The sequence below is a fragment of the Chelmon rostratus genome, chromosome 1 (assembly GCF_017976325.1).
Source record: "Chelmon rostratus isolate fCheRos1 chromosome 1, fCheRos1.pri, whole genome shotgun sequence".
Taxonomy (NCBI): Eukaryota; Metazoa; Chordata; class Actinopteri; order Chaetodontiformes; family Chaetodontidae; genus Chelmon; species Chelmon rostratus.
The window spans coordinates 21,143,452-21,215,540 of record NC_055658.1 but is presented as its reverse complement, the minus strand read 5'-3'; the positions used below and the strand labels follow the sequence as shown (position 1 = coordinate 21,215,540).

The window sequence follows — 72,089 nt, the reverse complement described above, 5'->3', positions numbered from 1 at the left end:
CTTGTGCTGGAAAGCACTTAGACTGGTCGGTAAGACTAGAACAGCACTATGTAAATACAGACTATTTCCCATTTACCATATTTATGATTTACTGTCTGAACACAACAGACGACGGTGAGCGAAGCCTCACTTTGCATTGTGTCCTCGATGCCTCTGCAACAGCATTTGACAGGTCCTTGTCAAAAAAAAACGAGTGTTCGATATCTCCCTCAGAGTTGAAGGGTCTGCTGCTTTGATCCCTGAGCACACTCAAGGTCAATAGTTAAACTTCACTTGAAGCCAAGAGAAAATGTTTGGATTTAAACAAGCTCAGGAAAATCTGCGGGCATCAACAATGTTGCCCGCTTAATAGTTCCATCTGGTGCCTACCTGTGCCTGCTGTGTCTTCCTGTTAGCCATTTGTTTCCCTTTTCAAAGGATCCACGGTGCACTTACTGAGATGCTGCTGAGTGGGCTCATTTGCATTTAACAAGAGATCAAGAGTAAGTGGCAGACACCTCTTGAAATTCATCTAATTTTTTGCCATAAAACTATTGCAACCATGTAATACATCCCATATTTCCATTGTAATATAAAGAGCTGTCAAGGATTACTACATGAGCTAATTCAGTACATTTCATTTCACATAATCAGTGAAATCATTTGATTATTGATCTCTCTGATGAATGTGCATCAGAGGAGGAATAAATTAAGTAGCTGCCCAGTAAATTACCTTTTCCAGCAGTTAACTTTAAAGGCATTTTCAATCAAAGTCTAATGTCATTTGTGGCATGATGAGGCAGTGTCTGGAACTCAATTCAGATCGATACTAGCTGCTAGACTCCATGTTAAGGCACTATGGCTTCCTCTATCTCCGGCACAGTGGAATGATTGTTTACTTTCTTCTTTACTGTAATTGATTCATTTGCTGATAAATCTTTTGTCTTTTTACTACATATTGGATATTGGCCAAGCATGTCATCTTCTCCAGATATTATTAAGGTTAGTATGCGACCACAGCTTCAGATAAATGCCAAATAAAAGTTGTTGATTGTGGCACATTTTATTTATTGATTTAATTTTCAGTTGTTCCTCTTGTAAATCTGCACTTGGAGGTAATCTATCACCGGGCTACCGCTACAACTGAACTGATGAAGATGGTCTCCTGCCTGTTTCCCCACAAAAAAAAAAATAATTTAAGTGGTCATATATGATGTTAAAAAAATCTATTGGTATAAAGGTGTGATAAACACTTCATATGCACACCGAAGTACTGTGACATAATGTCCTTGTATTTGTTCACCTAGAGAAATGATTTGGTTTTCATTAGATGTCTAATTTTTTACATATTTTCACATCACTTGGATCTTTGGTTGAGCGCTCTGGGATCTGTCCAAGCGGGGAGTCCCATCTGCAGCTGATATTAGAGGGCAGCTCCCAACCTGTCAGTGCTGCTGTCAGCTGCAGCGGTAATTAGCCTAGAAGTCTGCATTAGATTTGTGGATAGTGTATGATATCATCAAGCTACAACATCAGAAAAAAAGTGAGTAAAAATCACATTAACTTGTACTATGATTTGTGTTATCCAACACAAGTCCTGAGCAGGGAAAGTGCTGTATTGCTAAGTGAATTCTGAAAAACCAGCTAAAGCAAATGGAAATCAGCACATGTGACCATCAACTAGTAACGTGGGAATAAGATTAAATAATTAAGTGTCTTTAATCAATAATATTACAATAACAATGGATCAAATGACTGTGTGTAATGTGAAAGGTGTGCCTTGTAGTGAAGAACCCACAGGGAATCACTCAGCTCTGCAGCCTCCCTTAGTTTGACTATTGCATCTTTCAGCTCATTGTTTTGGTCTTCTGGCCTCCAGTTTTATTGTTTCATTTCACTCTCACTGATCATTTTTTGGCAGCTGCAGCCACAGACCTAGCTGGTTAGCTGGTGAACAGAATTTGGCTCAAGAGCCAGATCTTCCCTGCGGAGGTTAGCGGAGACCGAAGCAGGTTGCCAGAAGCACAGCTCCAAGTGAATGCTGATGTCGCATCAAAGGTGTGTGCCGCATGTCTAAATTCCAAAGTGTTAGCTGACAAGTTTGTCTTAACGTGTCACTTTTGTGCTCGACGGGTTAAAACAGCTGTGTAATCACAGTGGTATATGTGATATAGTCCACTGTCTGTAAACAGTAAATACACTAGAGCAAAAGACAACTAATAAACAACAATGTATTAAATAATGGAGTCTTATAAAATTAAATCTCTCTTTTTTATTATGGTTTTGTGTTTTTAAAACCAGATGGTATGATATAATTACTGGTCAGTATATATTTCCTTAAATATGTTCAGCTGACTGTGTGTATTTTTATAGTGTGCTCATATTTTGTAGCGGAAAGTTTGGTAATGTCGCAGACCATGTGTGTCTATATGACTTAATTCTTTAGAGAAGGGTCTTTGGAATGTGTGTGTAGCCTGACTATGTTACAATGTATGTTTTTTGCAAATGTTTTGCATTGGAATACACTTAAATGGGCTAATTACAGCTGTGTTGTAAGGTAACAAAGCTTTATGTCTAATAACTACGATTAGAATAAGAGGAACACCAAAAAAAGGAGTTTATATTTGTGAAAAGTATGATATCTGTGGGGGAAGGTCAAGCTCAGACCTTTCTTTGTATCTGGGGATAGTCAGTTTCCTCTGGGATACACACATTCTGGGCTGGACATTCACATCCAGATGGCTGGGTCTTACAGCCATCTGTGGCTGCATGAAATATGAAAAAGGCCCGACAAAACCAGTTTATGATCAGTGACCCTGTGCCTAACATGCTGGAGAAATGTAAAAAAAAAACAAAAAAACACAATGTTGTCATTGACCATTTCGTAGCTTCGGTGTAGAGGCAGTTCTGAATATTCTCCTCAAATAAAACATACTCATTAACCTTCTTGTGTTATTTTTCAGTGCCAAGAACAATAAAAAGAAATTGAAGTCTGAAAGCAGCTCGAGAGGCAATTCAAACAACGGTGCATTAACATGAATATCAAACAATCTTCTGTTTTGATGAAGCAACTGAAAAACAATCAAACCTTTTTCCATCCTTCCTTATGGAGAAACTGCTCAATATGCACCGGACTTAAGAGCGGGGTCATCCAGCGTCTGATTTCTGCCTTTGTTAAATGCAAATTTTGGGATTTTTTTAAAATTCCGTAATAATAATAATAACCCAGGCTTGTAAATGCTTCTAAATTATCGTTGAATAAAAACATGACCGTCACAACAAAGATCCATTGTGCTTTGTTAAAAATTCAAAAACTGCTTGAAAGTAACAAACAAGCACACATGATCACATACTAGTTTCCAGAATTCACAGGGTTTGACTCGTGTGTTTGGACGTGTATTACTTAAATCTGTTACCAAAATGTTAATCATTACATTTTAGGGTATTGCCTCGGGTTAAGGTCAAAGTTAGGGTTCTATTAAGATTTTGGTGAGGGTTGTAATTACAAAAGCAGTGGTTATGGTTCGGATAAGTCTTCAGGAAATGAATGCAAGTCTATGTAATGTCCCCAAAAGTGACAGAAACATAACTCTGTGTGTGTATGTGTGTGTGCGTGCGTGCACGTGCATGGGAGAGGGGTAGTAAAGGGGGGTTAATCACCCTTGTGAAAAAAGGAAAACCTACAAACAAAAGCGTTCAAAGGCCCTTTCATATGTTTTCCATTGAAATTTGGTGAATATTCTGTCAGCGGGCTTTTGAAGTGATTGCTGAGCATACAGTTCAGAGAAATGCTCATTTGGGCCACTGCCTCCCCACTCTTTGTTGTCATCTTCATTGTGCTTTGCTGACCCTGCGCTTTTCTAAAGAGCAACATCCCACACCTCCGATTAATGCCTCATTAGGCCTGATGCTGGCTGTGAGCAGGGGTGGCGAGCATGTCTCACGTCTATTTAGGCACAACTCCCACACCCAAACTTTCAGCGGAGGAGGAGAAATTAATAAGAAGCCCCAAACATGGGTACTGTTTAACTCCCCTTTTCTCACACCCTGCACTTTGTAGCGGGGCCAGAGTGCACCTTTGGCTCTTTTTACTTGTTTAGGCTTATCCCCAATCTCCCCATGTGATTGTCTGACAATTCTATACTGCTTTCAATCACGCCAGCCTCCATGAGAAAACAAATTTGACTCCTACGTGACCAGTAAATGTGAGGTTTAACTTTGTGTATTATTTCATGGCCATTACCATGCATAAAATATATTGTAAATTCTGCTGAATAGGAAAATCCTTCATTGTGCCGCTGAATAATTGATTCTCAATGCGAGATACTCGTAGGGATCACAACGTTCGTTTTTCTGTTTTTTGTGTGTTTGAGTTTTTTGGTGGTCACTTGCATTTTTTTTTTTTTTGTTTGTTTTTAGAAAAAGAAAAACAGGATTTTGCTGTCCAAAAATCTTGTATCTCCATTTATTTATTTATTTATTTGGATCTCCTTTTCCATGTCTTGAGCATTATTATGCTATTTGATTGTGTGTATCACTTTCATTTTTCAGTATACCAAAATCAAGTTCTCATTTATTCATCCCCCATGCTCTTCTGCTGTTGTGCTCATCGCTCCGAGACATGGCTCTACCAACAATATATTCCTTTCTTACTTCTCCGATGATCTACGACAAGTCTCACTTAATGGTATTATGAGTTAGTACGGCCCAATTTCAGCTTGATCTCCGGGGAAAGCCGAGTATGAAGGAGTCTGCTGAAGGAGTGCAAACATGTGCAACAATGAATAATGAGAGTGCCGGTGAAAAACTGCCAATATGATAAAAGCAAAAAGTCTCAATTTGTATTATTATTGTGGGTATAACTGCAAGCTGCCCGAAAGTGTTATTTTCAGAAAATTGCACTGTGGCTTTGGTTGCAGTCCCCATCAAGTTAACACAGCAGAAGACCAAATAAAATCTGCAATGGACTGACAACAACACAGATTTATACACTGCTCGATACCATATATTATCTCCACTGATGTATATTGATTGGGCTGTGACAGGCGATAGGTTGGAGGAGCCATGTTGTTGTGTTGAGAGATGGCTGGCTTCAGCTTCTGCAGCCGTCCTCAGGAGGACCATCTGCAGCTCACAAACACACTGACTATCTGCTCTCCACATGTGCAAAACCAGGTGAGCAGCTTCCACTACACTGGTTTTAATAATCAATGCTGTGTTGCTGAGAAGCGCCTGTTGTTGACGTCTTCGAAAAGCGTTGTCAAGAGGTGCTGTCTCCTTTAAATGGGCAGCAATTGAGAAAGGAAGCTTTATCACCAGAACAGGACACTTTCATCACTGCTCCTGTCATGGAAACAAGTACAACAGAGCGGTTGGCCCTTGAAGCCAACTTCGACAAATTTGTGACTCATGCTAACAAGCTAAAGGTTGGGTTGATTATTAACTAAAAGGAGGAAGCATTGCATTTGTATTGCATGGAGCTCAGTGTTCATCAAAACAGAACATGCAACCATTGTTCTGGTTCTCTCTTGCATTGAGCATTTTGAGCAATAATTCTGTGGCAAAAGATAAGAACAATGAACCTCAACAAGTGTTTTAAAGCAGTGTACAACAATCCAACAACCTCTGCACAAGTTTAACATCCCGCACAGTGCCATTCACAGGGGAAATGCTTGAGCAGTGCCAATCAGCAGCATGTTAGAAAAGATTACAGAAGTCAAACGGCCTTTTCTCCCATTGTGACTGTTAAACTGATCTTGACAGCCAGTCATAGATGCTGAATCTGCGCTGCCTTCAGCGCCCAACAATCCATAAACTAAAGCAGGAAAATCTTTGAGGTGTTCGTCTCAGAGTAGGGGCCCTGAATTTCCCCCTAATCCCACGCCCCCCGCCCCCATTCATAAGAGTTATAAAAGCCATGCCTCAGTACTGCACTGCATTATCCCCTTCTTTTTTTTTTTTTTTTTTAGCCGTGGTGGTCATTTGTCGTGTGATTAGCGATGAAAAAACGAGCCGAATGTGAATTAAAGAGAAATAACAGCGTGGTGAATGACCTGGATGTCGGTCTGAGGGAGGAAGAGGGGGCCAGGTCTGTTCCAGGCAGCCAGGACCTAGACAATGGACCCCATCGGCCCTGATGCGGCTTGACAAGTGAATGACATGCTGAATGGTTGCCATGGGAACAAATGTGTTGAATTTTATGCATGCATATTCTGTTTTGATTTTTCCCCTCCCCCCCTCGCTCTTTTTTTTTTTCATGGCTGAGGAGATTTGACTAATGTTGCGCTGGTTGGGGCTGCACAGGGAGCCTCTTTCTCCACAGCTCCACCGGACATTGTAGCCCAGCTTAATGTTAACGCCTCGGAGAGTATTAGCTTAGCGCAGCTAGAGCTCCGGAGGAGATGAGTCTGTGTGAATAGACAGCAGTGCATTAGCTCCAAGAGGAAGGGGGTTTCCAGTGGTAATGATCTAATGACCAATTCTCCAGCCCACTTTGGACCTCAGACCCTGTGGATTTTTGCCACAAACAGCTGGGATACTGCATGCACCATAAACAGAACTGTTAGGGCTTTGTCATACATTCCATCTGTATACAGTATCTTCCTGTTCAACACATCTGACAGTGTAGGTATTAACTTTTCAGCCAACACGTGTGTGTTTGTGATAAAGTGGTATTTTGCAGCATCATCTTTTTAAAAAAAACTCCACTCTGCATTTAATACGAAGCACTGTGGTGTTGTTGCACTGCATTTCCCAGAAATCATCTGTCAGTGAAACAGCGTATTGATTGCAGTGAACTCTTTGTGGGTTTCATTTTGATGCCGTTTATGTTGGTGGTGCTCATTTCTTTTACCGTTTTGCTGTGAAAAATATCCCTACTCATGCTAACTACCAGTTCCTCCTCTGCTGTGTTTGCACAAAACATAGATTACTTCCAATGCACCAGACCATAAAAGGTCCCAACAAACACTGAGTATACACAAGAGTAAATGTAAAAAGAAGAAGATAAGGTGTTATGGTGTTATTCTGTACTTTTGTTATTGTCAGCTAATTCCATGAAAAGACCAAAACTATCGTTGTAATGTTGTAAAAATGTGTTTTTAGCACACATTGCTTAAACAGGAGTGGGTAGTGTGCACTGGCTTGTATGTGTGTACAGTGTTTGTGCATGTGATTCACAAAAAACTACAATGGTCATGCTGATCGTAATGAATGAACCTGTCAGTTCGTGCAACCGTGTGGCTCCAAGATGTATTTTTTGGCAAGAGATTTAACAGGCTTTGGATACACACAACAACACTAGGATCAATCGATTATTGGTTTTAATCTTTTCATGGCATTTATTGATGACAAGAAAACAGGAATAGAAATCTACATAAAAATATAGAATATCATCAGACTAATGCCTTCATGAAAACTCGACCGGTGTGTTGCAATCCTGCATGGCAAGACACATTTAAACTCATATTGAATGTGAAAGATTATTACAGCTAATAAAAACTGGTTCTACTGGTTTCCACGATTAATTTCCCACGATATTTGCATGAAGTAAAAGTGAAGACAAATGTGTGTTTTCTGCCCACTGTTGTATCGAAAATGATAGCTCCTCTGTCGTGTTGTGCTGCACACGAGTGTTGACTCCCTGAGCGTGATTGTTGGTTAATATGTAATGTATTGTACAGCCTGTTATCAGGGGCCAGATAACCTATCTTAATGCTGTGATATTTTTAGCCTCTGCGTTTGGTTTGTTTCCAGTTTGCATGTGAGCACAAGGATAGCAGCTAGGTTTTGTGAATAAGAAGGTGTATAGTGTTCACAGAAAAAAGCCAGGATCCCCTGCCTGCGCTGACTCCAGGTTAACTCATCCTGAGAACAGATTATATGCTGTGTCGGCCCTCACAAAACCCCATTGATGACAGGGGAGAATCATCACAATCTTCAACAATGCTTCGATCAGACACCTAACACAATGAAACTGAGCATGTGAGGAAAATAGCCCCGCAGTGAAACTGACATCTGAAATATTTTTACCCCCTGAACCAATTTATCATTTTCAACTCTGGATAATAGAAAGCAATCTTCCAACCCGTGATTACGCTTCCCAAGAAACCATATTCCATGTAAGGTAAGACATGCTCTGTGTACAGGATGAATATCTAAAGTGCCAATCATGGAGTGTATACACTCAAAAGCCAATAATGCAATACATGACAGTGCATCCTCTATCTTCACTGAGAGGGGAATAAATATTCCGTATCAGCAGCCAGAGTACACATATCACAACATAGCAGTGACCTGTGGAAAATACATATCTGTTGTTGCAGTGCACACGCCTCACCACATTATGTTCAGCCCACTTCACAGATGCAGCTACAGCATGATCATTTTAGCTTCTGAAGCTAAAACTGTGTTCATTTATGTGTTCAGAATGCATCCAAGAGTCTCGATCTGAGTGTATCATTACAAGAACATGACATTAGCTCTAAGCTGCTATTAAATATTTGTTAGAAGCTGCCATTCAGATACTAATGCCAGACATTATGTACCAGCGATTTCTCTAACTGACCAACATGTGTCATCAATAAATATAACAACGCTTTTAAATGTCATGATTATTGTTGAAATATCATTGCGTTATGTGAAGAATAGTGTGAAGTATTGTTAAGAGTGTAATAGCTTAATAGATGTGAGCTAAATTAGTATGTTTTTTATATAAAACCAGGAAAATTAACTTCAAAGTTGACTTGTTTCTTAAAAAAAATAAGGTTTTTTAAAAATCTGATTCTTAGTATAAACCAGATAAGTTTATGGTTGGTATAATCATATCTTGCTTAAGACTATGCAGACCACAAATACAGGCCCGTTGTTAAAGTTATAGACAATAATATATTAATACATGTTAATAATTATTATTTTATAATAATTTGTCCAATATTAGAAAAAACACACATATATGTTCCTCAAATCATTCAGGCAAAAAATGTATTTATTTAGCATTCATATCTTTCAGTCTGCATAAAATAGCTACTCCGGTTTCTCTGAAACAACTTTGTTTTCCACAACAAAAATGATCTGCTTTCCAGCTTAGTAATGATATCCCGAGCCAATTTTTCTTTCATGCATTAGTTCAGTTATGTGATGCTTCCATCACGCCCCTTAAGACTTGCTGGTCAGATTTAGCTGCTGCATACTTTGGTATATTTCATCAACTAAGGACTATTTATAAGCTTCTTCATTAGAGATGCGTGTCGTGTTATATATACAGACAGAGGGGAGAGATAGAGAGAAATATTGGGGGATGGGGAAGAGGAGGAGAGAACACGCCACTGAATGTCCCAAGCCATTAGAACAAGGGATATTTCTGGTTGACTGAGCAATTCATTCTCGACATGTCACATTGAATTTCTTCCAATATAAAACACTGCTGCCTTCTCCACTCCAAAGGCAGATTGCCTGCACCTATTTCACCCAGTGAAATATTGCTTCTCCCCTCAAACAATCTTTTTCATCCCAAAGTTGTGAAAAAAAATTTGAAACAGTGATTAGTCTACGCTCACAGTGCACAGGATATTCTTTGGGGTTTTCGTACTTTTGCCGACTGCACAAGCTCATACTTTATGATTCAGCGTGCTCTTTTCAAATCGGAGCCCTCAACACACCAACATGTTATAATGTCTGTACATCATCATCATCAATTCTGATGTGCCCATATTCACTGTCGCACGGTCCCTGCATTCGCCATTCCATTTTAGGTGTTATTGATGTGATATTAGGCATCGCAGAGACAACAAGAATCAATTTGTTACTGTCTGCCTATAGGGGGCTTTGGTGCTGAAGTCAGAGTTTTACACTAAATCTATGTGGTGACACATGATGTAAAGAGGAGCACAGAGTCTTCTGGTTGAGCCAGTTGTATGATCTCTTGTCCTCAGCAGCATCTTGTGCTTAGCTGCAGCACTTCACAAAGCCCTGATACGGGAAGCCTGACTTTGCTCTGTGCCTCCGACAGTTCTGACAGACCAGCAACAGAGATTGATGTTGCCCAGATAGAAAATAGAGGAAGAATGGCAATTATGTCAGGCTAGGAGAAACATGTGTCTGTGCGCTGCAATACAAAAGGCTCTTGCTGCATTGTTATCGTTCGCAATAACCCAAGGTGTGTTTGGGAGTAAATGGATTGTCTGTAGAGAGCATTTCATCCTTTATATCCCTCCACTCCTCTCCTCTTTTGTCTCCTCTCTTTTTTCTCCAGTTCTGCAGTTTTTTCTTGTTTTGTCTTCTCAGTCTGTTGTCTTGCAGGCAATGCCGCTTTTTCTGTTGCTTCTTTAATGCCTTGTATTTCACATGTAGTGAATTCTGTTTCCTGATTCAATTGTATGCATCCAAGAGGACTGATATAGACTATAAGTTGCATAAGATCTATTATTTATATATGTTTTTTCTTTTTTCTTTTTTTTTTTTTAATCCAGCTAATGTCAAAATGCATACTCTTGCTATTTGAAGTGAACTGAATATCATGATTATCATTAGCGGTGGCCAGGCTTAAATCATGCAAGCACATTTAAACTAGCTGCTCTTTCATAATCAGTCACCGACAACATATGCGGGCTTTGTGGTACTCATGCCACATAGAAAACGATCTTAAAGCTATCATTATTGCAAATCCAAATTCCGCCACTCAAGAACACATTTTGGATGAGCTCCAGGTTGTAGCCCATAACCACTCTCTTTAAGTCCTATTTCACATTCCAATCAAAGGTGCAGCATTATAAGAAACTTCTCCACTATATACTGATTTCATTTACCGCACTGTGCAGCTATTCATGCTTCAGAAAACACAACCATTTATGAAGAATTTAACGACACAGTCCAGTGCTTGTCCAATCGAATAGAGTTGGAAGGGATGAGAGAGTTTGTCAGGGCCCTGGTGAGTCTACACTAATGGAAATGACAGTTTTGGAGAGAGACAGTAGAAGGGTCATGGCTCGGATCCAGCCACCCCTGTGTTTCTCTCCTGTCCAAACTGGCTGCCCTCCTGAGCCTCATCTCGCACAACTTAATACGGCGCTCTACTGAAAACACTGCATTTGTCCTGACATAATTACACTGTGGAAATCAATTACGCTGGAAAAATATCACGGGTGGAAATCATTAAATTGGTTGTCACCAGGCACCATCAGCAATTAGTTTTGACTAGTTAACTGACCGACTGCTCACGTTTATTTAAATGATGGTCTGAGGTTGTATGGCGGTTGCTGTAGTTTACATTAGGAAATGGCTCACTTTGAAAGGTTGCATGACATGTCATTTGTTTGATGGCAGTATATTCCTTTTTCCCTCCGCGTGGCAGTTTAGGAAGCAAGACGCTGTGAGAATTGAGCATGTAGGATTTGGATTGAAATTAACTGCTTGCTACAAATCAAAGATGTGTCACTCAAGCACAGACAGCGCCTGGTTAATTTATGAGCACAGAGATGAGCCTCTTTCTCTTCCAGACTCATCTATATCAGCAAATGGCACATTTATATTCAGCAGAGTATGAGGTTACATTTTGTTTTACACCTGTGTTGACATTTAATTCAAAAGACAACGGCCAAGAGGGTAAGGCTATTCTCAGACCCATTTTAATGTATTTCAACATTCAGCCATCATAAAAATGAGCCCCGATTTTATTGTGATAATGGAAAAGTAGACTGGAAAAGTGGATTTGGAATTGGTTTGCACATAATATCTTGTGCTATAAAAATGAGATTTGCAGCCATAGGGGAAAACAAATCAAGATCCTTTCTTCAGTTATTGGACCATGCAAGAGAAAATGCAGTTATTTTAATGTAGCTGGAAAATGATGCTGTGTTCATAGTGCCCATGCACTGTGTCCGTCTTGGTGCTCAGAGCATGAGGTAATTGTCAGGCAACAAACATGCATCTGTAAAAAGACAGTTTTGGAGGAACTGAGGAAATAATACAGGTGCTGTTTTTACCAATTCAGCTAAATCTCACTCAACTTAAACCAAACACAAGATTGCAAATGGAGCTTAAATGTGAAATCAAAAGAAATCGAACAACGACAAATAAAATGTTTCAGAAGTTTGCCTGACAGCAGAAACAATGTGCATGCATACCCACGCAAACTGCTATCTTCAAACCTGAACAGACTAGTAGATTGAAGTAGCCGGCAGGTTTAAGCCTGTAGTACTTCTATTTGTATGCAACGGGCAATATGTAGATTTAGATTTGTGTCTCGAGGCAAACAACCCTCAAGCAGCACAGTATTTCATTTCATGCTGAGCATTCAGTTGCAGTGCCGCATAAATATTCATGAGGATTCCTCTAAACCCATGATATAAACATAAGAATATGGCCGATGACAGGCATTGGCGAATGGTCCCATTGGATCAAATAGAATAACCTGTCTTTGATGCTGCAGAAGTATCAGCATTATTACTGTGATTATAGGACATACAGGAGACAGAATAGGACTTGTTAAAACATGGCTCCCTCTGTGGCTCATCCTTCAGAATAAGTTTGCCATGAGCAAAGTAGAGTTCAAATGGGCTGGGCTGATTAGAGCCGTCTTTGGTAACCAAGCCAAACCAATAATGATCCGAGGTCAACATCAACTGACTGGGGGTGCCGAACTTTTGTAAAAGACTAGTTCATGCATTCTGTATTTCTGAAAAGGAAGGCAACGATTCTCACAACACCCTTTGCTTTATCCAACTGGCCACAATCACTGCTTCAAACTGAAGATAACTGGGCAGTTTTGCAAATATTTACCAAATTACTTGATATATTAAGATTATGACTTGATGTTACCGGGACGGAAAGCCAAGTTATTGTAATCCATCCCCAGGTAAGCATGAATGTGTGTCCCAAATTTCATGCCATCCAATATGCTGAGACACTTCAAACCACAAATGGGCACCATGAATATCTGTATATATATATATATATATATGTGTGTGTGTGTGTGTATGTGCAGCATAGTTTGAAAATAAGTTTTTGATGTTCCCAGTCACAGTCATACTGCTAATGGAAAAGTACCATGTTCAACTCAAGTAGAGACAAGTATGAAGGAAACATTTTCATTGTGTACTCCAAAATAGAGAATATTGATATTTATCCTTGTGTTTTACTTTAGTCAAATAACTGTGAACACTGTAATTTACATGTGGAGCTAAACAAAGACCTGCTTCTTCCCTGTTAACACTAGGAGACGAACAAAAAGACGTTTGCCCTGACATGTTACAGAATAACTGATTGCATCCTACAAGAGCCCAGAACTATTAATCACCATGCAATGGACGTTCATTACAAAAAACTCATTACGCTGGACCATTTAGAATATGTGCAGTGCTATGGGGCACATTTATAATATTTTTCATGAGCAAACCTTTCTGGAGTAACAGATGTTCTGTCAAAACACAAAGTAATTAAAATCTTTAGTAAACTAGTGCAGCGCCCGTTGAAAACATGGCTATTCAGAATGGGTACACAGTGTGTACTTCTGGCAGTGGTAACGCACTACTACTAAACATGTCCCGTAGATCTCAGGAACCAGCAATCTACACCGCACTTCCCTGGTGCTCAGTAATATACCAGCCGAGTGTGATCAGATGAACGGTTGCAGGGCAGACATACATACAGAAAGACAGATAGAGACTCCCTCCACTTTAGTTAGATATTCTAAAAGACACCAACAAGACAGGTTTTCATGTAAGCACTGTAATGATGGTTCTGATTATTGTGACATTTAAAATGACTAAAACACTACGGGGGACCAAACCATATGCAATACTAGTCATTACATCTAAATCTACATCACATTCTACACTGACATACTACTACTACTACTACTGCTAATAATAATAATAATAATAGTACATTATATAATTTTATATTAACTGCAAATTTAAAGGGCCAGTTCACCCAAATCACAAAAATACAAGATGTACACCTCTAGTGGTATTTCAGTTTATTTTCCACAGTCTTGAGATCTCTCCTCTGAGATGTCACCTGACATCCCAGTATAATAGCCTTTAGGGGAATTCCGTTGTGATGCTTACAGCGTTTTAATGCATTGTTATGAAAACTCAACAGAAAGACATCCCCCCGTCTTCTTCGTTCTGTAAAAATAGTTCCCAATGAAATCTGCTGACAGTGAGGTCAATGCAAATTCAGGAGGCTCATCTATGTGCTACAGCTGCTTACTATGAAGAGACATTTAGGTCTTCGTGCAGTGTTAAATCAGGAGGTCAGTGAATTGAGTGAAGAACAGACTTTAGCCTGCGCAAATGTGTCAATAGGGAAGGTGTCCAAGTCACTGTGAACAGCAGCTGGTTAATTTTCCTCATTATAAAGCAAACAGTTATTCATGTAAATATTGTCATTATGTTTTCATGTCTTCTAATTAAGTAATATTTTGCAAGTCATGTAGTACAGGGAAAAAGTACATGATGTGTGATTCAGATTTATGCCTTTACTTATTGCCTGTTATTATGTGCTTTACTCATTAATTGAGCCAGTGTGCCAGGATGGGTTCTTGTTTTGATGTTTAGTCTCTTTTTCCTCTTACACGGGATTGATGTGGATACATTAAAAGAAATTAAACATAAAACTCAAAAAACCTGAGGAAATGTGAAATTATTAAAAGAAAACTGAAGCATATAATGTAATTACTTCTCGGATTTAAGGGGATGTCAATCAAGGGCGTATCTTGGAATCACTTAATGGGATATTGAAATATCCTCTTCCAGCATGTGGCATGGAAGGCAAGTGCTAATTAGTATGAATGACGAGTGCTAAGATGACTAATGCTGCTGAGGACAGGTTTTAATTGAGAATAATATAATGAAGTGTCCTGCAGATTTGTCAGTATGCAGTCCTTGTTCCTTATTGGTCCACAGAGGCCTCAGACTTGTAATAAAATAGCCAGCGGTATGTCCAGCAACAAGAAGTGTTTTGGGTGTTTTTTCTTAGCGCACAGGTGACATTCATTATTGGTTCATTTGGGACACAAATCATTTACTTTTGTTGTCAAATCTTAAGGAAATTGTATTTACTAATTAAACTGTCTTTACTTATTAGTATGTTTCAATTCAACACACAGTGTGAATGTTAAGTAAGAAGGGAGAAATTGCAATTCAGAACAGCCTTCCCTTCCTCTAATGTTTGGCAGATAGCATTTGGTACAGTATACCTACCAGCAGTCTCTGAATACAACAGTATGGCCATGAATTCAAAACAAACAGTAGCTTAGGGCATTAATTGTACTATACGTGTTCATGTGAAAATCTAACAGGCACAGATATGATTCAACAGTGCAAATCCAGTAAGAATAAAATGAAGCTTGTTTACCTTTAATGTCTAATCTCCCTCATTATTACAGAGAAGTGTAATATAGGCAATGGGGCCCAAGGGCTCGACATAAAACGCAAGCACAGAGGTTGGAAGGAGAGAATAAGGGTGAGGGTGGGGGCTGAAACCACAGCAGGTTGAGGTATTGTAAGCTGCTGTATGTAGCATGCACCAGACTATCAAAGCCAGCAGTGTCTCAGCTTGGTTTCAGGAATCAGCGGCGAAGCACAAAGGGCGCCTAATGCCTCCCTGTGTGGGTTGTGTGTGTTGGGGGAGAGTGGACAAGCTGTAAATACAACATTAACATATCACTACTAAATGAAGTTGATAACATGACCGTGTTAGTATATGGTTATCTATTTAGGCTACACAAGCATCAGATATAGATCAATTTGAGCATTTATATGGAGTTGTGTTTCAGGCTACCAAATAAATGTACCACTATGTTTACTAGCTACTAACTTTGTCTGTCATCCTGGGTGGGTAGCGTACAGTCACTTCTTCACTTAAAACTGCTTTCTTTGGTGTCAATGAGAGTGGGCTGACAACTGTATGTAAAGATGGAGGACGTGACAGCTCCTCAAAAGTGAGGCCAAAACATCTCAATCAAGCTCTGGCGGCTGGCTGCAGTATAAGAACAATTTGACTGATCGGCCTCTGTTTCATTCCTGTGAACTAATCAAGACTTTCATTCATCCTGCCGCCATCTGAAATGTAAGAGTTTAGTAAGTGATTGTTTTCAGCGATTAAAAACTTTCTCAGCTACATGGTGTATTAGACTGAGACCTTGGAGCAAAGCTCTCTTTATTAAAAGCAAACCTCCTCTTCGTGATCATGTTGTAGCTATTATCTTTACTTTAGGACTGCATCCAAGAGGGCTACAGAAGGATAAAGATGATGTGGAATAACTTAAGGCCTGAAGCACATGGTCTACAGAGAGACATCTTCTCTGATCTACTAAACAGAGTATCACTGCTGAAACAACCATTGATTAGGTTTTATTGCTTTTTCCCTTTCAGCCTTTTAAGATATTTAATAAAATATGGACAGTAGCTGAGGAGCATGATTATTATCAGATTTTATTCGGGACATATATTGTATTCAGATCAGTGATGGAAGTCGTAAGCGAGTTGTGTTATGGCTTGCTGTGAGGTTTGGAGTGTGTTATCCCTTAATGTTTTCTGTGCCTAGCTGCAGGCCACTGTCTATCTCTGAGAGAGTGTCAGACTTAAATTTGTCAGTGATGAGTGTGTGTGTGTGTGTGTGTGTGTGTGTGTGTGTTTTAAGTCTCAGTGGAGTGGCTGTTCACTCACACTCCACAGAAACGACCGTGCAGTCTTGCCACATGCTCATTTTTACTCTTCTAATGGCATGATGTTTATCTGAGAAGAGAACACTTCATGCTCTGAATTCAGTGATATTTTTCTCTGCCTCGGTTGTATCATGCTTCTTGAAAGAAAAGCTGTCCATTTCTTGCTTCATAACTAATAACTATTAACGCCTCTCTCAAGGAATAGATAGAAGCAATGTTTTTCTGTGGAACAAAACATTGTAGAGGTAGTTTATTAACCCTTTCACATGGTGTGCTGAGCAATAATAACAAGCACATTTTCAATGTCGCTGCCAGTCAAGGTGAAGTTACAACAGTTGTCAGTGTTTCCTGATGTACAAGCCAAAAACGTAAAAGTGGTTGTGACAGAAGTGCAGATGTGGAGCCAGTTCAGTGTCATCGCACTCGGGTATTTGTGAGTGTTCATCAACATGATTCATTCATGAGCAGCATATTGAAATGCATTTTGACTTTCGAGGAAGAGGATGTGAATGTTCCAAAACTTTCAGGAGGTCACTTAAAAGCAGTTTCACCAACCAATAATTTACCCAGGCACAGTGGCTAGTGAGTGTGTTTGCTTCCATCACTTACTCCCCAACTTATATTTTAGCTGCCTTCACCCTCGAATGACAAACTACTTTCTGACTCTTAGCTCAGTTGCTCTTTCAGCTGATGTTACTGCTCGTCGCTCCTGTCTGTTAAACTATGCGATGATGTTCAGCTGACATTTCAGTTACTTTCATTGGCTACATGTGAACCTGCTGTAAACTTCACGTTACTGACTTTTCAACTGCTTTCATTTCTTTCTCTTCAGTCGGCAAATTCAAGCACTTTCAGCGGTTCCACATCAACTGCTTTCATCTCTTGTTGTTTAGCTGAAGGTTCGTCTGCTTTCAGTGACCACACTTCTGCTGGCAGCTGAATTTATCGCGCTTTCACCAGCTCAGCTCCTCCCAGAGCTTGAACTTCAACTGAATCATCAGTTTCTTAATGCACTTACGCTTAAATTAAGCATAAGAGTGTAACAATCAGCTTTGTTACCCTCAAACAGAAATTACAGCTTCTTTTGCCACTCTTTCAACCACCAGTTCAGCTTCTTTTAATATTTCCACCAATTCCAATTTTATAACAACAAATTATAACTGCAAACTCACAAACACTTTCTTAAATAAAATATTAGCCCTCTCTACTTTTAATTACTTATTTACTTTATTTTACTTTTGCTTTATCATAGCGGTACTTGTGGAAGACAAGCTACTATATCATGACCTGTAAATAACAACCTAATCTCTCACATCATGCTACTTACTGATAAGTGAATTGTTTGATGTATGCATGTCACCGTCTCATTAAGTGTCTGTCCATAAATTAAACATCAGATTTAGCTGTAGCATGCATAATTTCTCCATGATAGTAATCATAACAGCCCTGAGCATGACAAGCATCTGAACTTCAAACCAAACATGACAAAAGTGAGACGGGAAATTAGGTTTTTGTAACACTTACACAGAATTGTCTTAAGCAGAACCTCAGCGGCAAACATCAGTCGCCAGTTATTTCTGATGGTGTCGCACATTGACAGCATCACAAACTTGATATGAAGGGGATACAGTAAATAATTATTAGGTTAATTAATGATTTTGCATTTATTACTCTTTTCTACCTACGTATAATTACTCTGCACCGCTGTTATTGAATCCAAGCAGGAGCCAGCAGAAGATAATTTGTTTTCACGTTACCAAATGGTTCTAGTGTTGCCAGGCTGAGAGGAAATGACATATGGTAGAAAAGCATAATTCATCTGGCTGAGGCACTGATACCCAACCATCAGAAAAGAAATTAATTCCGTTCCCCAGCTGCACAGCCAAACAACATTAAAAACAGGAATAAATAACAACAGCAACCGACGTACACACACCACACTCGTGTCGTATTGAAAACCAAACATCCAATAACCAGGCTGAATTGGGAATGAGGAGCTTGCTTATCTGATATGCGGTGTGTGGGAGAGTGCGTGGGTTTTTTTTTTATATGTGCGTATGCGCAAGAGTGAATGAGATTTGATTGGGTGGGCGTATCAGTGTGTGTAGTATGTGGGGGCATTGCTTCGTTATGCATGCAAGAGCCACTATCAAACAGGAACATGACGAAAAATGGTTTGCATATGCATCAATGTGTCCATAATTACAAAGTAGATTTCTTGGCGACTATCATGGATTGTTGACCATCTCTAAGCAAGCACTGGAGAGCGTTCAAATGAGGATTATCTCCTCCAGCACAGCCCAGCAGAGTTTAGCACTGTATGTCATTGATTAAGCTTGCGTATATTGCATGCCAACACACGTCCCACTTGCATAGTGTTTTCTTCTGTCTCCTAACAAGTGCTTAAATGCATCCTCATCTAGGACATGCATGCTATCTGAAAAGGTAAAGAAACATAGTGTATATTTTATGTTATTGCTATTATAAGTGCATTTATAGTGTTGTAAACATCAACTAATTAGTCTGTGTGCGAAGTATACTTCATAATTGTCTGGCATAGCAACATTCAGAGGTTTAGAAACATCACTAACACATTCGGCCACAATAACATCAGACAGTAAAGGCAACAAGGTCCATGTAAATGGAAATATCTTATTTTACTTCTGTGCACATATTCAAGAGGAAAATATACAGAAAACAACGTGGATATCAACATACTTGTTAAGATTTAATTGATCATAATGTTTTGCAGTGTTCTATTACTGCACATTTGAGCTTTAACAGTGTGTCTATTACTGAGCAGGAGGAGGGATACTTCGAGTAGCTTGAAAAGCATTCTGATTACCTTCACCTGCATCCAGTTAACACCCAAAGTAATTTAATGCTACAGACTTTGGTACTCCCAGCTGACAATGAATAAGAGGTGACACTGAAGCTGTAACATCACAGATTATTGAAGGGGAGAATGGTTTTGATTGAACAGAATGTACCGTCTAATGCAGGCATGTCAAACTGATTCCATAAAGGGCCGTGTGGCTGCAGGTTTTCCTTCCAACCAAGGAGGAGCACACCAGGCCAACCAATCAACATCAAGGGATCACTTAGTTATTAGCTGAAGACTGAGATCAGCTGATTAATTGATTCCAGCCTGGTGTGCTCCTCCTTGGTTGGAAGGAAAACCTGCAGCCACACTTTATGGAATCAGTTTGACATGCCTGGTCTAATGGCATAGAAAAAACCCATCCTGACATATTTCAAAGCAGAGAGCGTAAATAAAGACAATGTGACATTTGCAAACAGATGCGACACAACAGCAAAACGTTGCTTATGTGTTTTCATGGCCGATGGCGTTGATTTTCATGTTTATTCTGACTTTTCTCTCCACTCTGGGTAAATGAATGCGGCAGGTGAATGAAAAGACTCTTTCTGTGTGCTCACCACGCAGCTTGGAGTACAGTGAGCATTATTTATTTCAGCTCTTCATTTTAAAGTGATACTACAGTTTGTGTTAGAAACTCAGAGTGCACATGGTAAAAAAAAATTAGGCCTTTTTCATGGCAGACATTTTGATGTGTCGTGGCAAGAAAAGAGCAGGTGTAATTAATAGTGTTAATTATGGCAGTGTTCCTTTCAGGTGTGCATGTTCCGAGGTAATGGTACCGTGCATGCTGTCTCACTGACACGGCTTACTGGGACACTTTAATGTAACACAGCTATCATTAATATTATTAATTACACCTGTGCTTTTCCTGCTATGTCAAGTCAAAATGTCTGCAGTGAAAAGGACTGTGCTATATATAGATTTCAACTTCAATGTTCCACTAATGAACTATTCATCTTGTCTGATATCCACAATAGCAAATGTCTTAATTATATTACAACACAATTAGGTGGATTTTTTAATTTAGCTCCTTTCCAGTAATTTTCAATAAAAAATCAAAGTCCCGTTTCTTGCTTCTGTCTTTTAAAACTCTTCAGTAACCAGTAACATATCAGTGTTTTTTACTGCACCCAGTTTTACTGGCTTTGCTTCCTATTTCTTTATGACTTTCTCGTAACTCAAACCTTTCAACAGTTTCAGCACTAAACAATAAACTATTTTTACTTTTTCCTCATACATACAATACAGCTACCTGTAAACCTGATCAGACAGTCGTACAGTTGGTGGGCTTCTATGGATCCCTGGTGTGCACCGATTCTCCGCCAGTGCTGTGAAATACGTCTGCTCAAAAATAATATATCTGATCTGGTTGTCTGGAAATAACAGTTTCCAGCTGCCACCTAAAAGTAACACTTGCACAACCTTTTCTTGTTTCTGCCTCAGAAGTGGAGAAGAAAACTGAGAAGAGTGTTGAGAGAATGGTACACAGACTGCACACAGTAAGTATTTAGCGTGGTGTAATGCACATGGTTGTGTCAGGCAGCCAGGGATACAGAAGTGCTAGTCTGTATATCCATAGGCAACAGTATGCGGTTGGTTGGATACTCAATAGTGCGGCAGCACTGAAACCTGCCTTGTTGAATCATCACTACAATAATCAAATGCAATAACAAAGTTCCATTTCATTAATAAAGAGTCAAAGATATGATGAGTTAGGGAAAGTGACAATAATTAGTTGCTGATATTTTTGTTGATGTCAGAAGGTGGCATTGGAAGGACAACATTCCCTATTTGATCATATTGGAAGTGGCTCTGTCGCTGTAGATGGCAATCAGGTAAACCTCTGGGTCAACGCCAGCACCAATTCAGTAGATCGTGTTTCTTTCAAAACTGTGCAAATGAAAGGTGAATAAAGTTATTTTGGAAGCGCGTGTTTCCCATTTGACCAAGTGCTTTTGTTTGACTAAACTTAATAATACATTAATGACAGAGCAGATCAGAAAACACTCACATGCATCCATTTTGGAAATGTCATAGGTTGTTTTGTAAGACTGTCAAACTGACAAATTGCCATTTTTTCTTCCATTTATCATGAAAGTTCAAAAATACTTAAGATAACAACAATGGAGTGTATTATTCTGTGTGACCACCTCCACCCTTCCTGTTGGCTGGCTGTGGTACTTTCTCATAATTTTCCTATTTGTTTTCATAATTACTTAGATTATTATAGATAGATTATTATTATTATTATTATTATTGCATCTGACCATTATTTATATATGAGGTCTGAAACAGGGCTGGAGCCATTAGCTAGAAACATTAGTTAGAGCACAAGCTTGCCATGGCTTAAAATTGTGAGCATGTGTCTGCATTTCAAATGAAGAGATAAATGAAGTGTATCTAAATGATTACATTTTCCTACTGCAGATAAAAGATTTTACAAATATTTTTATAATATTTTTTATATATCTTTATATATCTTTAAGATATCTTTACTTTGAGAACCTCACCTACGGTGGTGGTCTGAAACTAAAAGGGTGTTTATGACGAACGGACAAACGAAAGATGTGAGTAGATGCAACCACTTCTGAGTTTCCCTGGAGGTGAAGACGTGTTGAAAAAGTTTCAACTCGAGCGAAAACAACTGCCCTTATCCTGGAGCTTCACGACTCCAGTTCATGAACTAACACAAACGGGAGGAAAGAGCTATCTAGCTAGCTTCAGCTAACATCTGGTCAGTGTGCTAGCTGTTTGAGGCGCATAAACACGGACTGCAAAAATGTTCGTATGGTCAACTGTGAACAAAACCGCGTGAAAATTGCCAGAAGTCAAATGAAATTAAAAAGTTGGAAGATGTACTCTCAAAAAAAAAAAAAAAAACTGGCACCAGCTCCCTGCTAGCTTTAGCATTTGATGATGCAACTGAAAATGTAAGGAAATGTAGCTGTTTACGTGGCTATAACCTGTCACTGTAAAAACAGTCAGAATACAAAGAGACTAGCATCACTTTAAAGTTAATGCTCAGACAAAACACTGAAAAGAACCACGTGGCTCAAAATCATCATCACATGCAAACGAAAAAAGAAAAAAGAGACTCCTGTAGTTGTAATTAATTATCATATGCCAACATGTCACATGGACTTAAATGCAGTGTTTTCATGGGAGTGGCTTCGTGTGTTTGGGGAGTGGCTGACTTGTTCACACATTTCGCCTTGTTCATCACAACGACAGGCAGAGCCGAAGGCAGGACTCGCGCGCCCGGTGTACTACAGCGCGCTCACTAATTGCACCATCTGTGGAGTGTTGTTGTTGCTTGTTTTACAAAACCCTCCAATCGCCGTGTTCAGCGGACGGGCGCGTGCGGCCAGCTAGCTACTTCCTCCTCCAACTGCTGCACCAACTACTTTTCTAAGTTGGAGACATAAAACTTCTGAGATACGCGGCGGAGGACGCGGACGCGTTTCTCGGCACGCGCGCTGTTTTGAACGCGCGGACTTACTTCGCGGTTATCGGCACCACTTTGTCACAGTTTTCATCCTTCGCTTTCCTGCGTCTGAAGGGGAAGGAAAAGGAGGTGGACCCACGCTCGGTCGCCGGTCTCGTGGCTTCTTTGTATACAGCAGCAGCAGCAGCAGCAGCTGTGTGTAAATGCATGGGCACACCGCGTCTGCTGCTCCTTAAGGGACAGCTCACTCGGCTCGGTCCAACCTTCTCGTGGGCTTCCTCGGAAATGAAGCGGCTGAACCAGGTGTAGAGGAGGAATACCAAAACTTTACCCGAAACCTCCCACCCCCCCACCCCGCCGCAGTGTCTCATTTAGCCCAACAAAGCTTGGGTCAGTTTCACCGCCTCTCGTTCTCCGTCTCTCTCTGTGCGCTTGGATTGTAAATCGGCAGAAACAAATTGATCTCCGTGCAGAGCAGGCTACAGCTACAGCCGCGCGGCTCCTCTCACACCATGGATGTAAGGTTTTACCCGTCTGCTGGTGGGAATTCTATTCCGGGGGACCCACCGAGCCTGGATTTTGCCCACTGTTTGGGCTACTACAACTTCAATAAGGTAAAGAGAAAGCCTTCCGTTTTGTGTTGTGTGACCACTCTGAGAGCAGTGCGCCCTAACTCCGGGCTGATCAGTCTTAGTGGCTGAAAATGTGCCCGAAATGAAGTTGAATTCAAACTAATCACATGCTCATTTTCTTAGCTGCCTCCACTTGCTTCTCCCTGACTTAACCCAATACTCATTACTGTCTTTCTGGAGTTGCTGCCCCCCCTCCTCCTGCCACAAACTTTGTTGTTCCGCATTAGTCATGGAAATTAAAGCAAAGACAGGTGTTTTGTCCACTTCCAAGCAGCCAAGCTGCGCTGCTGAACTCTCACCTGAGTGATGATGTGATCCACAGTCATGGGCGCCGCTGGCTACACAGTTACATGTTCCTAAACATCAGCGATGGATCATTGCATCAGCACCCCTCATTACAAGTATGTGCATTAGAATGTGATGATAGTGAGAGTATCCAGTGTCAAATTAACTGCCCTGCTGGACTAATCCTGTTTCACGACCCACCACACGATGCAGTTAAATACCACGTTGTGGGGACACTTTGGCATGTATTTGTCAGTGTCTAAATGCACAACAGCGTCAAACCCATTCTCACTCATTACAACTTCATTTGGAGTATTCGGCTAGCTTCGGCACACCGGGGTTGCTGCTGTTGATGTGCTGAAAATGACTTTTCTTATTATCGCTTTCCAACTTGACAGCTGGAAACACATAACCACAGAGATGGAAATAGACAGCACACGTTTTATCGGTTCGGTATGAATGCATTCATTGTCAGCATTGCGCTGTGTTGTGCATTTATCTTAAGCACGGCTTCAGTAAACCCTCGGACTGTCACACTAATAGAGGCGGTCACATGATGTACAGCAGTTTTATCTTCTCTCTAGATAGCCTATATTCTGTATTGTTTACAAGTTGTTTTATTCACTTCCCCCCCATCTGTACACAAGCAGCCCTGTCTCTGAATTGTGAATAGAAACGTTGCTGAGGTATGACAAGTTTATTAACTCTCAAAGGAGAGGCAGAGGTTATGTAAAACACAGTTGATAGTTTGTGATATTTTGTCAGTGACGTAACGCTTGAACTATTCAGCCCATTATCCATCAGGAGCTTGACTCCCTTGTACCTCAGCAAAAGGGAACATCACCACGACAGACGAATGACACAACTGCAGCATGCTGTTTTTATGAAGTTTAAACAATGGTGCCCCCCACATCCCCCTCCCCTCCACGCACGCACGCACACACACACACACACAGAGCACCCCCTCCCAAATTATTCGGCCCTATAGTGCTCTGTTTGCCCTTGCAATCTGATGCTGCTCAAAACGGTTACCAGGTTTGTCTCACTGTTTCATCAGCTCTTTGTCATGTGGCCAAGTTGTCATATGTGCCCAATTTCATCATGTCTTCATCAGCCTTGAGAAATTTTAACTATACTGCTTTGGTGTAAGAGTTTGCATGTGATTTTTTTTTCCTGCTCATAAATTCCCCAGGTCAAGTGAAATTTTCCATCTGTAACAATAATTGGCCACAATGCAAAAGGAGGCAGAGAGCGAGAGGGAGGGTGGTGAGAAGGTGCTTATCCAGTATCTCCACCAGTTATGTTGGAGAGAGGGAGAGTACAAAGCATGCATTTCATGCTAATTACAATGCCTTTCCATGGTGAACAAATAGGCTCTTTTGCATGCATCTTTCAAATAATCCTTCAGTTTATTTGAATCAGCTCGCTGAAAGGTGGCACTACGCTGAGTGGTTTGTCATCCAAAAGATTTGGCTTGCTCACAAGTCATGCAGAACTGAAGCATTACTTCTTTAATCCATTTATAAGCTGTCACTGCATCTTTTGCAAACAGCAAAACTTTTACAAGATGTACAGTTTTGATTTTGAGGCAGCACCCTCTCAAAACGCTGGCACAGGAAATGTTCAGTTTTAATGACAACAGAGACAAAATGGCCCAGAGGCACTTTGACACATCAGAGATTCCTTTAAATTTACAGAAAAATCCAAACGAGTGGCACAAACTTAATTAGGCGCTGCAGTCATGACTAATGAAGCTGCCTGTTTTTTGGCACTGAGATGAAGGAGAAACAGCGGTGCTGAAGAGAAACATGCCACAACTTCACACAGCTGAATAATGCTCAGAAAATAAATTTAGCAAGAAAAATCACTTTCTGTAATCTGTTACAATTACACACAGATCCTTTTTTCAAAACTCTCCTTAAAGCTGAGTTTCTGAGATTTAAACATTAAATGCAGAGTGTTCAGGTGGGTGACAGGGCTGTCACAGCAGGCTCCGTTTCTCTTAAACTACCTCGACTTAAGGTTGAACACGGATCAGCTGTGCTCAAGGGCATACCCGCCAGGGCCCCTGCTTTTACTGATTGGTTGTAACTGATTGGTTGTTACTTCAAGTTGCGTTGTTTTCAATTTATCTGTGGTAATGACTCCTAGTTTTACTGGCTCTTTGGCTTGTGTTAAAAACACCTGGTTGTAGTCAGGAAAATGTATAAGAGCTGCTTTTTAAAATTTAGAGAACTTTAAATGAATGCATGTGCTTGCATATTTATGCATGCTCTTATTTGCCCAATTTCTTATTTTGGTGATGCCAGTGATGCAAGACAGTTATAGTTATGGTTATGGTTTGTCTGGCCAAGCTCCTCAGTCATGAGCCAAAGACATGGAGCAGTTTGGATTTGACCGGTTTTGGTATTTGTAAAAGTCAGATGTGATTGACTTTAATGGTTTCATGAAAGGGATCCCCTGTTATCCCCATATTTATGGCCATCTGGTCCATTATTTCTTAAGGTTTAATAATGTTTCAGATACAGTATCCATTTAGTGTGGGCTTTCATTACCTCTGGGCGCAGAGAGACCTAAATTACCAACAGATGTTGATACAAACTCTTCACCTGCACTGGTGCTAACACTTGAGGTTTATTTGCAAAACTAATACCGCTGCTGCTGAGACATCATAATTCTTAGTAATGGGGAATTGCCCATACATTGGAGTATTTTAATGGCACTATTAGAGAAGCATACAGATAAACATGGGGACAACTAGCATATTGTAGATAAAAAGGTGCAAACTAAAATCATCCTGTGTGACCTACTGTAGGTGTTGAGTGCTGTAGGGGGAGGTACAACTTCTGTGCTTAGTAAAGTATTTCAACAGGCAAATTATCAAATTTCTTAAATTAAATTTCTTTATTTTATTGGTAGTGGCAGATTCGAAATTTGTGCATTAAAATTGGGGAAAAAAGAAAAAACACTTAGTTTGATTCGATTATAAACAGATACACCAGTTGCTCATTCCCCCTTTAACAATAAAACTGGCATTCCCTACAACAAGCATGGCTGAAAGTGAAAGTAACGTTGCCAACGACTCCACGATGCAGGACTTCGTTCCAAAAAGGGGAGCAACTTCAGTGGCTTAGAAGTGGTTTGGTTTGGTGGTTTTGAGAGACACAAAAGGGAGCATAGTTTGTTTCTGTTCATTCGGCTGCGGCACTGTGAAACAACACTTACAATGGTTGGGACAACCGTGATTTTTCTAAAGTGCATCCACATTTAGTCAGTTTCTGTGGTATTCCACGTTTTTACAGTTCATTCAGTTTTCATTATCAAGATCTGTCCATGTTTTCTGCATCGTGGAAGTCACAGGGCCCTGCCTTTGGTGAGTTGTACTCTGTGTTTTATTGTATTGTCAAGAATATCATTATAGCCGAAATATTCTGAAATATAGTGATATTGTTTTAGGGCTATGTCAAACACCACTATGGTACAGCAGCAAACCCTTGCACAATAACCTCTTTTGTGTCCAAACCATGGTGGCCCAGGCCTCTTTTGTCTCTGCTGTCCTTCCTGCTTCATCGGGAGGGAAGGGGTTAACACTCTGCTCAACCAGGGGGCCTTGTGCATCTCTCCAGTGTACACAGCTGGTGCCATTTCATCACACACATTCTAAACATATCCAAACACAGCTTTAAGTTTGTGTGTGTGTGTGTGTGTGTGTGTGTGTGTGTGTGTGTGTGTGTGTGTGTGTGTGTGTGTGTGTGTGTGTGTGTGTGTGTGTGTGTGTGTTCGGGGGGTGGTGGTAGGGGGGGTAACCTCAGAGGCTGTCTGCTTTGTCAAACTCAGCAGTTGATGGATATGACTTCAAGGTGCATGTTAAATGTTTAAATGTTCAAGAAGTGAATAGCTGATGTGTTTTGCTGAGTCTTTTAATTGTAGCTTGTCAGGAGATGTAGTTCAACAGATTTATTAAACACCTAATTTTCCCACCGAGATTAGAGAGTGTTATTTTTAGTCTGCCTCCTTGAAGACGTACTGTACTTTAGTGCTCCTGTCTCTGAGAATGACTGCTCTGTCTGAAAGACTGCGCTACACATATGTTTGAACAGGCAGATGTTAACATTTTGTTAACACACAACTCTCTACTTCCAGCGTGATGTCTTAACACTTATTTCCGCTGAACAAAGCCGATGATAGTTGCTATGATCCTACACTGATGTGGCAGCAATTGAGACAAATGTTTAGAAAAGTGAGTTTTAAGAGGACCCCGCTGATTGCATCTGTCACTCTCTCTCTTTTTTGAGATGTTGACATCTGGCACATACACACACAGCCCAACTGAGTCCCTTTGAATTTGTCGCTGTCTTAGCAGTATAATCTCATGATCTGGACCAACAGCCTAAACCTGTGGGAAACATAAGACCAGGTTGTGTTCTTTGTTTATGAGGTGGATATGACAAAGGCTCCGAAATCTTAGACAGACACAGACCATTACCCACATCAGCACTTGTAATGACCTTCTGTAATGCTGCCATCACTGCTCATAAATCCACTTCATTACATCTCTGCGTACATTACTCAGTGCGGTTCATTTGGGCAGACCTCACACTCTAAAGTTGTTTCTCAGCTGGTGGGTTGTGGACCCACCAGGCATCAGCGGTGCTTCTGACATGGCTGTAGACAAAGAACAGCTCACTGTACTGAGTTGGCCTCAGGTTTAGAGCTCATGGCCAGGAACAGACTGGTGCTCCAATGTAAAACCAGTCAAGAATCCATGCTTACATGTTGAACGTCATTACACAACAGGCCTACAGTGTGTGTATCATTGTGTGTTCTTCCTTGAGGATTAACTCTGGCTGTGTTTGTGCCCACTGAACAAAATGAGCCTTCTCTTTCTGCACTATTTGTGGCTTCATGGCTGTATCAAAAACATCTCATACAGTGATACAAAGAGGATGAATCCACAAGAGAGTCACGTTTGTTATTGGATTCTGATCATGTACACAACATCACTACATCATCCATCAAACCGTGGAAGTGCCTGAGGAGAAATGTTTATTTTGACAGTCATGAAAGAGGAGTTGGTTTTTCAGTTGCAGCATTTCAAGTCTGGTTATTAAAATGTCCCGTAAAGGAAAATTTGTTTTTTTGATTGCTTATATTTTATTTTGTAACTACTCTCTGTCCGTCCAATGCATAGTAGAAGGTGTAGATGGAGTACAGTGGAATCATAGCTAAATTGCTCCTTGCTTTGTTATTACTTTTCTCCAAAATGCGTCATTATTTGATGCATCATTACATTGCAAATGAAACATGACACAGTAATAATTCAAATGTTTCATTTATATTGATGGTGATTGAACCATCTACAGCATAAAAGAGAAATCCACACTCCCTGAGTTCAGTTGCAAAGTTGTGTGATACAGCACAAACCTATTTAAACTGTTTAAAGAGTATTTTGTGAGTAGATGCGCAAAGCTATAAAAGCTGAGCCCTTTCCAAAAGCATCCATAAGTCATAGTTCCACACAGAGACTCAACTATGAGGAAGCTGGTAATCTTATCTGCAGCTCCCCATAAAAGAAGAGTAGATGACACTGTCAAGGTCAGTGAGGGGTTGAGTTTTAGTTTTAGGATTTGATGATCTTCCAACAACACTAAAATACAACTTGAGTCAAGTACCAAAAGCACTTCCGTCACTGTTTTGCCAAGTTGTGTACCTGTCACTGACCCAAACAATAGTAAATCCACTGTTTGGGTTAGTTGATCTTGTAAGGTCAAAGGTAAAATTAACCTCCCGTGTTTGGAGGAGTCCTCTCATATTTCTGTGAAATACTGTGCACCTTTGAATCAAAGCAGGGCCCCCACAAGAGATGTTTTTTCCTCCATGATAAACCGTTTTAATCTGGTTTTGGTTCACTACATCTTTGACAGCCTCAACCTTGCTGACTTATTAAAAGGAAGGGAAAAACTCCCCGTGCCCCAGAAAACTGCTTTTACCGTGAATTAAGCAGTTTTCAAAAGGACCAGTCAATCACTTCTGGTTGGCTGATTCAATAAGTGTTGTGTCCCTTTAGTGGTTAGCCTTGCTGTTAAGACACATTCATTTTTAAAGCTTTCCAGAGAGGCAGCCATTCCATGTTTCATAGATCTTATGTCCAATTCTCTTAATGGGCTCACAGGCTGTATCAAAACATTCAGCTGTTTTCCTTTTAACTTGACTTGCTTGACTTAAACCCTTCTCCTGAGGTCTTTTCAGGGAGCAGAGGCCACTGACGAATGTCCCCCGTCTCACACAGTTGTAGGTCATATTTTCTATACTGGACTAGTTGAATTCATTGCTGCTATCTCCATGTTAGACTTCTTTCCTCCAGCTGTTCCTGTGATTTATTTAAAGTCAGCTTCCAATCGGTTAAATGCAGAATATCACATTTTCAGAATTTAGATGTTATTCCTGTAGCACATAAATTACTCTTGTCAGCCAAACAAGAACTATTGTCTGGGTGTAGGATTTATGCCTAAACTCCAATTTAGCTGTGACCATTCTAGCTAAAGCAGCCTATTCATAGAAATATTAGTCACTGTTGCACATTGTTCATCTATCAGGTTGGGTGTGAATTTCTTTCTCATTAGTAGTGTATGGGCTTCAGGTGTGTAAAGTATTACATGTTACACCGTGTGATTAATCCACCCCTTTTCTCCCGCCCCCTCCTACATCACACATTCCCATGATGCAGCGTGTTACCAGGTTGCACTAAAAGGCTTGACAATAGCAGCAGGTGTGCAAATATTCCTCAGACCCGTTGGGCAAAGAGCTTAAACAATGGGAGTAAATAGAAGTTTTATTTGAATGGTCAAATAGCCGACATGTTGGAGCAAACTGAGACAAACTGAGAGTTCAAGAAAGACTGATTTTCAATATAACCTGTAAATCACAACAAAACATGTATCACAAAAAGACGTAGAGATAATAATGTAATGAAGGTACGATGATGTGAATCCTGCTCATAGGTAAAATAACCAATGCTGGTCACTGTCAGTGGTGGTTTGGTCTTGTTTTACACAGCTCAGTTCCTGCTGGTGTATATTTAGTGTCTTCTAGATAGCTGTGATTGTCAAACACTCCTCAAACATAAAGTCTGTTTGTGGCAGTTGGATAATGTTAATGTATATCTGAGAAGTTATTGCCATAGCAATAATAACCCAGCCTATAAACCCACTTCACCCTCTAAATGAGCTTTAATAGTCTCCTAGATTTGGAAGACTGCCATCTCGCTCTGCCACATGTTGATTGGATCTTTTATGCACATGCATTAGCTTGACAAGAATATTCTCTGGCGTGAATACTTTGTTATTTGCCATAATTCATGTTCAGTTTGAATGATATCAAAATCTCAGTACAGTGCACTGATGGTGGATTGTCTCGCTGTGCCGTGATGAATGAAGCAGCTGTTCTTAGAAGAATATGCTCACCCTTTCTGTGTTCCCTGTACTTGGTTTGTCAGATGTAAAATGGCCCTTCTGCACAGCAGCTATACAACAATCACTCTTTGTTTTTCTTTCTGCCCTCAGTCTTGCTGAGTCACTAATCCATCTCTAATATTTACAATTTATTTACATACCAAACGTTTGTGCAGACTGTGCAAACCTGACTTGGAGCACGAGACAGGACTCACTGACCTTTTTCAGTATTGATCCAAGATCACAATCTTCCCCGAACTCTTAACTAAGAGCTTCGAGTTGCCCAAAAATAACCCTAAAAATGTTAATCATGCTTCAGCTGCCAGGACTGGATCCTGTAGGGTCAAATCTAAGATGTTCTGCAGAGAAGATGGTTTTTAGAAAGCTCTGTTGACTCAATACATCACTCTTGCATCATTCTTTTGGCTATAATTAACCAACAGTCATCTTCGTTTGAAGGAGCAAAACGGTCAACATGTTACTGAAATACCCCAGCTTTGAGGATTCTTTATGTCAGATGAAATTCATGCAGTATTCATGAGTCTGTCTGGCTTTTATTCAGTTACATGATCAAAAGGAACAATGAACATGGCCTCAGGAAAAAGCTTCAGCCACATAATACAGGTCCAGTCCCCGAAACCTCGACTGGGACCATGAATGGGGTCCATGACATTCTTGAGCCGACTTCTGATATTTTCGGGAGTTGAAGTCGGGGCTCATTCACAGCATGTCCTTGTTTATTGTAATGTGTGTGTTTCTGCTGGCTCGTGGATTTTCACATGCGGTCATAGTGTGGTATGGCAGGAGTAGAATCAAGATCAAGGTCTGAGCATTGGCAGGGTTTCCCTCCCTGGACTGCTACTGACTGACGATTCTTTCAAATGACATTCCTTCCAGGAAACCGATCTAGTTCCTCATCTTTGGAGGTTCTGACTCACGGTGTAGCTTTTCTAATACCTGCGCAGGCTAGGGAAAGGGATCTCTCTACATTTGTGCCTCTCCCGCTGATAAACAAGAAGAGAAGCTGAATGATTACACTGTTTCAAAGGCATTACAGGCAGCTGATTAAAGTGTTAGGTCGGAGTTAGCCAAGGTTAACCGTCCATAATGAAACACTTTGAAAATAATGATACGCTGCATGGTTTTATGAGGGTTTGTGGCTGCTCAGCTCAGCGGTGGTGACCTTCACCAGTTCCACGAGCTAACCGTAGCGATCCCGCAGCACCCCCGTAGTTTCGAGACTCCATTAGCTTCTGATATGCATCTAAGAGAGCAGACCTCATACAATTCTCTCTCTCTCTGTAACCAGCCTGGTGTCAGTGAGGTGGCGGAGCATCTTTCTCACTCACATCATGAGATATGTCTTCAGCTACTGCTTTGATTTGTCAGTGTGGATATGTGGCAGAGCAGGCCAAAATGAACGAGTCAGAAAAGAGTGATTTTACATTATGTTTTACACTGTAGCCAATCAGCTGGCACTCATCCAGAGAAACCTAAATGAATAAAAAGTGAATGAAACTTCAGTTCTGAGACCATAACACAATCAACAGCTATCATGCTTTTGAAACCAGATTGCATAAACAAATGATTGAACAATATTACACCACTTGTGAGTATTTGTCATCTGTTATTGCTGGGCATGTGGTCTGTTATTAAAAAGAGCTGCATATTGTACACCTGGGTAGTCTGGATTATACTCTTGCCAATACTGAAGTTTCATATTGAAAACTGGCTTCAGTGCCATGCTATATGATTACTGAATAAGTAATACCTGTCTAGAAGGAGAAACAACAATATTACTTTTGGCTGAAAAGTACATGATACTTTTGGGATGTTATAGTCTGATGAAATGTGAACACTGCTGTATGTAAATCTATTGTGCTGGAGCTGTAATGCTCTCTTTCTTTCCCCCACCCATCACTGTATAGTACCTGTACTTTTATGTGGATTATTGTAGCCTTGTGTATTTATATGTCAAACCATAAAATTATATCTTTTTTATAAATGGAATTTTTAAAGGGTGTCTTAATATCATACCCAAAAGACTGAGAGGCATATTAATAATTGACAAATGTGGACACTTCTGCTTTAGGAAATGTGTTAAACTGCCACAGTATTTGTTTATAATTAGTCATTCAACAGCCCGTAAATTGCCTTTTACGACAGTTGCTACTGAAGTGGGATTCCATAGTGTTTTGCAAATTAGTACTGTATTTTATGTAATTTGCTGATTTGTGCTATTTGCTGCTGTGTGGGGGGTATGGGGGATGCATGCAAATGCATAAATAGATGTATTAGCCTATTGACTGAATACACAGAGGCAGATTCCTATCAGCCTTTGCTAATTTAACAGTGAATTGTCACCAAATTTAGCTGAACATGTATCAACATGTACCCATCTTACTGTAAGATCACCCAGTCCGAACATAGTCACTAGTGTGTGTTGTTATTGTGAGGTGGGCAGAGACAGCTCATGTTCGCTTTCACTATTGGTGGGTATTGATATTGTTAGAAGAATACATTCCTAACAGGAACTAATTAACAAATAAGAATAATTGCCCCGTCCTTTCATTCATCACCACAGTCTCTCATAACAGGTGAGCTTCGAGCAGAAACAACAAAGTAGTGCATAAATCAAAGTAGTTTCCTTTGCCAAGCCAAAACCCCCTGGGAGTTACCTTGGTGCTTAATTAAAATCCAGAAGGATCATGTTTTAAGTGTAGGTGAGTGAGCACTGAATAACAATGACAAATCATGCCCCAGAGCATTACTGGTGTGTCTTGGAAAAGAATAACAGCATCTCTCTTTGTTCTGTACAATATAAATAAGATATAATGTGAAAGAAAGCTGTTTTCCGTGCAATGTGGCACCAGAACTGTGGTAATTAATATAGCCCTTCCTGGCTGCAGAACCTGCCAAAACCAGCATTGACATATTAATCTCTTAATTACCCAAACAGGATTATAATGAAACAGCTCATTATTAGACATTATTTGATGGTTTACCCTTTTCAGTGCACTATTTATCATCATTTTTAAGCCTTTCAGTCCCTCACATATATCTGCCAGCGGCAGAATATAACCATACTTCTGCTGAAATGGCTGTCACAGGTCTTCACTTATTATTACAGGTCCAACAGGATGTGACATGTGAAAGGAAGGCAGTGGTTATTATAATTAAAGAAATTTTCATAGAAATGTTACCTCAGCTATTCAAAGTGATCATATGTAACAGATGTTAAATGATTAGTGTAGTGAAAATTACGAACTAATGGTAAAAATGTAGTATGAAATTAGTAGAAGAGTCATAAATTCATCAAACTCACTTTGTAGTGTCACTTAAACCCTGTATGTGTATATGTAAACCCTGCTAAAGTTAGCCCACATTAGCCACCACAAGCTACTGCTCATATCAAACTCAACTGTTTCAGTAAAACCCCTGAGTGTATTAAATTCTTGTTTTTTCTTATTTCAGTTATTACATAGTCAAATACTCCATTTGAGGTGGCTACTACAAAATCAATGGTAATAAATTAGTAGTGGCACAGAGACATTTGCATCTACATTCTCTATATTGTACGTATTATGGGATGTCAGGGCTATTGTTGCCCTCGATCATTGAGTTTCTGGATCTGACCGTTCTGCGCTGACCAGGGCAACCAACAGTGACTGGTCTCTGGACTGCAGCCAGAGATGCTTCAGTAAATCATCGGACGAAACACGATGTAGAATCAGATTTTCTAGGGACAGCAATCAGAATATAAACTGTGCTATGTACTGCTGTGTCTGCAAGCGTTGTAATGTACACTGGCTCTTAGGAGAGGCTAAAAAAAGAAAAGTACATTATAAAAGGGAAATGTGTGTAGTTATCAGCAGAAAAAGCCTCTCCCAAGTCAAATCCGCTCAATTACAGAGCTCTGGAGAGCTATCCCCAAGCAACCCTTCCATTGGCTAATCAGTCACAGCAAATTGCAGCGGTGAATATTTCAGACTCGACAGATTTCAATAAAGACATCGTGATTATTTCACTGTTGTACACTACCCTCAAATAATTTTAAAGGCCTTCAGCCTGAGCCAGCATGAACTGCATAACACCTGATTTAAGAAGGTGAAAAAAGTCGAGGGAGAAAAGCAAACACAAGCGCTGTCAGTCAAAGTGGCAAGCTAATTGGGTCGATCTCTTTAGCGAAGATGAATGAAGAGATTAACTCTCCCCATGTGTCCAGTGAATCCACCCCTCTGGCTCCAGGTAAATTAGCTGATGACAAGTTGACAGTGGGAATTCTGTTTCTCACTCTGACTTCAACCTGCAGTCAGGATTTCCAGCATCTCTCATTGTGTTCTTACAGGCTTTGTTTATATATTGATTAATTGGATTAGTGAGATTTGTCGTTCAGGGTTTATTAGCTGAATGCCCCTGACTGACATGGGAAACCTTTTACGTATATTTTAGGCATTTAAAAGGTTCAGTTGTGTTAGTTATTTACATTCACTTGTTCGTCATAGCTGCATGTAAACAACAGGATGGCAAGAAATTTGTACTACAGTATGCTCTCTGCACACGATATATACTGGCAGAGAATTGGAGTAGCAGGTTAAACGTGAGCCTAATGAAGACAAATGAAGAGCGATGGGAGAACATGTGCACAGAAAGGTGTGAGTCAAAGAGCAGACTGTGACCTGCTCTCATTTATTTTAGGGGAGAAACTCACAGCATGGTCCTAAAATAGAGGTCAAGGCTCAAATGCAGAAAATGTCAGTGACCCCTTTTGTTTTAGCCGCCTGCACTGGAAAAATGGGATAGAAGTGCACAGAGGGAGCTGTGGTCAAAGGAGGAAATCAATACCGCTGTAAAGGCTGGTTGTACAATTACAATGTAGACGATTTTTTTCAATTGTAAAAAGAGACAGACTCAGGGTTATTTACTTGTACACATTGCTGTGCGGTAATGTTGGAGGAATATGTCAGAACCACATCTACAGGACACAAAGCCGTGTGTTTGTGCACGTTATTTTAGTTAACCAGTTATCTGTTTTTTAACTGCAGTGTGTATTTAATTTATATATCTCAGATGTGTGTGATAATCTGATTTTAACTAGTTTGCCCAATAGCATATAAAGAGAAATTCAGCTTAGAGAAGTGGTTGCATTTGGTTGGCCACACACTGACAGATGTCATCAACAGATAAGATTTGCAAAGAGCCTTTTACTTTTTTTTTTTTTCCATGTGTAAACACTTAGCTAACTTACCTTGTTCTCTTAAAAAAGCACTGCTTCAACAGACAGCAGACCTCCAGGTCTCCATGTGCCTTTGATCTCCAACCTGTCATTTTACACAGAGGAAAGGAATCGTTTTTTCATTATGACTAAAAGATGTGTAGCGTGTCTTTGTTCCAAATCTCTTGAAATGTCAGTGCAATGATATGGAATCAAAGTTGAAGCTTAGTGTTTGTAATTATTCAAAGCCGGTATCTTAATCTTGCAATGCTTTTGAAGTAGGAAATGTTAAAGTGACATTTTGAGTTTAAATACTCTTAAAAACATTAGTGAAGCTCTTAGCCTGACGCTTGCTGTCACAAGAAAAACAATGTCTGCAACTCGACAGCCGTCAGGTTTGCTAATGATGTCCTGGTGTGCTGTCAATCTACTAGATGAACGGACAATAGTACGCCAAGGAGAAAATGCTTGAAAAGGCTAATTGCTTTTAAGAGCCCGCTCAACCATTCTTTAACTACTATGTGTGCACAGATGTCTTTTCCAGCTGCTATTTCATTATGGATTTCAAAGACATTACAGACGCAATGCTCTGGCTTTATTTGTGAGCCTTTGTTGTTGCACATCAGGTCATAATGATTATGGATACAGAATTGCTACCACAGGGGCAGGGGGAAAATGGCAAGTGCAGAAACAACACAAAGCACAACATCTATAGATGTGTGCATTTTATTATTTCACCTAATATGCCCCAGTCATTCCGTTAATCTCTGCCAACTTGTTGATTGTCAGTTTGGAGACACATTTCTGGAGAGGAGCCCGAGAGTATTTGCAGCCGGACCTCTGTCAGTAGCGCCAAGCAACACAGCCACAAATTGGAATGTGGTACAGCTCCGGGAAAGCAGCCAAGATTTAAATTAGACAATAACCTCTGCTCTCTCTATATTGCCTCTCTTTCCAGCTGCAGGCCTAGCCATTTGTTTAATACAGTCAGCCCTGTAGTATATAATAGACTGATATATGAGTCACTGCTCAGCAGTTTGTGTTTTTCAGATTTATAGAGATTGAAGAACCGGTCGGTTTGTGCTTACTGTGGGCTTATTGTAAGAATAACAGAAAAGACACAGGTTGCACACCAACTAGGAAAGTATTGTCACAGTAAACACTGCAAGGTTTTAAAATCTATAACTGGAGTCAAGAATTTTGATCAGCAAGTACCTGGAAGAGACAAAGAAAATACATTTGAATTATTATCTTTTCTTTTAAAGGGTTTTTGAGGAAAAGATTAATGTTTTTTTTAAATATCACAGGTCCTACAAAGAATATCTTTCATATTGAAGTTTATGTTTGTTTGCATCAAATATCATTCAATTTTAAAATGAGAGGGACAAAAGTGAGCTAGCCAACAGGCCAAGTTGCTATACTAATGCAGATTTTAACATCTTTATGTTGTTGCTAATAATACTTTCATTTAAATGCATGTTATCTGCCCCATTTTAGCCAATGTACAAAACCAAAAGACTTTTCTTTTCTGCCATTACTAGATAAGGAATAGAGAATTGTGTTGAGTCCATCACTAAAAGCTCTTGACTGTGCACATTCCCAAAGCCGGTTATAATGAGTGTATTAGCCAGTAACGGCACACAGGGAATAGAAAAATGCATCTGTGCTGCTAGAGCAATAAGAGAGGACTCAACTCCCAGCAGCTTTCAGTGGCGCTTTATGTGAGTCCAAGTACCAGAGCTCACAGCCATCCGACAAACCAAGAGAAGCAGCACAAGCATCACCATTAGCATCACCAAAAACAAACCTTTATCAAGTGGCAGAAAGCTGTTACTCTCCCTTATGACATTTAACTGTGTCATTTTTAGTTATTAGCTTCCTGAACCCCACACCTCTTGCTCCGTAGTGGCAGAACGGCAGAGCAGAGCAGAGTAAGCTTGGTTAAAATCCACAGCTCTGATACCATCTTGAGTTGGAGTTGCTTCAAAGCTGCTGAGAGTATACAGCCTTGAGACATGGCTTAGCAGTAAAAGCAAGACAACACCACCAAGCCAAGCCTTTCTCATGTTGCTTCCTCAAGAGCTGTGTGTCCATGCAACAGAAGCCATTGTGAGAAAGCTACACCATGTTTCTGAGACCCTCTCCATTGCCTAAGCTCCTTTGTGGCTGTGGGCCAATGGCTTTGCACCCCACCAGATCAAAGATGGAACCCCATTTAGCTTGCGCTTTCTTTTAGGATTTGCTCTTGAAAGTACAGAGCAGACTCAACAGCTAGGAATAAAATGGGATGTTGAATTTTGACCTGCACAGTACTGAGACTTCAGGGCTCAGGCTACGGGTCCATTATGACAAATGCTGAGACCGTCTTTGTTTTGGCAGCATTTGCAAGTCTTAGGCCTCAGAGAAAACATAGCAACATGGTGAACCTCTGTGTATTTTAGCTCGATTTTGTCACCTCGTGTTGGATGTGGCCGGATGATAGAGAAGACCCAGGGTGTTAGCGTTATTTTAACGAAATATATGGCCATGATTAAAAAGTTAGGGATGATACAATTCAATATAAAGAGTATTTTTAGCCCCACTAGTGGTGTGACTCTAGGGATGACTCTGTCACAAATAGCTCTATTTCCAATAACACTTGGATGGATTGCCAAAAAACTTTGTACAGACCTTCATGGTGCCCAGAGGATGATTCCCATTGACGTTGGTGATCCCATGACTTTTAATCTAGCTCCGCAAGGGTTTACATTTGGTTTAGAGTGAAATGTCTCCAGGTCTATTGGACTGATTGCACATTTGTACCCCCCATGTAAATTTTGCCTCATTATCTTTGATCTAACCACCATCATCATCACGTGAATTTTTTTTTATCAGTCCAATACTTTGATATCTGACTAAGTAAAAAGATAAAAACAATGGCATTGCTATCAGCCTCAGATGTACTTTGTGTTTAGTGCTAATTCACAAATGTTAGCATGCTAGCACGCTAACCTAAGACTGTAAACATGGTAAACATTACCCGCTAAACATCAGTGGGTATTTCCATGGTGAGCATGTTGCCATGCTGACATTAGCATTTAGCTCAAAGTACTGCTGTGGTTGGCTGTCCATAGCTGTATTTGTGTGTTTAAATTGAGAGACCTCTTGTTAAATTACAGCATATGATCTGACGGTCCCAAAATGTCTTTGGTAATGTTTTCTTACTCAACGCAGTAGCTAAATTCGCATAATACTACTGTGGTGAAAGAGTGTTCTAAAAATGTGTAGCATGTGTTTTAACTTGTTGTAAAAGATGAGTGATGAGTATTCAAGATGAAAATACAGTGTGTGCCAAGTTTACTTTTCTGTGATTGACAGCTTTTCTGCCTGAACTAATGTACTGATGCTTGAAACTCACCTAATCTCATTCGCAAATACTTTAAAAGAAATGCAAAGATATTACAAATGCTGTTTCGCCCTAGTCTGTTTGTGTCTCCATGTTATCACTCTCGTACACTGCGTCTGTGCTGAATATAAATGTAGCCCCAAGGAATATGCTGAACGCACCAGCTAAAGCTCGCCTTTTACTGTCTTTCAACACTGCCATAATGACTGGGAAGCTTGAAAAAACATAATACATATTTGCTGAGCTGTGAAATCGTTTAAAGTTTTTCCTTTATTTTGATAGTTAAGCTTGTCATTTTGGTTGGATATGCAAACTTATTTTCATGCCCCGTGACAGAACTTGAAGAACAGAGCCGTTGGGTTTTGTCATGACAGCGTCCCTCTATAATGTCTTGCTCATATACTATTTTAAAGACCTTGATGATGACATTTTCCAAAAGATAACTGTCCAAATTTCAACCTGACTCCTGCACAGTCTGTCATTCTCTGATCAAACACAAAAGAGGGGTAGCGTTCTGTCAGAGCTGGTTCCCTATCATTGTTGGAACACGTACCAGGAAACATGGTCTTCTGTGGCAGGTTTGATCTCTCTACAGGGGTTTAAACTATTCCTCTAGGTCTTTGTTGACTAAAGCAAGCTGTGATGGCACTTGTTCAGGCCACAGTGTGGTGTGAGAGAGGAGATAATCAGCACACAGCCTGAACAAAACTGTCATCAGCTTGATTCAGATCCCAGATAAGACCAAGACTTTTTCTCACGCCAGATCCTCTGCACTACTGTGGTGGCACTCACGCTGAGAGGCACAGGAAGAGTGAGATGCTTACAATGAACTTCCTCTCAATTCTGCCCTATGCAGTTGAGGACTAGCAGTCCTAATGGTGGAAGACAGTGCCAGGCTAGAGGAGTAATGATTTTAGCTTTAAACTGAATTACCAATCGATTCGGCCTGCAGATCAGAACACAGGTTGCGAGCCGACTGTGTGGACATGGTGTGTTGTGGAGTCGCTTTACAAATTGACTGCTGCACTCATAGGAGGAAATATATCTATATATGTCAGCTCGGCACTGCTTGTGCAGCGGCCTGCTGGGCGTGAATAGGCCTTGTGATAACCAGAGAGGCAGCTGCGGACTGTTTACGCTGAATTGGCTTGCAAATGAGAATGTATTTGGTCAGGAGGATCTCGGGAATCAGAAGATAACTTTTCCAGAGGCGATGCAAGGCCTGACCAGGATTGCCTTAAAGGAAACGGTGCTGCTCTTTTGAGTCTCCAACCCCCGTCACTGAATAAGAGATTTGAGCCTGCTGGTAGGCTGAGCTGTGAAGGAAATTGCATAAAATAATATATAGAATCAGAATCAGCTTTATTGGCCCAGCATGCATGCAAGGAATTGGACTCTGGTTTTACATAATATAATATAGCAAATTACAGCGGGTTTCTCTGGATTGGAGGTTGATCTTTAACTGTGGTGTTTTTGCTGTCTTTTATGGAGACCACTGCAGAACATATTAGCCCAAGTGTCATGTTCCAGAGAACACATGCTAGGCTGTGATTACTGAGCTCAAGCTGAACTGTAAAATCGCTTGTCAGCAGTTGATATGTTTCTGGAAAAGCCTGGGCTCTAGATTGAATTAGTTTGGTGGTTTTCAGTGGGGAGAAAGAATGTGTCCAATTTGGTTACCTGCTGACAGACAGCACACATATTGAGACTTTTTCATCGTACTGTAAAACCAGGGAAAACCAGTGTGCTGAACGTGATTTGAAAATTCAGATCAATGTCACCTTGCATCTTCCCCAGTTGTTCTTAATCATTTAATCACCATTGACAAAGCAGTATTTACTGCTCAGATGAGAAGGTATAGGCCAGTGCATGTTTATTTTCCATTTGTATGCATGCAGAGATGGCAGCTGTGCTATCAGAGGCTCCTCGGGCGTGTATTGTGTGGATCTTGGTTGTCCAGTTCATGTTTACTGATAGGATCTGTGTGGTTACTCCATCATATGGGGGGTGAGATGGGGTCATGTTGGTGCAATATTGTGTTCGCCCTGAGGTTGAAATAATTTTGTTTGTTATAATAGCTGTAAAACACCTTATTTCCCACTGGACATTCTTTCATACAAATATTCCTGCACTGGGATTTAAAAGGTGCGGGAAAAAACTCAAGCATGAAAATTATGCTGGCTTCAGTCAGAGAAGTAAAAAAAAATGTTAAACAACATCAGCACGCATGTTGATGTTGTTTAAAATCTGGTTGTAACTCTTGTCTGATAATGAATAACTGAAGCTTTCACCACGATTCAAAGAATATCCCTGAAGTATTATCTTGACAGAGAATAAGAAGAAAGGCAGCACTGTGCATTTTCAGAAAAACCTAGAATTTCATATTCATCCCATTCACTGCGAGGTTGCTTGGTTTTCTGTCTGCCTGCGATCATGCAGACAGTGGAGTCTTTTCACGTTAGGATCAGGGTCCATGTAAGCTCTTAATTCTCTCCTGTTAAACAGTTATTGAAGAAATGTGCTGGTGGTGCAGAAGGAGTAATAAAAACACTGAGTGCCCAGTGTTTGCTCTGCCATGTAGCCATGTCTGGCTCTTAGAGCGACTCATATTACAGAGCACCTTTAACCGTGAATCCACTGTTAATAAAAGCCTCCTACCCACAGCTATTTTAAATCACTCTTTTCTATGGCTTCCCTTTGGGTCCTTTCTACAAGTACAAGGCTGTTTTTTGGAAATGTGAATGTGTGAGATGCTGGTTTCTTCGATGCACTTAACATCAATGCCTGAGCTGTTGCTATAGTGCTGGCCGAGACATTTAAGGCCAGGTTGTTCAGGAGCATTTATTTAGCAAAAATCAAATGATTCTACTCCTCAGATTTCCTCAACATTTCATTTGTGTAACATCTGATTCCAAAATGCTTCTCCATGCACACACACACACACACACACGGTTGTTTGGCCCCTCACATGGCCGCCTCAGCTCTCGTCTAGCTCGTCACATCATTTTAATTACAGAGCCTTCATTGTCTGTGCTGACCCATTTTAGCGCGATCCCTTACCGTCAGCTGCGTGGCCCCTCCAATCACACTTAATTTCATCTGGCATTTGACTCAATCGGCACTGCCGCGAACACGAGCGGCAAATGCCTTTCCCCCCCCAAAAAAAATGAATTGGGAATAACAATAATAATCTCCACTCCCTGCTCTGGTCGTCCGCTGAGGCCTGCGGCCTGGGCTGCTCCGCCGCATGGTACAGCTTTTAATGGTGAAGATTGATACCAGTGGCTGGGGACATTTCTTGGGATGTTAGTCACAGTTCTCTGAGGAGACGTGGAACTGCTCTTAAAGGGCCCTGGAAACACAATAAAACATGACTCACTGAGACAGAGCCCAGGGAGTTTCACACCACTAATTAGCACTTGGACTTAACTTGATTTCTTTTTCACTAATGATGCTAATGTCTATGCTTACAGTATGTAATTCAGCCATACCTCTCAGTGTGGTGTTTGTTTTAATGACACATCGCTCCCTGGTTTATAAGCACTTACACACCTGTGAAGTTGTCATCCACATTAACCAGTGATGTGTAACATGGCAACTAATTGAGTTGAAAATGTGTGACTATTGACGCCAGCAAGAAGTTTGCACAGAATGTAAGAAAAAACTGCTCTACAACCAGACACATCTCTCTGCTTGTTTTCAGGAAAGTATACAAGCATCGATAATAGTAACGTGAAGATTTCTTATCTGTATATATTCCTTTGGGATTCTGCAACAACTATTTGCAAAGAAGACTAATTGTTTGCTCAATCTTAAAAACCTTATTCACATCCAGAGAAGACACAAGGATTGAAAAAACAGAGACAGCACTGCACGAAGGCCTATCTCCCCCCACAATCAGAACAATGTTCCTAGTGCTTGAATAGAGAGGGATATCTCTGAGACTTCAATTTGTTATCTAAAAGAAGAAGGGGGACGGAGTAACACTTCCAAGATAAGCCCAGCATAAGGTTAATTACCAGCCGAGTGGCTGACGTAACCCAGCCATGTCATGTCTCAAAGTTACACACAGCTGGGAAATGAAGGAGTGCTTGCTATTGACAGATGTTCCTCACTTGAGGTGTGTGTGTGTGTGTGTGTGTGCACGCATTTGTGCAATCATGTAAACCCCCAGTGCTCGAGTCAGATATAGTTTAGTGGGGCAGCTCCAGGTAAGACGGCACCGGAGGCCCAGACAGAACAAACCACCTGCTTCAGCAACTGCTAGCAGAGCTTGTGGCTCCCCTTCTCATTGGTGCGTAACACTGTTAACATTGCTGCTGATTCCCTACTCTCTCTCCAGGGCATAGACTAATTAATGGATACCATTCGCAGTTGATTAGCAGCAGTTCTTTCGGTAATTACATTCGCATACTAACCACTCAGAAGAAAAGGAGAAGGGAAAAAAACACAAAGGGCTGGAAAATATATTAATGCACTTCTCAGTTCGCTCTGATCTTAATTTGTTTCTACAATTGTTTGGCTTCTGCTTAGATAAGAAGTCATTTTTTCTCTCTCTCTCCATCTATTGGAGTTCTTCGTCTCTCATAATGTTTTAAGAGAGTGACTTTGTAATAAACACACAAAAGAGATTACTGTGGAGCTTTGTTGGAACCGTGTTCTCAGTGGAACCTCATGAAGACGCAAACGCATTGTGACTCTTTCTCCTCCGTGCCGTGTAGGCTGGGTTTTGCTCTCCTCACTCACAGAGAGGTGCATTGTGCTCCTGGGCCCAGCTGCTAGCCCATAATTCTTCATTCTATGTCCCATTGTTCCTACCTGTCAGCATGGTTGTGTCTCTAAAGAAAGGAAGTGGCTGCCATTTTGCCAGCAGGCTATGTGTGGGTTGGGGTGGCGGGGGGCAGGGTATGTTGTGAAAACATGTTATCGCTGACCAAAGTAAAGGGTTTTAATAGCTTCTCAACTGTCTTAAACATTAACATGTCTGTTCAGTGTGACATTCGCAATTTTATCAATCATCGATTTTTACTCCGATTACTGATTACCAATTAACATCAACTCTGAAATTAACAGGTGAATGCTTGAGAGTTTTTAAAGTAGGATGGATCCAAAATACTTTTATGTTGATATCAGATTCTTCATGAGGCTGGAGAAATGTCAAAAATCCTCTTGGTGAAATACATCGTTAAACCCAGCTCCCATTAACCAAAAAATGTACTCCACCCATATTAAAAACACTCTCCACCTCCTTATTTCCCCTCAGTATCGGTCCTCTCCCTGAGATTATTTGAAGATAATAACCTGCCACTGCATCTTGATACTTGGCTTTGTGATGCAAACATGTCCTTAATTGCCATCCCATAAGAGCTGAATAGCCAGGCCAGATTCTCATTACCCTGGTTTGAATTGGCCCGGGCCTCTCACATGCCTCTCGTCATGTCACAATAATGGCAGAGTGGCAGAATGCGCTTGTGCACGTAGAGAAAGGGGTTAACTCAGTGTGTAAACATTCAGAGCCAAGTGCGACAATCTGTTTGAGTGACAGGTGTCCACTATGAAAGGGGAGAGAGCTCAAGTTGCACTGGATATTATCAGGACACTGGTAGGCTCATTGTGGGTTTTGTTTTGTCTTCATTTGCAGTTCCAGAACAACAACAACTACATGAACATGGCCGAGGCGAACGGTGCCCTGCTCGCTGCTGGTGATGTGAGTATTCTACACTTTTTTCCATATTAAAATGACCTTTTGAATATGGAAAATTCAGCTAATGCAAACATACTCTCCAATAGAAATTAGCCAAGCACAGTAAAGATGTGTCTTTCTCATTTTCTTACCAAAATCTATTTTTCATTTAGTTGGGCCATGTATGTATATAAATGATACTGCTCCTTTTTGATCTTTCTGTGTCATATTATTCTCTACTCAAGCAAATTAGATAGATTAGATAGATGGGGAAAGTTGGCAGCAGTAAAAGCCAACATCGTAAAGCTCTATATTTCACGCAGTAAAGCCCTCTAAAACATCCAAAATGATTGATTCCTGTAAAAATTTCCCCCATCTTTGTCATTGACGACATTATTATTGCCTGAAATGCTGCCTTTCTTGAGACCCACACAAGACAATAAGCTTACAGAAAGATGAGCTGGGCTCACCCTTTATTACCTTATAGAAACTTGTGAGTGATGACGCTGATGTGATCTGACTGTCTTGACTGCACTCTGTAAATTAAAGCGATATCCCAGAAAGCTAAGGATGAACCTGTTTTCTTCCTGCTTTCGAAGATATAATGAAGGAGCCCAAAGAGATTCTATAGTGCTGTCACTCTCAGAGCCACTTTATCTGCTGCCACTTACAAAGAGTGAAATGTCACCAGCAATCTGAGTCTGTGGAGCTGCTGGAATAACTGTGTACTGTCCTGATGCATTAAAAGAAGGAAGGGAATACTGTAGTTGTTTCTCTGGAGGTATATAACCACCACTCTGAGCCATAGTTGTCCTAACAGTGTGCTAAATTTACCCGTTGTATTCCCCCTCCACCCACTCCGCTGCCCTGTCATTAGAGACAAGTGCACCAAAAATACCCGTCATCCTCTGTGGTTCAAACGGGCCAATCTCATCCAATTTGCAGGGGAGATTGATCTGGCTTCAAAACCCACAGCAAAGCAACATTACACAGCTCCAAGATACTGAGATAGATGTCATTGTTAACCTCATTGTTTTCATTCACGTCACTTTGGTAGTTGGGATGCAACTGTGACATTCAAGCTCCAGCAGCGACACAGAAGTCTTTTGAGTACGTGACCTCGTGTTCATAAAGCGGCGGCTTCACAGAGTGTTATGGAAGAAGTTTAATTTTCCCCTACATTTACGCTGAGTGGGCACATCCTCTGTATCCAGTGGCTGCTGAGGCCCACTGCAGCGGGGACCACGCCGGCACAAGCTGCTTGGAGAGCGTTCAGCCCCCAGCTGTGAGGGCCCACTGTGGCAGTCAGAGAGAGGGGGGGATGAGGGGCTCCTTGGGAAAAAAAAAAACAGGACTACTCATTTGCATTTTATCAAAAGGAACAACTGTTTCCAGTGTTAGGGCACAGATGGTATTGTGCTTAGCAGAGAGAGAGAGAGAAGTCTAAAGCGTAGATTTTTATTGTCAAGCGATGGAGTGTCCAGAGTATTGTTTGTTACGACCTGAGCTAAAGGAAGATTAATGTGACTTCCACTTTGAGTTGTGAGGTTTCACACTATCTCCACTGTAATGCTATATTAATCTGCTCAATGTGTCTGGCTTGGGCTGAGGGTACAGTGGGAAAGGAAGTCTCCATTATGAGGGCTCTGTGATGAACAGCTAACTTTGACAGCAAGGCTAAATTTATGCCACCACATTTGGTTAGCTATTGTTTTCAAATCACACCAGAGGGTTATTGCATAAAAATATGCCCCCTTTATGTATTTTATGAAGATTCACGGCCACCTTCTGTGTAGCTATGCCTCTTTCTCAAATTAGGTCTGGAAGGATTATCATTAGCGTTGGATTATTAATCGGACTCATGCAAATAAAGGCCTGTGTAGGAGGGTTGAGTTGTTAGCAAAGCTAGAAAGCTAGCTTGCATTTGCATTGTCACACATAAATACTGTAAAAAAAAAAAATAATCTTCAAAATGCATCTCTCTTAGAAACATGTCACTTATGGCAACTTTCTGCCTCTTTTTTTTTTTTTTTTTCCTCAACCAGCTGATTTTAAGTGAGATTATGTAGCTTGTGGACAGCTGCCACTGTGGCCACAAATGACAACTCTGGGATGATAGGGAGTGCTTAAACATAGTTTTTGGTAACACAAGTAGAGTAAAGTCAGTGAACTGAAGAGCCAAACTACATTTTACTAACATTAGCTAATGATAGCCACTGTAAGCTACTGGCTATACCAGCGCCAGGCCAAGTGAGTCAGTAGCAGCAAAACCCCAAATGTTGTATTTCTTATGAAATAAACCTTTCCTTTATAAGAGGAAAGTTTTGTTGTTTATTTCTTCAAAATTAGGTAGAATAATAAGATACAGTATTACAGTTTGTTGTCTTTGGTGAGAAGTCCTTTTAGTTGTCAGGGAATTTACTCTTGGGTCATGGTAGATGATTGTTCACTATGTTTGTATTTACTGCAAATGCATTAAAGTTAAACATAAACCTGTTAACATTCAGCTATTATTTGTCTGCAAAACACACCCTGTATTTTTTAAATTGCATACAGTATACATGCAGTATACAGATTGCCTCGACATTAGAACTGCAGAGCTGTATTTGCTGTTTAGATGGCCAATGTATCATTTACCTTATGCACTTAGAGGATGAGATAAGATGACCTTGGTGTGCCTGGTAAAGCATACATCCTCGCAGGGAAAGCTTGTCTGCTTCCCTCAGGGAAGAGGATACTGTACACAGAGATTGTGTTCCACTCAGATGTATCGCTTTACTTTCCCAATTAAATTAGAGACGTGTAATGAACTATAAATATGTAGAAATGGACTACAAATGATCCAAATTTGAAGTAATGTTGATTAGGGGTGCCATGGTTGATGTTGTCATTTGAGTAGCTGCACTCTGTCTAGATATTTGAAACCGGATCCTCAATCCTGCCTCTATTGATTCTGAGTCCTATTATATGCAGTAATCGCATGCTGCTGCCTTTAACAAGTCTTGGTTATTGCATCTGTGAATTGCATTACTACGTTTATTGAAGGGCTGGGAGTATTGCCTGTAAAGCTTTTTCTTGCTCTTTGTCCTCATCTTGAAAGAGCATCTTGGCAGCACAGGGATGAAACATTGGAGAGGAAAATTCAGTGATACACATCTCCTTGTCCCCTCGTTGTATTTTTCCATTTTTCTATTTTTAATTACATAAAGCAACATACACAGTTTAACGCAGTATTTTGTAGACTGTTTGCGCTGAAGTCACTTTTAGCCATGCTAGCGACATCGCTGTAGGGATGGCAATGTTGGTCGGCCAATTGTTCCACCACTGTGGTCCAGACTGAAATATCTCTACTGTCTCTGATCTAACTATTGGATGGAACGTTCATGTTCCCCAGAGGATGAATAGTCATGAGTTTTCATCCAGTGCCTCCATCAAGGATATTTCAGATACATTTTCACTTATCCCTTGAAATATCTCAACATCAGCTGGATGGATAGGAGCAACATTTTGTGATGACATTCGTGCTTCCCAGATGATGTCTATCTCTTTGGCGATCTCCTGACTTATTTCCTGTACCATGAAGTTCACGTTAGTGGTTTTAAGTGAAATGTCTCCACTGTTGGGTGGATTGCACAAATATTTGTGACCCGGTCAGGATGATAAATGTAAAATATACAAATATTTTGGTTTATGAGTAAATACTTCATCAGCAAGATTATTTACTACTGTGCATAATAAGTCATTCTGATTATTATATATGATTAAATGTGGGCTAAACCCTACACCCGGATATTCTCGTGCATATAATGATATTAATAATAATAATTATTAAGAATAATTGGCAGTACAGTATAGATATGGTCAAGGTTCACCACATCCAGTGGACACTGAGGACTGGAGATTTCCCACACACCTGCTCAGGATGCTCATGCTGGGTACATCAGGCCTCTCTGTTACAAGCCCTGCTCTGCCCTCATACCACTGGACCCTGCCAATGAAAAGACAGACACACACACACACACACACACACACACACACACACACACACACACACACACATGCACACACACTGTTTCGTTCCCTCTTGCCCATCCTTTAACATGTACATGCCTGCACATCCCAAGCCAGCATCTGGCTTGGCACTTGGCTCTGCTGAGCCTTTCAGAACAATTTAAACGGATAATCAAGCTGGTGATGCAAAGAAAGTGGATTGTGCATCTCTTAATCTCCGATCAGAGCCCCCTAAGCTGCTCCTGGTGCAGAATTAGACTGGCTTTATGTGAAATGACACTAGACAGTGTGCAACACTATAAGACTCTGTGCGTTCCAGTAAAATCTGGCACCTCTTCCCCGGGGAGAGGGCCTTTTCTTCGCAGACAGCTGACATCTTCCATACCCCCCAAATGAGACACAAACGCCATGTCTCCATTATCACTGCCCCTGGTGCAGATGTTAATTTGTATTATCATTAACAAAGAGAGGCAATGCACACAAGCACAGTCTTTGATACTGATCTTGCCCTATCTTCCCTTGCCTCATTTTTTTCTTCTTCTGTCCTCTACTTCCACTCTGTGCAGACACTAAAAACAAGCATTCTTCTCCTCCAAGTACATGTCTGTGTTTTGTTCAGAGGTCACAGTCATGCTTGTGCTGCTCTCCTACAGAAGTGGAGCTCACCTCAGCCAACCTTCTTCTTTGACATCCCAAATCTCTAGGTTGGTTCTGTAATTCAGGCCACAGTGCACCAGCCTATAGGATCCAGTGGCCTATATATAGTTCTGCTCTGATTTACCTTACACAGTGTAACACCACAGGAAACCTACTTACATCAGCAAACAGTACCCACAGTAGAGCCAGAGCAAAAAATGTGAGTGATATGTTTCCTTCCTTGAATGCATTCCTGCAAGGGTTTGTGTGGATAAATGTGGCCAAAGTATGTGAGCATGTTCAGTGTATCTGACTGTACTGGACAAGGAAAGACCATGACAGGGCTGATACTGTTCTGTCAGTGTTTTCAGACTGCTGCATGATATGATACAGATGAGACTGGGGCCACAGTTCTCAAGGCTGGTGTAGAGCTTGACCCTGCTCCACAGGAGACACATACAAAATGAACACCATGATGACAAACAATCTCCGATCCTTTCCATGTGCTACTGGAACTGTTTGTCCATGGCTCATGGCAGTTTTTCTTTCTGTTTTTCATAAACACTCACGTCGCATGCTGCTGAACCGGCATTATTGAGAACTAAGTTCCAGAGATTTTTGAGTGGACTGAAGCATAATATGACAGCAGAGGACTCAGAGTAAATGGCTCCTACTGAAGCTGCTTGTGATTTATTCTGCACTCTGCGAGCCAGAGGCCAGGGCTGTGATGAATATGACCTTAGCTCCGTCTGAAAGGAGAACTGATTCGCTAGCTGTGAAACAAGCACTGAAAAGTGAAACAGTTGTAGGGAGTAGGAAGAGAGAAAGAAAACGGGGGAATGAAAACTCTATTAGCTGCCTCTGCCACTGGAATTCATCAGTGCTTGTCAAGACAGCTGCCCTGAGTAGGCAATGAATTAGTTTCAAGTGTCTGTGTGCTAAAGCAGGCAAGGGGAACATTAATACTCCCTAATCAAGGGCTGTGATGGCATATTCCTTCCGTTGTCTTCCTTCTGTCATTCTATACCCTACCGGAGACAGAAAGACAGAGCCGAGGAAGACATGCCTGGTTAGCTTTGTAGCTGACCACAGTGAGCTGTGCTGGCAGGTCATGTAGCTCAGGTTTGTAGGTCTGAAGCTTGCGGAACTTCACCTCCATTAGAGTAGGATTTGGATTCCATTAGGACAAGCCAGGCGATGATTTTTACATAAGGCTGAATGCTGTAATGTTGTCACATTTTGTTTAGAGTGATCCAACAAAGCGGGTGAGGAAAACCAGCACCCCTTTCAAACGATACGGGTTTATCTCAAAAAGTGAGACATGATCATGTCCAGGACTCACAGTCCCGTTGAAAATGAAATGCAGGTGTGTGAAGAGGTGAACTCAGCCTGCAGAAGACTCATACTCAATTGGTATAAATGCCTGTTTACTCCCATTTTTGGCATCCAAGCCAGTTATTGTCATGTTGCCAGGATTGTCTGAAATTTCAAATAGTTGATGAGAGGCAGGTTTCAAAATAGCGTTTTAAAAGTGACCCAAGGCCGAGACAGTAGTGTTTGAGATCAACCTGAAGTACTTAATTTCTGTGTTTGCCGGTAGCTTCTTGATGCAGAGCTGGGTTTCATCTCACATTCTGTTCAACACAGCCAATAACGCTGAGTTTAACCTGATTGTAGCGTCATGCCACTATGCTTTCAAGCGGTATGCCAAGTGCTAGCAGTTAAAATCGTGTCACTTTTAGTCGGAGACCTATGCTTTGAAGAGGTTTTCAGTGGCTTTGCAGCAATAGCATCCAAGCCCAGCGCCTCAGATAGCATACTGTTCGGCCCTGTGCTCAGCTGCATGTATGTGGACCTGCAGTGTGGTCATTGTGAGGATATGAATACATTGACTTTGCAGAGAGAAGCTTAATGCAATGTGCAGATGAAAACAAGACCCAAGTAGGTGAACAGTCCCATCTCCAAGAAGGCGCATAAGCAAATTAAGTGTGACCAAAAGCTTTAATTCGAAAGGCAGAAGGATTAGGCTGTTTGATGAGCAGATTTAAGGGTGCAGGCAAGGGGAACAAAAAGAAACACTTCTGGCCAAGCGTAATAATCTTTGAAAATGTTCTTTAAACCCATCTCCCTGTGACGTGTATTTTCACTGCACTTCAACCCAACATCTTCCATCCTCAAGATTAAGGGCTTTTATCATGTATCCTCTCTCTCCAATGATTGCTGCTTGATATTTTTGCTTTTGACGTCTTCTTCCGCACTTGCCTTCTTCCTTCTTTTCCCTCAAAGTGGACTTTAATAGGTTTAGAAAATGTTACATCTTAGTGCACTTACAGACAAGTGTATTACCACTCTACTAAAACACTCCCTCTCTTAAACAAAGTTGTCTGATTTAATCCCTGTAGGTTTCCTTCCGGCATGTTAGATAAGACCCACCTCAGCGAATGCTTGTCAGCTGTTTTGTGTTGCTGGATTTCATGATTTTTCTCTTCCTTCCTCCTTCTATGCAGACTTTCCATACACCCAGCTTGGGAGATGAAGAGTTTGAGATTCCTCCCATCACACCTCCACCTGAGACAGAGTCTGGTCTGGGTCTGTCAGAAGTGGACTCACCTTACCCAGCAATGCCAGAGCCCCCAGTTCCGCACAGGGGTCCCTTAATCCCTCAGTTCCCCCCTCAGAGCCTGGACCTGCCCTCTATTACCATCTCACGCAACATGATGGACCAGGAAGGGATGTCCATGAACAACGGGCAACCTGTGGTGAGCACTGCTATGATACATCACTAGTAAATCAAGAAGTCTATTTATTTTCTGCAACCTGAGATATGTTATCCTCATTTGCCAACACTCAGAAATCCTGCACTAGCGCTGCTCCAGTATGTTTCTTACTTGTAGCTGCTACTCCAGATGTGGGTTTTGATAGTGTATCCAAACCAAAGACACCATTTATGAATATATACTACTGGGGACCCCCAATATCAGTAGAATACAGTCCTTAAATGAGCCCTTTTACTGAACCGTAATGTCACCTTCACAGTTTTTGTACGCCTCCTGTTGTCAGTGCATCTGGCACAGCATCTGGCCTTGTTTACAACACAGGAGGTATATGATCACATTGAGTAAATGTCATGATATTCTGTTACATACTGTGAGGATGTTTTTAAAAGCACACAAAGTGTGGACAGTCCCCCTCTGTAAGGTGAGCAGATGTGAATAGATCACAGGTGTTAGAGTACAAAGCATATTCAGCCCTAGAAGGACAGTGAAAACGGGACCCAAAAGTGCCACAGTTTCACATGCTCATATTTAATTCATGTTGCCTCCAGAAGCCTTTTTTTGTGCTGTAAATGCTGAGGCATGCTTCTGGCCAATGTCAAACGAGGTCTGCAGAAAAGACGCATGCTTTTTGGAGTTTAGGATCAGCTTTGTGTTTGTGTTGTAGAGAATAATCCTCAAAGGAAAGGACTGGATGAATATATTTTTAGTTTGGTCCTCCTTTCCTCCGATGCGAATGGTCAAACACGGAACGGCAGACAAAGTAATCCCTCTCTTTATGTTGATACTGTTATGTGCTATAGATTGTAAGATTGTTGTCTTGGGGTGGAAAGGCATTTTCAAATGCCACAATCATAGAAGCATTGAGGAGGAAAAATGGAAATGTCACTGGCTGACTAGTTGTCTTACAGACCTATTAGAAAAATGGAAGATTCATTTAGGAGAAAAGACATGAAAGGACAAAGGCATGAGCGGAGATGATGATGTTGACGCTGAATTTTGCTTTGTGTACCACAAAACACATTGAGAAGAGGTGCTATGATCATTATAACTGTGTGAATAAATGAAATGTGTTTTAGACCCCCTGCACCTCTCCTACCTCCTTCTCTCAACACATTTGTTGAATCACACTGATATTACAGATATTTATTTACATTCCATATGAGAAGGGGCTATAAAATTTTACAGCTCTTTTTCCTGCCTCCGTGCTTCTGGCACGTAAAATAATTGCGGCTTTTAAAATATCTCTGCCGCATACAGTAAGTGAGCCCCAGAAGGCTTTTGCCTAAAGAATTTTCATTTCATGGTCAGTTAAGCTTTCTACATCTGGAAGAAACGGAACCTTGACACAATTACATTCCTGACTGTTCTCACGACTTGCTGGAGGATTAGATTTGATTCTCAAACATTATTCCTCTTTAACACCATTTGCATGGCTCATGTCTCTGATTGTGCGGAGACTCTATTAAAAACTGAGGGGAGAATGTGGGTTTCTGCTCCTTGCCTCGTGGCATTGTCGTCGGCACACTACTCGCTCGTTATCAGCCATCACACATTGTACCGCAGGAAAGCTCGTGGTGGCCCTTCATTTTTTCTGTAAATGGGATTGATCTCCAAAAGTCTTGCGCCTATAGACATTCTATTCATCTGCGGCTTTAGATGAACGCAAGTTTTAAATGAGATAAGTAACAGTGTTGTTCACAGTGCTTTCTATATACAGAGACAATGATTTACGAAGGCCCTAAGAGAGGTGTTTTGTCATTTTGTCAGCGTACTGATAAAGGAATGACAACCTTATATACATGATTACATTCTGTGTTATTTGTTATGGCTGCAGGGGCAAACAAATAAACTGTGCACTATTGCAATTACATTTTTCATCAAGCCACCATGCTCATATTTCCCAAACACTCGTCTTGGTTTTCTTTTCTGTATGCGAGCTCGCTGGTGTAGAATATTTAGTGCGTGTGAAAGCCTGTCTCTTATCACAACTTAATGAGAAACCAAACCAGTGAATATACCTGGGCTATTTTCAAAAGAGTCTTCCATGTCATTGCTTTGCCAAGTGTTCTGCTAATTCCTCTCCCCATAATGTTCAGCGTATGTCTTGCAAATTGGCCACAGATGCCAGGCTTCTACAAAGAGAAATACATTTTCTCAGCTGCAATGTGCCTGGCAAGCCCTGAATCTGAAGTCATTATTTATTTAATCTGCTCTCCTAACAAGCTTCTGACTCTCATTTTTGTCTCCCAGCATGTGTCCTCCTGATTTGTGATTGAATCTCAATAGTGCCAAATAGTACTGGAGTTAGAGCTGCCAGTATTGCTTTATTCACAATTTCTTCTCGATTTTCTCCCTGCCGCACAGCAAGGGTCTCTGGGTTCCATTTCAAAAAACACCTGGTGCCTTCACCACATTTTAGGTTTTTCTCGACACATGTAAGCATGTACTGAAACGTCCTCCACGATTGGATTCGAAACCTGCACGAGTCAACTACTTGTATTAGATGTTGAAATCAATATATGGGAGATATGAGCTCTGCTGTCCTGTTGCATTTAAAACTACATGGTGATGCATTATATATTTTTCATAACCAACTAGCTGTTTCAGCTTAACAGCAGCAAAGGCGTGCTAATAGCAAATACAAAATAGTGGATTTGGACCACATGCATCATGCAAGATGAAAGTGAGGCTGAAAAAGCCATTTATAGTTTGTTGTTCACATGATTTGATGTGCCTTGATGTTGTGTAGATTGCCACTGAGTATAATACCCTCAGTTTTGACTGGTCAAAAACCACAATATCCTGAATTAAATGAAAAATGTGAGCACTGTTGCAGAAAGCATGTTTTTCTACACTTCCCTCTTATCTCCCTTCCAAGCCAAGAAACACTGACATGAGTTGTACATCAATTTAAGAGAGTGGATTTTTTTCCGCTCCGTTTCTTTTTTCTTCTCTCCCTCGACAGACAGCTATTGTGACATATTGGGTCAGTCAGAAATGAAAGATATTCATGCAGGCATGCAATACTTGTAATGAAGTCTCAGCTTGACCTTCTGCATGATTGATTCTGTAATTTACTTTTCTCAGGCAGCTCTCAAAATGAAATGATGTCATGTTGGCCAAGTTTTAAATACCCATAATGCACCAGGAGAAATGCTGGAAAGGGGTACGGGTCAGTGGCTGCACCGGACCGAGGGGAGGGAACCTACTGGCCTCACAGTCTGAGGGGGCTGGCGGAGAATGGGGGAGAACACGGGAGAGGGAGAGAGATTTGTTTTTAAGTAGGGGTTAGAGGTTGGGGAGATAGATGGACTGAGTTTGCACACCACAGAGAGAGAGAATGACAGAGAAGTGTGTTTGACTGAGACAGGGCAGGGGAAAGAAAAACAATTTATCTTCATGCTATTATAGCTTTTACTGGCATTCAAAATTCCATTTTTCTCATTTGGCTTAAGCACAGACTTCAGCAGGTTGCTGAAAATGGAAAAAAAAAAATAAAATGATGTACCCGTTTAGAAGCCGAGTAAAGGAATATGTGCAGAGCACTGATAAACTATCTTTAATAGGACTGACCTTTCATGCTGGCGAAAGTTACTGGGGGATTCATCCTTATAATTACCATATAGATGATTTTACCCCTCTCCTGCCATGGAACATTTCCAAGAGCTCTGGCATTGATTGAATGGAAATTGAACTTGTTAACATTCTTTTCAGCCTGTTACAGCTCAGTACATGGTGCCACTGTTCATACATTCTCTCCAAATTCTGATTTCCAATATCTTTAAGAACAGACTGGAGCCTGCTTTCATTAACATCAGTGCTGAGATTTTTATCACTTAGTGAATGCATAATGTTGCATTTTGAGTCCAGCTGCTGTGTTTATTGGCCTGCGTTTATTGTGGAAAGGGTTTCACAACATTGTCAATAGTGTTTCTTTTCTCATCTGCTAGTTTTCAGCATGCATTACGTGGCTCTGTGTGGAGTGTTTACCGTGTTTAGTGTGGATGAGGCCAGCAATAAAATACAAAACAAGCTATTTTTTCTTCTTTTTGCAACATATAGTTGACAGCATGCTGTTGCCACCTTTTTCAGCTTTCACATTAAAAGCAACATAATGGAGAATATTCCAAAATGAATTTATATTTTTTTTAAAAAGTTATTGATTTGGGAGTAGATGTCAGCTGGTTAGTGTTTGACATCAAACACAGAGTGAGACAGCACAGAGACACACAGACCTGCATAAGGAGGGCACATCTGGCCACCGTGTACTCAAGATAAGGGCTTATTTGCAGATTTACGATGACTATCAAAATATCTGGTTAGATCTCTACTGTGACTGCTGACAATACTGCAATCAAAATGCAAATGCTAAGGCGGAGGGACATAAATAAACACCAGATTCATATTCACAATCAAGGCAACTGTTACTTAAGATGCTTTCTTTCATTAGCTGTTATCTTTTCATTCAAATCAAACATGTGCTTGTGGTGGCGTTTATTTGGTGTAACTGTCATTGCTCTTTTGGGGGAATTGCTGCAGCTCAGTTACTGCAGTAATATGTGATAAAATACGACATTTCGCAGGCTGTTGAATGTGATATGATCGAGTGTTTAACTGCGGTTATCAGCGCATTTTTTTTTAATGCACAACATCCAAAGGCCATTTAGAAGAAATCACCATATACCAAACAAATGGCAGAATGGGTCATTGCTCTAAGTCAAGACTGCATCATTGGGATTGGGCAAAAGTGTTATTATACAGATGGCCACAACTAATGAGCTCAGTGTGTGTGTCTTTGATGTTCGCAGCGAGCAGAAAGCAAACTGCGAGCTATCGTGTTCTCAGTAATGAAGATGACAATAGCACTTGGAACATGGCGGGTTACAGATATGTAAATCACAGTCATTTGGTCACTGGCTTGTTTATTGCAGCTTTTATTTGCGAACAAACTGAAAGATCCCATATTTGAAGACTCACAACAATATGTCTTCAATTTCTTCCTCGCCTTTGCAGAATCTCCCTCGCACATGTAAATATAACTCTGGTTGCACTTCATAGATTGTATTTATGATTAGCAGTAGACGTGGCATATGAGAAAGAAATGGATTGTAGAACCAATATGTGTCTGTCTGAAATGGTGTTACAATATTGTTTTTGAAGGCAGGCATTCATAAGGTTCTTTCAATAAAGCCAGGTGTGTGGGTTTATGATGTGTTGATGTTGGGAGAGATTGGGGTTGTGCTGCTGAATACCAGATGTACGTACCCAGGGAGAACAAATCACCTTTTCTGTTGTGTTCACGTCCCTTCCTCTGCTCCATGTCAGCTCTGCTGACTCTCTGATCAGTCTCCTCTCTGGGGAGCTGGCAGTCCTTGTAATTTCATCCTCACCACAATCAATGCAAACATGTTGCCTGCACCTTCTTTGAGACTCTTTCACGAACCAAATGTTTTACCAGGAAAAAAGTGAAAGAGATGAAAATGTCATTGCATTATGCCCTGGATGGTTGAAGGGAGGGGACCTGTCCAAAGCTCTTAAGCTTCATACTTTCAGCCAGTTGATTTATAGAGCTGGTTATACAGAAGTTTCTTTCCACTATTTTGCAGTCAAACATAATCTATGAAAGGTGCCTCTTTCTCAGAGTTATAACCTTAAAGTAATGTTACACCAAAGCATATATGCTTGTGGCCACCTCAAGCTAAACTGACATGTTGCTGTATGCACGTGACTCAGACAGTCTTTTTATTGTGGCATTTGAAGTAGTGTACCGCAGCATGGGGAAGTGAGTCCACTGTTCCCCTCCAGGGACCGGGCAGTCAAAAGCTGTCTCACAGATTTCCATACAATAGAGTTTTGAAATGAATCAACTGAGCTGTGTAGCCATCTATTACTGGCTTATAAAGTTGGCTCCTTGGGTGTCAAGATAATTTATCATGGCCAGAGAGACATTTAAGACGCAGGGCATTGTGACACGCGATCTGCCACATAACAATCCGCAGAAGCCAATGACCCGATTCCCTCTCTGGTGAAGAGATGCAGCTTTTTGAGCTTCGCATACTGGGCAGTGGGGCGTCATAGTGAGTACAGAGACATCTTTGAGTTAGAGAAATGAGGTGCAAGTCTATCCAGATAGAACCTCTAGAGAAGTGTGAAAGATGCAGGCAAGGGATCAATGAAATGTTACTTTTGATTATTATTTTCGTAACAAGCCTCCTTTAATTTTCCTTTACAGAATGTTGGACCAGGTCATCTTCGCCAATACCCACCCAACCCAGCCATGGTGATGAAGTCCATCATCAGCATGAACAGCCCCAATGGGATGATATCACGGAATCAGCTGACCACCATCAACCAATCCCAAATCAACACACAGCTGAGCCTAAACATGGCGGGACCCAACATCACCCATACTTCCCCGTCACCGCCTGCCAGTAAGTCTGCCACACCGTCCCCCTCCAGCTCCATCAACGAAGACGACCAGGAGGAAGGCAACAGGGTGAGCAAATTAAGAAATCATTTGCATGACTGTATTAACTGGTAAGTGTAGGTAATTAACAGGCTGATGTAAAAGATGCTTTTGTATTTTTCTTTATCTTAATGATTACGATCATTGCAGGTCATTGGGGAAAAGCGACCAGCCCCCATAGATCCCACAAAGAAGCCCAAGACTCCAAAGAAGAAGAAGAAGAAGGATCCCAATGAGCCACAGAAGCCAGTCTCGGCTTATGCCCTGTTCTTCAGAGACACGCAGGCCGCTATTAAGGGTCAAAATCCCAACGCCACCTTTGGAGAGGTGTCCAAGATTGTGGCCTCCATGTGGGACGGCCTGGGAGAGGAGCAAAAGCAGGTACTGCACAGTTTGATTATTCAGGCTGGTCAAAAATGTCATCCAGAGTAGTTAACTGAGTTACAGGAAGTTAGATCATGGGGAAAGAAATGTATATACAGTGTGTGATCTATGTAATGCATTGCCTTAGCTAATGGGAATTATCTCTAATTAAAATAGAAGCTTTATTTGTCCATTCACACGTACCTTTGTGTCATCACAGGTTTACAAAAGCAAAACAGAAGCTGCCAAGAAAGAATATTTAAAAGCCCTCGCCGCATACCGTGCTAGCCTGGTTTCCAAGGTGAGAAACGGTTTCTTCTTGTCACCTGAAAAATGTGTGAATTTGACTGAAAAATGAATTAAATTTCTGTCTTACATTGTGCACTGTGAAGTTGTAGAAGGCTCTTTTGTAATGACAGAAATGACTGAAGCAGTTTGAGGTCTAGAGACCATGCAGTGTGTGTATAGACAGAAGAAACTGCATTCTCAGAGGCGATGACTTTTGTTTTTTTTTTGTTTTTTTTCTCCATCCAGGCTGCAGCAGAATCAGCTGAGGCTCAGACTATTCGCTCAGTACAGCAGACTCTGGCCTCCACCAGCCTGTCCCCAGGCCTGGTGCTTCCTTCACCCCTCAACCAGCACCCCTCAATGTCATCAGCTTCCCAGGCCCTCCAACAAGTCCTACCACGGGCCATTGCCCCAAAACCTTTGCAGATGAGACTAGGGGGCAGTCAAATCGTGACCTCGGTTACAGTCTCTCACCAAAACATGTCCTCCGGGATGCCACCGCAGATGCTCGGCCAGATGGGTGCCGGAGGGGCCATGGTGGCGGGTGCCCAGTCCACAGCGGTTTCTCAGATGAGCCCACCCATGCAACCTGTGCAGCAGCATGCGATGCAGCAGCTCCAGCAGCAGCAGCAGCAGATGCAGCAGCACCTCCAGAACCATCAGATGCAGCAGCAGCAGATGCACCACCAGCAGATCCAGCAGCAAATGCAGCATCAGCATTTCCAACACCACCTCCAGCAACAGCTGCAGCAGCACCACATGCAGCAGCAGCAGCAGCAGCACCAACAGCAACAGCAGCAGCAGCAACAGCAGATGCAGCTGCAGCACATGCAGTTGCAGCATCAGCTTCATCAGCAGCAGATTCAACATCTCCAGCAGCAACAGCAACAGCAGCAGCAACAGCAGCACCAGTCCCAGTGTTCCCCACCCCAGCACTCTCCCGGTACACCCCATTCAGTGGGAGGCTCTGCATCACTCGGCAGCCCCCAGCCGGCTCCACAGCAGCAACCACACCCCTCCCAAATCCAGGCCCACGCCCAGGTCCTGTCCCAGGTCAGCATTTACTGAGCCAAAAGGAAATCCTAACTCAAAGAGCAGGATAGAATAAAAGCATCATTCCACGTTGCTTTTCTAAGTTGCACTTAAGAAGTGTGTAAGGTTTAGAATGTTATACAAAGAACTTGTCCATTGTTATAGACAGATATGCACACGCGTGTACAGGGGGTTACCATGTTAACTGGGTTATTTCTGTCATAGGCTCAGGTATGACAGAAGCCTGTTAGGGCGAGTGCCCAGTGATTGTTTAATTGTTCGTTTGTGAGGTCTTTCAGTTGTCAATTTAAACTGACTGGGCACACAGTATGTTGAGAGACGTGTGTCTTTCGCTGTTTTATTTAACAATAAAGCTTTATTTATGAGACCCGAGTTGTCAGTTCAGCGCAGCACAAGGACATTTTGAATGCGTTTCAACAAAAGGATTTTGATCAGCTCTTGCCTGGACTGAATGACTCACCGGATCCTTGCTGGAAACCAGTAACCCACACATCAGTCTTTGTTCCCACACTGGTCAGTATATAGCGAGACTTTCTTTACTCCAACCTTTCTCTTTCACCCATCATTCTCGCAGATGTAACTGTTCGACAATGGCGTTCAGGAAATGGTTGATCGAATCATCACATGCTGGATGCCCAGTGATATTTGAACATATTAAAACCATGTCACAAAGGCAGACAATGTCTTGAAGAATAAGGGGAGCTGAAAATAAAAGGTCTTTGGATGTATCTCTGGATGAATGAACAGACTGAGACAGGAACTGCCATAAATCATTTATGTCATCACATCGTCAAACTGTAGCTGTAATCTGCTGTACATGTTTTGTAGAGTGGGGAGACCTCCTTTATCCAGTAATCGACCCTCCAGATGATTTGCCCAAAAGCGTGTAACTGGCAACCCCCCCGCAAAAAGTCTTCTTTAATCTATTTGTTCTTACTTCAGATGTTTAACAATTAAATTATGTTTTTATTTTGTGTAACAAAGGGGATATTTTATGGTAAATACAAATTTCCGGATCGAGGCAGATGGTTTGGGGATTGATGTATTTTTACTCTGCTCCTTGATACCGTCATTGTTTTAAAAAGGAAAAAGAAAACTAGCAGAGCCAGTTTGTTGCACTGCCAAAGCCAACTGAAAAGGCATCGGAGGTATTTTTGCCAGCTGTACAGAAGTCCCTGAAAAAAAAAAGCAAATGTTGTAAATTTTTCATATCACCTGTTGTAAAGTTTTAATATGTGAGGCTTTAATTAAAACATTGTTAAACGACCTGTGGATTGCTATATCACATAGTGCATTTCTGCTCTTTTATACTTTTTTATGAGTTACAATAGCAGCAATTAATTTTGTTTGTATTTTGCTTACAAATCAACTGCTTTTGAAAACTGTCCATAGAATAAATGCATATCGGTATGGAGTTCTTGAAAAGTTGTTTTCAGCTCACGATAGGAAAAGTAATTTAATGTTTGAGTTCTTGCTCGGCCATGAAGATGAATCCAGAGACATTCCATCACTAATATGATAGTAGCCATAATTTTGTATGAAGTACTATATATTTCTTTGTGTCTCTGTTCAAAATTAAACTATCAATCACAAATATTTATTTGAAGGAATCAGTTTATTTCAAAAGTTACATTAGCCATAATGTCTATGAGGTATTTCTTCACGTCTCCTTGTTAGCTGTCAAAATGAACACACTGATTATTATTCACAGCACACGGTTCTTAATGAGAAAAAATCAATTTGTATTTTTTCTATGGAATAATTCTATAAGAGGAAAAAAAAACCTTTGCAGGGGTATATGAGCATTCATGTTGGCATTATTATAGTGTGTGCTGTTTCTCAGTGATTTGAATGGAAGTCCATTGTAACTGTGTGTAAAAACAGTGTTGATACTGGACAAGGTCAGCATGTAACTGGTACTTGTCTCAATAACAGTCCCCTTCTCACACACCGGTGCATTGGATTCTGCCTCTTTCTTACTCCCTTCAAAATCGCTTCATTTCCAAGACATCCCCAGGGGTTTGCAGCGCTCCCTTGAATAATACGGTGAGCGGGGGAGGGAAGGCAGGCAAACAATAATTATCATATCTTCACAATAGCCGGTGAATCCACTGGCCCAGAGAAGGGCCTTTTTTATTCCAAAGGCAGCTGAGACATTTTAAACACGAGTTAATGTTTGTTACAAATTAGAGAGAGAAGCTGCTCCCGTGCTTCTGTGATAGCAGCCTGATAGAATTTTCAAATTTCGGTTTTCAATTAGTTAGTTTTAGGAGAGCGTTTGTAATTTGGGCCGAGGCCCTGCCGTCGCTGCTGCTGCGGTGATCAGCTCTTCAGCTCGCAACGGAAACGATGCCCATTTCTCTGCTGTGATTAATTGCAGCATCTGTCCTGTCAGAAGCCCGAGTGAAGAGGTCTGCAGCAAAACTGCAAATAAGCGCTGGCAACAGTCTTAAAGTGCTTATGATGAAATGAAAATTAAAAACAGCAAGTGCCGTGCATGACCTGAATCTTAACGCTGGGGGAGAAGAGGGAGAATGTGAGAGCGGGTGTCCATGGATACCAAACACATGCTTTAAAAACACACAGTAATGAGGCTCTGGGAAATCGCCGTTATTATTCTGAACAGATTCACAGCGGAGCCCATTAATAATGCATGGAGCTCCTTGTTATTCCATAACCCCTCAGTACTGCGGTCACTGTGTGTACAAATATCTCACAGCCAGGGTTGGAGTTATGGGACTTTGCAATAAAAAGGTTACAGATATTTTCAAAACACCGCTATACACACACACACACACATACTTTACAAGGATAATACACTGCTCCTCCTATAATGGGAATTGGTTTAATTTGAATAGGTGAATAAATCATATTCACCTGCTTTATGCTGTAGATAAATATTTGTTTTCAGTGTGCAGTATGATGCAATCATAAAAGCATGAAGCAATCAATATCACCCACTCTTCTGTCTTTCTGTCCTCGTCATTAACTAACGCTGATGACATGCATGAAGGGCACTGAGACATTAATATGTCATTTGAGTAATGCAATCATGAGGTGACCTAATTGTCCTCCTCCTCCCCACTGAGGTCAGTTGCTCGGCGCTGTGCCGAGGATGACGAAGGAGTCAGATGCGGAAGCTAAGGGATTCTGTATTTTAATGATTTATTTAGCCCTTTTGTTGTTTTCCCGTTCATCGCACAGATACAATGCGAGCATAACAAAAGCTGTGCTGACACTGACCATCTGACCATCAGACCCACGCTGCAGCCAATCTCACAGTCTGGACTCAGGTTGCAGATGAAGGACCTGCCACTCTGCTCTGGCACTAACTTTGTGTCCTTAAGAACAAAATCAAAAACAAAAATACAGGCTTTTGGTTCTGGTAAGACCTGGTCCAGGGAGGTGCAGAGACAGTTGACCCTACAAGTCCAATGCCAAGAGGGACGAGGCCTCCAGTCAAATGTCTGACCGCGCTTCAGGAATTGTTGACCTTGCGATGATGAGCTTCGTGGAGAGAACTATTGACCTCTGAGATGAATAGTGACCTTTGTTTGGGGGCCTGTTGGCTGCTCTGTTGACGTCCCTGACCAATGGTAACATTTGTTTAGAGAACTTTTGACCTGCCAGACTGAAGGAGCGCCATAGACGATGCCTCGCAGCACAGTGTGTAGTATTTTCAGGGGTAATAACATAAATATTATGATACTCTTGCACAACCTTTCTGATAAGCTTATGTACATCTTTTAATTGAATTTTTTGATAAGTTATCAGGAAAAATGTCCTGTTCTGCAGGAAATATGCGTCAGAGCACAAATAATCACATATACACTCTTTCTTCTCTATCTTTTGTTATTTATTTATTTCTTTATTTCACAGCCACATGCATGCACACGAAACATGCACACCACTTTCCATCCTTGGATTTCTGAGCAATGATGTTGCCTTGGTGACGCAGTGATTCAGCCATTAGGCTGATCCCCCTCTTTTGATGAATTCTGGTAGGGTAAGTCTGATCTGCCAGTCTTTTGACCCCTGTCAGCTTGTGAATTGCCACACTATCACAACTCTGGCACAACGTTTCTAACATACGGAGAACCATCCATGTGCTGCAAGGACTGATACTCCAGCTATATCTTGTATATTGCCAGAGGAATTGGTGCAGCTGTTAATTGCTATAAATAGCCCTGTTTCCTGTAAATGGTTAACAGTATGTAATCAAAATCAGAGGACTTGGATCTCAGTGAAGGAAAACAAATTGCTGCCTATTTGATGTTAGTAAAGATGAGATGAAACTAGTTGCCCTGGATTGTTTTGAAATGCCCCAATAGTCATTAGATACTCAAATCATAGGATTTTTCCTGCTAATGCCAGTGGCTTTTATTTTTAAGTGTGTATTGTGCAGTTGAGTGCAAGCTAGTATGAGGGCAGATAAGCTAAGCACCATTATTCTGCTGTCAATGTCATAAAGGTCATGGAATAAACATTTAAAGCACAAAGAAAAACTGTTTATTGGAAGCAGTTGCCACCATAACAACAACAGCAGTGAGTATATGAGAAGCTGGTTTGTTTCAGATTATTATGGTTCACTCACTATGTTATTGTGCATTGTCAGTATTTAGCGGACAAAATTCATCTGAAGCATTATTCTCTGTTGTTATACAGTCGCTCTAAAAAAAAAAGAAAGAAAAAAGAAAAAGCACAGCAAGCTGTCAGTGATTTGAGAAAGCTTTCTTTATTGTGACAGATCATCATGCCCCAGAGGTTGACAGATGTCCCTGCGTTGCATGGAAACGATAGCAGTCTCTTTTTATTTGGACTTGTTTGGTTTAAGAATGTAAAATCCAGCTCGCCCCCCCCTCCCACTGCCACTTTCCGATTTATTTCATCAGTATTTTATAGGCTTTGTGTTCAGCAGAGGATCCCAACTCTGAAATTGCCTTTTATTGCAACTTACTTAGCCTGTTATAGGCTATTACAGAGCCAACATGTTTCTATGGCAACAAAACTGATAGAGTGTACCAGGAGACTAGAGTGATAGATTACACATGCACGCTGTGTCACATCCAATTAACTCAAACTGACTGTACACCACATTATGCCACGACTTGCAGGAAAATCAATAAATATGGACGGTACCCAACAAGGTTCCCCCTCTGTTTCTTTCTTTCATCCCTCACGATGGCAGCGAAGCCAAGACAGATCATGCCACTAGGATGTCCCTGCTGCTACAAGAGGCAGGTGCTGTGTAGACACCATTCAAAACTTGGCCTATTCAGTCCAACTCCTCTAACGCTCCATTCATGCATAGCAAAACACCATCTGCTCCTGTTTTGCCCGGAGCAATCACAGCTGACCAAAAAAAAAAAAAAAAAGAAAAGAAAAGAAAAGAAGAAAAAAAAAAGAAATCCATGATAACAGCTGTTGCCAAACAAAAGCCAAACAAAAGGGGGTAGGAAAAGGTTAGAGACAAGTTATACACCAAAAATGACTCATTGGATGGTAACAGTCAGGCAACACGGGATGCCATCCAGCAGGGAGACGGGCGAAGGGTTAAACGTGAGGCGTTCAATGCGCGGGCCTGGCAGAGCTGACACAGTGCAGGATCAGGTGATAATAGATTCAAGCTGGGGATGATTCTTTTACACAGTCAATTCTCAGGGTGCAGGAGCAGAAGCAAATGAGACATAGAGTCTCCTCACACTGTAGGACGGCAGGTATGGACTGACCATCCACTGCAGGCATACTGACTGTTCTTCACTGTACATACCTGTTGGCAGTAGAAGGTCGCTGTATTTTTTTTAGAGCAGCAATGAAGGATTATTTTCATTATAAATGAATCTGCAGATAATTTTCCCAATAAATAGTTTGGTCGTAAAAATGGCAAAAAATTCTGATAAAATGCTTGTCACGATTTCTCAGAGTGCCGTTAAATGTATTTAAATTGCTTGTTTTGTACTCAGTACCTTTACTTAATTACTGTATATGCAAAATAAAATTTATTCACAAGTAAAACTCCAGCATTAAAAGTGCAGTGAGTACAGAAGTACTGTCCACAAGTTTCAAAAGTACTTATTATGCAAAAAATGGCACTGTTCAGATTTTTATATTACATTATAGTTGCTTTATAATTATCGACATAAATCATCAACATCCATTGACATAAACAGTGTTTTATTGTAAGAAGTGTTTTTACTCATTGATCATAAGTTTTGTGTCTTAAATGTTAACAGCAAAGTCATGAGAAGCTGCGAAACCATGAAAGTGAAATACATAATAAGTACCACTAATTTGTTACAGTACAGTACTTAGGTAAATGTACTTCCCATCGCTGGTTTCCTCTCACAGAAGACAATAAAAGCAAGAAAATGTTGACTTTAGAGAAGCTGTAAGCAGTCGGTTTTTGGCAATTTTGGTTGAAAAATTACTCAAAGAAAGTTTTGCCTATCAGCTTTTGAACAATGAACTGATCTATATTCTTGAACTAATTATTTCAGCTACACTGCGTTAAATGCTCCAGTCTGTTCAAAGCACTTTATTAAGTCCACAATGACAGGCTTCCCATCCTAAACTGTTCACCTTAATAATAGCAGGTTTTCAGTGCATATAAATAATTAAATTAGAGCCAATTACACAGAAATTCTGAAATAATCATTCACAAAATCCGACTGGGAATAATTTTAGATACCTGCTGTATTCGGAAAATAACTAATGTAAAAACAAACATGGCTTTAAATAAAGGACAGAATTACATGTGCCATTCCTTCAGCAAGGCGGATAGCTTCCGCCCAGCCCTGCTTTATGCTGCATTGTGGTGTGATTGGCACCGGTTCCTCGACCCTGTGAGGCCTAACTTGATCTAATGCGTGGCCGCTGACCTGGGGGAGGGGCCGCGAGCAAAGGTGAAAGACCGAACAGCTTGAATGCCTCCAGACCTCAGCTGCCCATGCAGACGGTGAGCTGTAAAACCACCGTTTGAGCCACACACAAGTGTCGCGGCAGCCGTACGCACAGGAAATACACAATACGGCGGCCTGAGAAGGAACAAAGTGAAAGTGGAGGAAGAAGAAGAGGAGGGAGGGATCGGTAAATGATGACGATCTTGCCCATTGTCCCCTTGGGGATAATTAAGTTTTATCTTATCATACCTTATGCTGACTATGAACAGACCGGGATCTAATTGCATTTTGGCATAATTCATAACATTAAAATAATTCCTTAACCTCACAGTAGCAGATGGTGCGTTTTGCTGCTATAACGCAACTGGATTTGTAGAGAAGCTCGAGACAATCACAGGAAAGCAGTGGAAAATAGACTCTTCATGTTCCTGTGATGTGATTTATTGTACTGTACATTAGCAGCATTTCCACATGGTGAAAGGAGCGGTGTAATAAAAGCTGCAGATGATTTGCAAATGTGTTTTTAGCCAATTTGACTATGAAACATGCAAATCTCTGGGTTGGACCCTGATGCTGTGAGAGATTCATAGGCAGAGCTTTTATTTATAAACAGTGGCTCCTGTGGCAGTTGATCAGTCAATTTGCCTAACAAATATCTCTCCGACACATTTTCAGTTGGCTGCACACGACGGCCTCTTTGTTTGTGACACCATATCAGGCAGCCTCGAACCAAAACAGGGAAAGAAATAGACGTAAAAATGAGCAATGCTCGGAGACAGAGCGGACAGCTGCTCCTTAAGGTCACGTCCTGAGCTATGAACTCTGCCGAGCAGCTTTACATGTCCGTGTGGATGCCTGGACAGTGTACAGTAGACTCGTAATGAAGAGGGGAGAGACAGGACAGAAGACAGGCTCCAGCCTCGCGCCATTAGAGGTGATTTGTCTGCCAAACTGATTCCAGTCCCAGTAGTTTTAGCAGTTTAATGCGCAGGCAGCGTTCATTATTTCTTTGCCGGGAGGGTCAGCCTCTCTTCAGCTGAACAAGTGTGGGTTGTGTTTCTGTCAAAGAGGGAGGGGGGTTAGTGCTTGACCCGCAAAGCCATTCAGCTCTCAGAGTGATCCATTGTTTGGATCCTCTCTTTGTTCAGTGCCTGCAGAGAGAGATGGGGCCAGCTAAAGGGGAGGGACGGAGCAGAGCCGGGGTCTTGCCGGGTGCCAGGGGTCTGCACTTAGCCTCGACGCATTCTCACCTGCAGTCCTTTTAGCCCGAAAAGGCCACGCAACCTGATGTTTATTATGTGTGCCAGGGTTTTGACCCACGCACGCACACACAGTGAAGACACTGCGCTTCAGACTTACACGACAGGTCAGAGTTCTCTACAAGCAGCTGAAATAGTTCAAATACGGACATGTTCTCAGCATCCACGCAGGCAAGGGAGAGAAGAGCAAGTCAGCTATGTGCTGATTTCCTTATTGCAAGACTACCTAATGAGTATGGAAGTGTGTGAAAAGCAGACTGGTCTCACTGATGCCAAAGCCTCATATTAAAAGCTGGAAACTAAGAATATTAGAATCTGCCTGCAAACAAATTGCAGTGACTTTAAACCTGCAAAGCAGTCATCCCTGTTTGTTGTAGATCAGACGAATACAAACCCACTGCAGTCAGGTTTCAAAGTGAATGTGACGCGAATGGTTTGTTTTAATATTTTACTGTCATGTTTGCAATTGTAGCGTTGATTGGAATTTGCCTCTTTGCAGCTTTTGGTAATGATGTGTAACATCTAACTTCTTTGCTCTTGAATAAATAACGACTGTCTCCAGCTCATCCTCGCAACATCTCTCCAGTCTCCTCCATGTTACGGGAGGATCTGGCTTCTCTCTTATCACATAAATGTCCTATTTTTATCATGTATTCTATGTTATTGTTCATATCGCCACGTCCTCTTCTTCTGCAGAACCCAACGGGAGAATTAATGCCATCAACTGTTTATCTCGATTTGCATGTTGGGTATTTGTGCACAATTTTTGTGGAAACTTTAGTTTTGAAAGCAAATTAATGTGCAGGATAGTTTACTATTCCTTTGTTTCACTTTTGGACATATTCTTTTAATCCTACCGATACCTTTGGTGCTAACTATCAGTTCAATTCACTCAAAGGGGCAAATTATTAGAAAGAGACAAATGGCAAATAAAGTGAAAGCAAAGCAGTCACTGGCTTTGAACAGAAAAAATGCTGTTATTGTTTTTATTGATAGTAGCAGGAGTAAGAGATTTTAATCTCCAAATCAATTCACATCATCACTGATTATAGAAGGTCACAAATGGCTCGTGCCTGTCAGAAATTTAAGACGTGTCCTATTTCCAGCCTTATCTCAGCCAGCATCAGTGTCAGATGTGGGTGTGCAGCCAATTATCCTCATTTTGCACACTGAAGTAGTCCGATCTCCTCTCATAAAACATTTTCACTGTTTGTTTTAAGGCTCTGTGTGTCTTGGGCAAGTTTACTGCAGCACTATTGTTGACAATACACCAGACAGACTACCGAGGCTCATCTTATCATGTCAGACAAACACAGTTGTTGTGGCTCATTAACTCGAGGAAGTTAACAGTAGCTACAGCTGCACAAAGTCACATCACTGTGCAGCTTTAGAAGTGCACAGGACGAAATATATATGTTCAGTTGTTGACTCAGAGAAAAGACATCCAGTGGCTGAACTGTGTCTGCAAAGAGTCAATCTCCAACTTTCACATACTTTTTAAACAATAATATAACTAATAAGTTTAAGACTGTTTACTGCCACAGAGGAGTTTCCAGTTACTCTGGCTGATTAGCTGGATTCATGGATGGAGTAATGCTAAGAACTGCTGGAGGTCATCAAACTCCACGTATGACCAAGGACGTTACAGGTGTAAGCTGTCTGAAACAGGTGCAACAAAAAGAGTGAAGGACATGTCAATCAAACCGACTCAGCACTCAGTCAAAAGACAGATTTGTACCTTCAGTGGCAAAACTGATAGAACTGTCGTTAAATAACCCACAAGAGGAGAGTTAAATAAGAGCAGACAATGCAACACAGCTTATGAGCTAGCATGCTCCATGTTGAAATCCCTCAGTTTTTCCATTGGCGGAGGGATCACCACGGAGCATGTGAACAGATTCATGGTTGTCTCATTTCTTATTGGTGCAGTTTGAGATGTAAAAATGCTTTCTTGAAAATGTGTAAGAAAAAAATGGGTGTTGCAATACCACTGAGTTTCAGTACCACCGTTTAAAACCAAAAGTAATAGTTTGGAATTGTTGAAGCCTGAGGCACTCAAGACCGTAGTGAATTCAAAAGCTTTTAATTTCTCATGACTGTTGAATCAAAATAACATCAGTTTGTCTTTTCGCTCTGATGAAGGTCCTCGTAGCTTAGACACATGTGAGCCTTTTTCTTTCTTTTTTTTTTCAGTATTTTGACTGAATAGCCATGATATATGAAAGGCCTTTTAATTTACTACCCCCCTCAAGAGCCTCGGACATGAATAATTCTAAACTATAATTTTTGATTTATTTATTTTGTGTATTTTCTTGTTATTTTTAACCAATATAATAATATATTTAAAGTTAACTTTTGAGTCATAGACACTGAAGACTTTGAAAGCATGAGAAATGTAAATGTGCATAGTTTCATGGTGCTGTCTCTTTTCTGATTGGTGCAGCCTCCCCTGCCTAAAGATCAGCACTCTCAAGATAGTTTGCTATTTGTAAACAGCACATATTGACTTTGTCTGAACTAGCAGATCTACTAATTGCAGCAATGCCACTGAAATGAAATGATTTTGTCGTAAAATGTTGCCAGCGCTCTTAAGCAATATTGTATGGGTCAAACCTCACCTTTAGGCTCCGGTGTTGCCTAACTGGACACTGCGGACTGCTGGGTAACCCTGAAGAGCTGAGCTAGAGGTTCAATGCGAACACATGCCGGCCT

The 72,089-nt window shown here is 41.1% G+C and overlaps 1 protein-coding gene across 2 annotated transcripts; it reads left to right on the top strand.

The window, feature by feature from the left end:
* The first annotated feature begins 20,402 nt into the window (after positions 1-20,402).
* tox3 (TOX high mobility group box family member 3) lies at positions 20,403-62,582 on the top strand. 2 transcript variants are annotated; one of them, XM_041941230.1, is made up of 8 exons: positions 20,403-20,417; positions 23,466-23,588; positions 45,584-45,649; positions 52,780-53,031; positions 59,282-59,545; positions 59,666-59,896; positions 60,099-60,179; positions 60,413-62,582. In XM_041941230.1, exons 1-8 carry the CDS (start codon positions 20,403-20,405, stop codon positions 61,232-61,234), a joined length of 1,854 nt encoding a protein of 617 aa, XP_041797164.1. In that variant the 3' UTR covers positions 61,235-62,582. The 2 variants fall into 2 exon arrangements, with proteins under 2 accessions (XP_041797164.1, XP_041797172.1); XM_041941238.1 differs by lacking the exon at positions 20,403-20,417 and having other exon boundaries at positions 23,487-23,588; positions 45,584-45,648; positions 52,776-53,031.
* Positions 62,583-72,089: the final 9,507 nt, after the last annotated feature.

Bases quoted from the DNA above. Each gene is read 5' to 3' on its own strand.
- tox3 (XM_041941230.1), top strand. The intron at 23,589-45,583 runs GTAAAGAGAAAG...CTTCATTTGCAG, and splicing joins GCTACTACAACTTCAATAAG to TTCCAGAACAACAACAACTA. The intron at 60,180-60,412 runs GTGAGAAACGGT...TTCTCCATCCAG, and splicing joins GTGCTAGCCTGGTTTCCAAG to GCTGCAGCAGAATCAGCTGA.